Below are 72,089 nucleotides of genomic sequence, written 5' to 3'. Positions count from 1 at the left end.
TTTAAAAAAAAAATTACATCTAGCAGTTTCAAAAAGTTCAATCTTAAACACTCTCTTGTTGAAGGAAGCAAAGTACCCTTTTTGTAAGAATAAATAAATAAAAATAAAACTCTAATTTTGAAAGCTAAGCATTATTTCAAAGTAGGATCACCACTGACTATCTCTGGCCAATACTTAGAATTATTTAAAAACAAAAATCATTTTTCTTGTATTCTTTTTGTTTTAAGCTATGCAAATTTATCCCCAAAGCATACTTTAACAAATTTTAACATACTATTTAAGAATCTAGGTTTCAACATTGCCAATTCCTATACTTCATCTTCTTAATTAAAAACATTTCCAGTTGATTTTGAATGGTTTGATAAATTTCATTTGTGATCTTGATATAAATTATTCCAAGAATGCAATTTTGATGAGTAAATCAGGGTAGTTCAATGCAGAAAAAAAAGGAGATAACCAAGAAATTGTTCATGTTTACCCTTTCATGGTTGAAAACATGGCATTTAGGAATCATAGCACATTTGAAGCATAGTTATAAGGACTCCATCCTGCTAGAAGACAGTGTAAAAAAGACAAATATCAGAGTTCACTAAAGTCTGCAATACCAATATTCTTGACTAATGGCTGCTTCCTTGAGACCTCCAAAACTAGGTCTATTTCTGAGTGCTCCAAACATTTAATAAGTGAAACAACACATTCATGAAAATATTAAACATTTTGTGATTTTAAAAGTACATTTTATAAAAATTATATCTAAAGCTGATTTTTCTTTAAGCTGCTAAGATTTTAAACTGCACATGAGTAAGTTCTTAAATGAATGATTCTGGTTGAAGAGCTTTCAGTTACTAAAAATTTTTAGATGTTAACTTTCTGCAGTTGAACAATTAATACACTTTAAATTCAAGATACACTACTCTCAGAAAATATCTTCTTCAATCATGGCCTAAAGCCATAGTGTCATTATTGATGCCAATAACTAAAAATAGGACCCTTCCTGTGGTTTTTTCAGGCACCTGCTTGTCAATTACCCTCAACTGGCAGCCTGCTGGACAGCCAGCTCCCTTGAGCAGAGTTCTTAGTTCCAACATTTCAACTCATTACAGAGTCAGTCACCATTTCCTCTATAACCCTTTCAAATTCTTTGTAATTTCACAGAATTTCCCAAAGTATAACATATTTGAAAGAACAGCAAACTCGATTGAATTCTATCCTAGTCTAGTGAATTTCATCATCAAATATTGTATTTTCCTATTGTCATTCACTATCAAGACAGTTTACTGATTTCTCTCCATGTGGATGCAGAACTAGAATGGCAAATCTGTGGAGAACTGGTGTACAACATAGCTGAGCAGTGATGCTCAGAGTACCCTTCATTATCCCTAAGCATTTATTACATAAGGGAACATTACATAGAGCTTATATGGATAGGTCCATAAAGTATGATCCCCTGAAATGAGTGTTACTAGTTACTACACATTCAATTAGCTTAAAACTTTAAAATTAAAAGGGAAGTTAATGGTAAGGAAACAGAATATAGTTAGCATTACATTATTCACCATTTGCTTAGAAAATGCAATGAGAACACACAAGCACACAAATGAGTATTTGTAGACCTGCCTTTGTAATTTAAAATGTTAATGAAATGTAAATTTTTTCTGTACAAAATTCATGAATGTTCATCTCTAAGCTGCATTGTGTCCAACCTTGTTGGAGTCCTTTTTATATTTTATTAGTACCAAAAGTCCCTCATTGTCCATTTCTCCTCCATCTCACCACCACCAAAGAAAATACTTTTGACAATCACAAACAAATGGTGGCAGGAAAACATAAAATAATTTTAATTTCGAAAACAACACACCCCTTGCGTTTTCCTGTAACAAAATCAAGTTTTTAGGTTCCAAGCTATTCATCATGAAGAGAATGTGTTTAATCTGATGTGAAGTTGGCTACCCAGCAAATCTAGTTAGGCTGTAGAATGTTTAACTTGGGGCCTGGTAGGCTGCCAGCCATTCTAAATGTTTTCACATGGTCTAGCAATAAATAATTAAATGTTTAAGTCACAGTTTTCAGGTTGGACAGTACATAGAGCTAGAATTTCACCACTTAGGGAGATAACAATTTGGGGTTGTTTTTCTTCAACAAATTGCCTTTAGGTACTCTAGGTGACAGTCTTTCAGTTAGTTGCAAAGAATAAATTTTGGTAACATTTCTTGATTTCAAATTATAAATAGCTTTTAGGATTTTTTTCAAATTGCTAAATTTGCAAAAAGGAAGATTCTATTATACATTTACTGCAGGAAACAGCCCCCTCCCTCCCCCCAACATACACACACAAAAGCTCTGTCACAAACAATCTGTGAGCATAGATAAATGACAAACTCCTTAGGTCATTATAAGGTTACAATGGGGAGGGATGATGTCATCGTAACAGAAAAATCTTTCAAAATATACATGTTCTCCTTCCCTCTCCTCCCAATTCTAATGGGTGGGAGTGATGGGACAGCCAACTGAACTTGAAAAAACAAAAACAAAAATTTCCCAGCTGATTCCAAGGTACATCACCACAGGGGTTTCTTCCAGCTCTGAGATTCTTTTTTAAAATGGATGTGGCCAATATGGCTAAAGAGCAATACCCAGTGCTGACAAAACTGGAAAAGAAGATAGTGCCCTCCTACACAGACACTTTCTGCAAGGTTCTCCTGGTGCAGCCTAATTATTGACGGCTTTGATAGTATTTAAACATGTACTATGTGTTCATAGAGCATCTAACTCATCTTTGCTCTAAGTAGTAGACAGAAGAAACATTGGTCAGACAAGATGGGCGGAATGATTGACTTGCTACCCTTGCTTTCTTTTACAGAAATACCTTCCAGCAGGAATAGTATATTATAAACAGAAGACTCTGAAGAACTGGTTTTTCATAGTTCATAAACCTTAGAATATGTCTGATAAATTTTAGTCATATTTGGAAAATAACTTCATTAGTTTTTGTTACATGTTCGATGTACAGAGTAAAACTATATTGCTTATGCTTTATGTACACAAATAGAACACATTTGCCTATCTCTTAAGGTCAGTCTTTCTAAGCATAAGTTTAAAGTAATTTAAGTCCATTTCCATAGATTAATTCCAATTTGGAGGAAAAAAGTTCTCAATACATAGTACAAAAGTATTGTGTTATTTGTCTCACTACCTTTTTACCTATAATAAATTCTTCAAGATTATACCATGGAAGAATGGTATCACTAATAGAGAAATCATTGAGAAATACAGCCAAAAATACCAGGCAAAATATATAAATTCATCCCTGTTTTTCAAGTTTAGTCTTTAAACTACAGTTAATTACTTTTAGAAGACTTAAAAAAAATTACAGGAAAACCATGCCCCAGAAGTACAAGTAGACAAAGATCCTGGGACATAGACAAAAATTCTTACTACATTTAGTGTGCAAACTAGAATTTTAACCATGAAACACAGTAGTTGACAAGCATCTTTTGGGGAAAAGAAACTACTGAGGAGACACCATTAATACAGGAAATAAGATTTTTCCTTTTCAGATGTTTATAGGAATTTTGTATTTCCCACTTGTAGCAGAATGCCTCTGCAATTTATGCTTTTTGCCCAGATCATACATACATTAAAGGACTGATAATTTAGACTTTTATTCTGCTGAAGTAATCAGTAAATTATTTTGACAGAAACAGTCATATTTCATCTCTAAATAACTCAAGCTTGTTCCGTTGCTTTGTGATCAGTTTATTTTCTCAGACTTATATAGCAATTGTTTTCATAGTTCCTAATATTATTATTCTTTGCATTTCTAATTTAAAATGTCTGAAAATTCTTCACGTTTTATCAGTGCAGAATTTGCGTTTTGATTAAAAAACAAACAAAACAAAACAAAACCATATGGGTTAACAACAGATTGTCTGAACAACATAAACCACCAAAAAGGTGTGACTGTGCCACAGAAGTATTCTTTGGCACCTTCAGATACCATGCTGTGAGTAAATCACTGATTCAAGACATATCAAGTTGGATTCCCCTTCTATTCACAGCAGAACATTTGAGTTTTTTTAATTAGAAGACCATCTCGAGTCCAGGATGATACAAAGGAAGGAGCATATAACTAAACCCTTAATCTAGTTACCATCCTTCTCACCTGGAGACATACCAGCAGTACTTGAAATTGCTAGTCCTCACAATCATCCACTAGGCTTCCGTTAAAAGACAACTTATAACTCATAAGGCAGAGGAAGTCTAGCCTCAGTCATGCTCTAGGAAGGACTCAAAAAGAGATACGAGGGTGAGAGAGAATCATCTCTTTGCCACTTCAGAAGAAGAGTTTCTCACTTTTTAAATGGCCCTGTATCAGTCAACGAGGTAATCTGCGGTGTGCTAGCCTGGGCTCCAAAAAGTGGGTGGTCTTTGCAGAGGGAGGTGCTCACTCAGTCTACCTATGGCCTGAGCCAGTTCCTGCAGCTGGACCAAAGGCAGCCCACAGACTACACCCGGCACATTTCTTCATTTCTCACTTGAGTGCCCTTCTTTAGTTCCCTTTCAACTGCCCACTTTATATCGGCTTCATTACACCACCGCTCCATTTGTAATGTAAATTGGGAAACTCGGGGAAGTTTTTCTTTTGGCCTTGTCTATGGAAGAATACGGAGAGGTATTCAAAACGTATTAACACAAATCAATGGCACCAATAAAAGCAAAATCTCCTTAGCAACATAATCTTGATTGCAAAAAGAGAACTGAGAGCATTTAGCAGAACAGTGGCCCACATGGAATACGCATTTGTCTGGAAGAATCCAGCACAAAGCCTAAAAGAGAGATTTTGAAAAAATCCAAAATTAACTCACAGGGAACAGTTACTCTTTTTTTCAAAAGTATACAATTGGCTACATTAAATCTATCGTGTGCTTTTGCCTCAGTAACATTGTATCACACCACTTTGCAAACTGAAATTACAACACCCTGCATGCTTCACATGAGTTACAGGGTGTTTTTTGTTTGTTTTGTTTTTTGGACTTTTTTTTCCCTTCGTTGATTTCTTTAGTAAAGCAAACAAAAAGTCTAAAGAAATATTCATCTCACACATGATGTAAAGAAAACTGAATGGCTATCTAACAATATCTAAGACTATAGGTACAAAAGGTTAGGCTATCTTTTGGGCTTTCCGTGATGGATTCTAAGATAGTAACTAATGCAAGCAGTAATGGCATTTTTGCTTAGGTCTCCATCTGTGAAAAGGGAAACTTCATTTACTTTTGAGAACATTTGCATTTTTCTTGTTAGCATGGAGAAAAAAGAGTAAAAGACTAAAAATTCAGAAAATAAGAAATCAATTCTTTCAAAACTACAATACTGAGATGATTCAAGGAAACAAAAATAATCCACAAGCACAAAATTTCTTAAGTTTTTAAATGCTTTAAATAGAATCAACTGTCATTTTGCACTTTAACTACAACAATCCAGGTGATAGAGTGTAAAAGCATCTCTACTGCTGACTGGAGAGATGTCCTAATGAACCGAGATATAATTACTTATAAATATTCTATTTTAGAATTATGTATGTATATACACACACATATACACTTTTTTCCATATACACGGAACTTTTTAAAGGTTTGCACTGGAACCTGGGTCAATCAGGTAAAATGAAAAAAATAGCATATATGACAAAAAGTCACTTGATACAGTATAACAAACTTTACCTAAGTGCTAAATATGTATATTTACAGGAGTAGTGATTAGAATTATATGTTTCCCCAAAAAACTTAAATATCAATGCTAAACTTTAATAGCTATATTGGCTTTTAAAACTTAAGGACAACTTAAATAAGATCTTTGGAGGGAAAAAAAGGTAATATACAGGTTGTACTTTTGTTTTCCAACTATAAAGCAAGTTTCCAACTATAAAGAACACAATAATATACAATTTTCTTTAATAAGTTTATTGCTCACAGTTCCTAAACTCATATTCGTAATGTCTAATATTTTATTCCCAGAAACATGTGTGTGTGTATTCACTCACACAGTCATTTCAACAGATATGACTACCTTTGGTCAATTTCTTTTAAAGTGATTTGCTCTCTAAATTTCAGACTCCCTTTTCCAACTTCACCTAAATTGACTTAAATTTTTATTTAACACGTTATATAGTCTTTAGGGACCAAATGCTGTGAATTAGCCCATATTTCAGTTTTGAGCACAGAATCATGTTTTGAAGTCATGTGCTACAACAGATTCACTTAAGAATAATAAAAATTCAACCAGGCAAAGTAAGCAAGTAAAAAACAAACAAAAAACGCCTAGCTCAAATTAGGTCTCAATTTGTTTACTAGAAAAAAATCATGTCAATGAAGACTTAATTTTACACGACTAAATATTCTGCAGCCAAGACTGGAACAAAGACGAAGCCACCTTAAATACAGATTTTTTTCACAATTATAAAAACCAACAAATTTTTATCTAACCACAAGAAAAATCTCATCAACAAAAACAGATGATACTCATTTGACAATGGCTTTAATTTCTCAATGAAGAAAAATATATATCTTTAAAATTCAACTGCATATTTACCAATTTACCAATAATTTTCATTACTAGACTTAGCTGGGGGTAATTAGAATAAACTGAAGGTATAATTCATAGGGACCTTGATCATGGGTCTGCATAACTGCTCACTCATCAAAAATTTTTAATGAATTAGTTTATTTGAAAATTATTCCATGCTCATCAAGGACATAGGAACAAATTCCTAAAACCCTTTATTTGGTACTCTTCAAACTGTTTGTCACACTTAAATTATAAAAGATAAACAGAAGAATACTGTATTCAAGGTAGCCTCCAATCTTCTCAAAAAACATTCTATAGCAAGAGCAAAACTTTAGAACAATATTTTTCTTTAAAAAAAAAAAAATACTTCCCAGTGCCCTGTAATACATAAGCATATATAAAAGGAGGTATAAAGCTGTGTGCAATTCCTGGCCATTGCATCACTTTTCCCTTTGTAAACCAAACTGTAGGATAACAATGCAGTTATTTCTCTCCAACAGTAGAATTCAGCACACACTTTTCCAATCATCTACCTTGCTTTCCACCTCTAGTCTACAATGCTTAACTCTTCTGAGAGGTCAAAATGTCATTAGCTCTAATTAATGTAAAAAAGAAATAGAGACTTTAAAAGGGCTTTGATAACTTCAGTTACAATAAACTTCTGTTTATGAAGACTTTATGGCAATGCAATGAGATTGGAGTAATTACTTAATTAAATAAGCTGCTATTAATAGGGAAGAAAGAGGAGGTGGTCTTTTATTTAGTACAAAAGGTTTCTTGCCAAACTAGAATATACTTTTCTTCTAAAATGTTTAAAATCTAACCACTCCTACTAAATTAAGAACCAGTAGGAAAAATAATAGTAAAGAAATATCTGCAGTTTAAGGGTACATTATGGTCCAGTACAGGACAGTGGCCAAAACAGTGACCTGTTCCTCATTTTCTCTTGAAGGCTAGTTGACATTGTGGTTGTTTCTTTTCCTTTTTTTTTTTTTTTTTTTAAGGAATAGATAACCTATCTGCCAAAGTTGAGAATTAGTATAGTTAATTCAATGAAATATTTCTGAGATAAAGAGCTAAGAAAGCAATATACAATGGATCTTTCATGAAGTGAAAACAAGTTGTCAATTCTTAATTCAGAGCACCATGTTTATGAAGTAGAATGTTGAAACACACCAAAACAAAGGCATAATTCAGTTAAATATCAGAGATATAACTACATTTTAAAAGGTCTTTTTAGAAAGAAATTTTTCTCAAATATTATATTTAATGTTTACCTCATTTTTAAATAAGCAAACATTATTAAAAGCATATATAAGGTGTACTCACTGTAACTCTTCAATTTAAAAGCAAAATTTGATAATAACTCGTTTCTGCTGATATCGTTAAGTTTAAAAAGCTACTCAATCATTACTATTAAACATCTAGCTACTTATTTCCATATAGGACATAATAAACAACAGCAAAATAAATGATTAAAAAATATGAGGTAGTCATAATATCCTTCCATGAAAATGAAAAGCGAAGAGCCCAAGTAAACTTGATCTTGCAGAACATGAGAAATCAATTCAAAATCAGGTTTAGTAATCTGAACTTCTGTTTTCATTACTGTCTATTAAAGCTACAATCAATCTCTGTTGTTTTAACTTACCAAGGTGAGGTGGTGAGGGTTGGGGGCAGGGCGGTATTGCTCCCTATGGCAGAATCAAGTACACAGAATTATAGTAACGTAAACACTAGCTAAACTATCTAAAAAGTCTATGAAAGTACAGAACAAGCTAACTCAAGATATCCTTCAGATCTCAAAGACAAATCTCCTTCAAACCTCAACTTCTACAAAAGGTCTGATCCTAAAAACAATATACAGTTGGCAATTATATCTATGGAAAATTAAGAGTTTCTTTATTTAAAAAGAGAGTTTGAGTTTACTTAACACCAACTTTTCCAGAATTTTCCAGTTTATTGTGATCCACACAAAGGCTTTGGCATAGTCAAGAAAGCAGAAATAGATGTTTTTCTGGAACTCTCTTGCTCTTTCAATGATCCAACATATGTTGGCAATTTGATCGCTGGTTTTTCTGCCTTTTCTAAAACCAGCTTGAACATCTGGAAGTTCGCGGTTTATATATTGCTGAAGCCTGGCTTGGAGAATTTTGAGCATTACTTTACTAGCATGTGAGATGAGAGCAATTGTGCAGTAGTTTGAGCATTCTTTGGCATTGCCTTTCTTTGGGATTGGAATGAAAACCGACCGTTTCCAGTCCTGTGGCCACTGCTGAGTTTTCCAAATTTGCTGGCATATTGAGTGCAGCACTTTCACAGCATCATCTTTCAGGATTTGAAATAGCTCCACTGGAATTCCATCACCTCCACTAGCTTTGTTCATAGTGATGCTTCCTAAGGCCCCCTTGACTTCACATTCCAGGATGTCTGGCTCCAGGTCAGTGATCACATCATTGTGATTACCTGGGTCGTGAAGATCGTTTTTGTACAGTTCTTCAGAGTATTCTTACCACCTCTTCTTAATATCTTCTGCTTCTGTTAGGTCCATACCATTTCCGTCCTTTATTGAGCCCATCTTTGCATGAAATGTTCCCTTGGCAGCTCTAATTTTCTTGAAGAGATCTCTAGTCTTTCCCATTCTGTTGTTTTCCTCTTATTTCTTTGCACTGATCGCTGAGGAAGGCTTTCTTATCTCTCTTTGCTATTCTTTGGAACTCTGCATTCAAATGGGTATATCTTTCCTTTTCTCCTTTGCCTTTAGCTTCTCTTCTTTCCTCAGCTTTTGGTAAGTCCTCCTCAGGCAGCCATTTTGCTTTTTTGCATTTCTCTTTCTTGGGGATGGTCTTGATTCCTGTCTCCTGTAGTGTCATGAACCTCCATCCATAGTTCATCAGGCACTCTATCAGATTTAGTCCCTTAAATCTATTTCTCACTTCCACTGTATAGTCATAAGGGATTTGACTTAGGTCATACCTGAATGGTCTAGTGGTTTTCCCTACTTTCTTCAATTTCAGTCTGAATTTGGTAATAAGGAGTTCATGATCTGAGCCACAGTCAGCTCCCGGTCTTGTTTTTGCTGACTGTATAGAGCTTCTCCATCTTTGGCTGCAAAGAATATAATCAATCTGATTTTGGTGTCGACCACCTGGTGATGTCCATGTGAAGAGTCTTCTCTTGTATTGTTGGAAGACTGTGGAAAATTCTGAAAGAAATGGGAATACCAGACCACCTGACCTGCCTCTTGAGAAACGTGTATGCAGGTCAGGAAGCAACAGTTAGAACTAGACATGGAACAACAGACTGCTTCCAAATAGGAAAAGGAGTACGTCAAGACCGTATATTGTCACCATACTTATTTAACTTATATGCAGAGTACATCATGAGAAACGCTGGGCTGGAGCAAGCACAAGCTGGAATCAAGATTGCCAGGAGAAATATCAATAACCTCAGATATACAGATGATACCATCCTTATGGCAGAAAGCGAAGAAGAACTAAAGAACCTCTTGATGAAAGTGAAAGAGGAGAGTGAGAAAGCTGGCTTAAAGCTCAACATTCAGAAAACTAAGATCATGGCATCTCGTCCCATCACTTCATGGCAAATAGATGGGGAAACAGTGGAAATGGTGGCTGACTTTTTTTCTGGGCTCCAAAATCACTGCAGATGGTGACTGCAGCCATGAAATTAAAGGACGCTTACTCCTTGGAAGGAAAGTTATGACCAACCTAGACAGCATATGAAAAAGCACAGACATTACTTTGCCAACAAAGGTCCATCTAGTCAAGGCTATGGTTTTTCCAGTGGTCATGTATGGATGTGAGAGTTGGACTATAAAGAAAGCTGAGTGCCGAAGAATTGATGGTTTTGAACTGTGGTGTTGGAGAAGACTCTTGAAAGTCCCTTGGACTGCAAGGAGATCCAACCAGTCCATCCTAAAGGAAATCAGTCCTGAATATTCATTGGAAGGACTGATGTTGAAGTTGAAACCCCAATACTTTGGCCACCTGATGCGAAGAGCTAACTCATCTGAAAAGACCCTGATGCTGGGAAAGATTGAGGGCAGGAGGAGAAGGGGATGACAGAGGATGAGATGGCTGGATGGCATCACCGACTCGATGGACATGGGTTTGGGTGAACTCCGGGAGTTGGTCATGGACAGGGAGGCCTGGCATGCTGCTATTCATGGGGTCACAAAGAGTCGGACACGACTGAGCAACTGAACTGAACACAAACTATATGGGATAAGGAATAGTTTGGTTTGGGATTGGTCTTGAGCCTTTTCTTTCTACCCTACTACTAGATATAAATCAGCTTTCTTCAGAAATAATGGTTTGAGAAGCCTCACATGCAACTATTCTACTACTTCCTTCCTGGGAAAGTCCAGACTGATAGGGTGTTTTGAAAAGGAAAACCAATTGAAATTTTAAGTTAAGAAATTTCCTTTTAAAAATGCAAGTACCACTTTAGTAGAATTCAGAGTGTCAGCCATTCATCACTTAATGTCACTGACTCACTTTAATTGGCTTTCTAAACACCTAGCTAACAGCGCCAAAAAATTAACATTCTTACTGGGAGCTTTGAGTAAGGAAGATAGAAAGGCAATTCTGAACTATGTCCACACCTGGGTGAAGATTCTGGACATCAGGAAGGCAGCAAAAGGACCCATAATACTTCAATAGGATAGGAGAAGCTTGAAAGAGAGTCCAGGAGTAAATGCTAGAATTCAAAGACAGTTTTAAACACACTGTACTTCTGATTAAGTACTAGTGACCAAGAGTTGAGCCAAAGCAAATATTTACAGTGAAACATTAGGCAAGCAGCTAATGGTTATAATAGTGAAGCACTTACCATAAAAGTTGAAACAGTCTATATATATAATAGTAAATAAAAGTATGGGGTCACAAAGAGTTGGACATGGCTGAATGACTGAGCAACAACAATAACAAAAGTAGTGTAGTTTGAAATCATGCAGCTATTCATGGATTCAATTGTACATGTTACTACTTAATATCATTATTTTATAACCAAAGATTGATATGGAATGCTGTCAATATTTTATACGGTTGGTCTGTGTCTATTAACATCAAGAGGCAATCGGAAGCTCTCTATGTGTAACACTGAAAATACAACTATGGAGAAACTTGTGGTTCTTCCCAATTTTAAATTATTCGATTACAAAACTAGCTTCTCTAGTAAGGAAAGGAAATCACTGTTTACTAGTTTTCAAGGTTGAACATTTCTTGATTTCAGGCCAAAATTACATGTTTATATTTTAAATGGATGAAACCTAGTCATTAAAGAGTCATAATAGAGCATCTGAGGACCATTTTATATAAGTAAGGTTGTGAGAGAAGGGCCTATTTACCTTAAGAGCTAAATGTTACTTCAGTTTTACTACTGAATTAGATTTTGGATGACCATACATTTTAATTCAGGTATACAAAAGTCATGTCCTTCTCCAGGGGATCTTCCCAACCCAGGGATTGAACCCAGTCTCCTGCATTGTAGACAGACGCTTTACCATCTGAGCCACCAGGGAAGTCCCTAAAATATAATAGGGTTTGCAAAGTACAATGTTTGATAAAGGAATGTTTCTACAAAGGGATGCTGGACTAATTGTAAAATGCCAGTAATATATGAATGAAGATCATAAGATATTTACTTAACCTATGTAAAATCTATACATTAGATTTTCCGCCGATAATACCTTTTCTTGGCCATTTTTATAATTATGTACTATGGTTCATGTCTCACAAACTTTAAGTTAGAAAACAGAAACTAAAGATCATCATTTAAAACATTTCCTTTGGACTAATGTTCATATAACACAGAATCTCCGACATTCCTAACTTCCAGTAACATGGACACTTAAATTCATGATTCAAGAATGGGTAAACCAAAGGGCTTACACTGAGGGCTACTAATGAAAACCCAAACATGGAAATCTAACTGCTCAAAGCATAACTGGCTTATGGTAATGTCATATATTAAGCATGCACAGCTCTTTTCCATATATTAATTAGAAATATGAACGCCCATTTCTAGGGACTCTTTAGGCAACATATTTCTCAATAGAATCAGGAAAATACTTTAAAATCCTATAGTTAACATTATCAAGTATGAAAACTATCCTGTTAAAAATAATATTCTTATGGGAATATAATGTTAAAATTACAATTTATAGAAGATTAATAGGAGAAAAGAATTATGCCTAAATGGGTACAGTTCTTCCTATAAAGCTGATTAACATGATGCTCCACAAATTTACAAAATTTCAGATTTGGAAAACTGTGCTGCATAGTCTACACAGTCATATTTTTCTGTTCTTTTGGAATCCTCCTGAGGCAAAATTAGTGTTCTCCATAAGATAATTTGTCACAGGGAAACCACAGAGGAATACTAGAGTTTCTGAATAGCATTATCTTTTAATTTGCACTACTTTTAAGGTGATAGGACATATCCAAGACATAAGGTAAATAAAATGATAAGTGTATGAATTCTCTGTACTTTGAGCTCTTCATAGGAAAAGTGTTTTACAAATTCAAGTTGGTGTTTTGGGAAGCAAAGGAAACAAATAAATCTCAGGACACACCCCTCTCCAAAAATCCTAATTTTTAAGATAGTTCCTAATATATGATATAGGATATGTCATTAAATTATTCAAATTCACAGAGAATTACAGTACTTTGGAGAAGTACAAAGAAATAGTTTTTAAAAATACAGGTATATAAATTAATGAAACTGGTATTTAAAAGATTTAATACAAGGAAAAAAGTATTATATAGTGGTACCAATTCTTAATACAAATTAAGCATAGTTTATATAATTTCAAAAGTTATTCACATTATTGCTCGATACCACAGTTGTATGGAACATGTTGTATACACACACAAAATTTGTATAATTTCAAGGTTTATAAAAACAAAAATTTACACATAGGCCATTCAGAAATTTAGAAAGTTTTAAAATGCATGGAGATATGTACAACCAAAAGGAGGAGAAAAAAAAAAATGTATGCCTGTACATATTTTAAAGAAACAAAATGATCTGACTCAAACTTGTGTATCATACTCTTAATCAAAAAAGTCTACATAACTGGACTGAAAGCAAACTAGTGGATTAAAACAGTACTAGATATGCCCTCCATTTCTTAGTAATAATCTGCTTTAAATATCAATGGGATATTAAACACCAGTTTAATTCTATAATGTTTGTTTTCTTTCAAAAACTTTTCAGAAGCACATACGCATTCTACAATTGCTGTTAGATTGAGAGATATTTTCCTTAGAAATTTTTTAAAGGAGTATTTCTAGTATTCCTATACTTTTGTACATAAGATTTGATAAAACAATAAAAAATAACCCAAATAAGGCCATTATTAATACCTTGATAAAAATATACAGATTGTAATGCTACTGTGTTTTGTGATCCTGAGCTCTAGTAAACATTAGATGCATGCATACCATTCACTGATTTGTCTATTCTAATGAAAATAATTTAATCCTGCCTTACGACTTTTGAAGACGGAAATACTTTCAAAACTTTTTGACAGGTCTTTATAATGTTACAGATATTTCTGCTGTAAACATAGCATTAGGAATTGTATGGAAGGAATATGTTATGGTTCAAAAAGCTATGAAAGAAAACACTATTTTAAAATAATGACAATAAATTTAAAAAGCAAGAGAAATAATACAGAGTGTGCTTGCTAGAATAATAGATAAGTAGAGCCTTACAAAGGTCTTTTTCTATATTAAGGAATTAATAAATAAAGGACTGTGTATACCTTGGTGGTAAAATAAAAAAGCTGGCCACTTTTTATGCTAAGTTCAAATGTATTTTTTTTTTGATAATACAAAAAAGTAATCCTTGAAAATCAGAATACATAACAGAAAGAGCACAATAACTTAAGTATTAAACATCTGTATGAAATAACTGTTGCAAAGTTTGACAAAAATGCACACTTAGAACATGCGGTTATTAAAAAAAAAAAAAACAACAACAGAAAAAAACACCACACGATTCTGTAGAACCAATGTTATGTCACCACCAGGAGAGCACCAAGCAAGGCACCATTGGAAAGACAACATACTTGGAAAGTCTCTATAAATAAAGTAAATGCTAATCTGGTCGAAAAATCGGTGTCTTTGGTAAAAATTCTATGAGGATGACCTGTAGAAGGAGAAAACAAGTTTTAAAAGGATTTCTTTAAAATTTTATCTTAAAAAAACTTCAGTTATATTCCATCACTTAAAACAATTTTTATAGTGCCTCTGACAAAGAGCAGAATGCATGCATGAATGAATAAGCAAAGGGAGCTAGCATTTACTGAGAGCTAACTACATACCAAATATTTCATACTATATGCATCTATTTAATCCCGACAATGAGGCAAGTATATCATACTCACTTTATAGATGAGAAACCTGATGATTTGAGAAGTACAACACCATAGATTATGGTGGCTGCAGCTGACCCTAATATTCAGCTCCACAGGCTTCCTCCCTTTTATTTACAGCCCAGTTCCACGGGTCTTTAGGTTCTAGAGCTGTTCTCATTTTACTGTACCAGGACATGTGATCTCTAGACCAAGTGTTGGTTCTCTCTCTTAATTTTTTAAAAACACTCTTTTCTTTTTAGGTTAGCAGAATTAAAAGTTAGGCTAGCAAAATTAAAGGTTAAAAATCTGTTCCAAAGGACTTTTTACTAGGAAACTAAATGAAAATCGATCAAAAAACAAAACACAGTAACACAGAAAGACACAAGTTGACCAGAGCTAATTTTTATTCCAAACTTGGAACTGGCTTAAATTATAATCAATTTTCCCGCTTGTTTCAACTCTGTATGGAATGGATGCTAAACAAAAAATTATTCAATTTGAACAGTTTCCAGTTTGAGGAACTCCTCAGTCTTTTTAGAAACTGTCTTGATATGACCTCTAGGTTTGGATACTTTTCTACATTTAGTCATCTGAGCCACAAATCTTCATTTTCACTCTTTAGTTCTCCTGATTTTTGACCTGTCTCAATAAAGAAGGTATTTCTATACGTGGCTCCAATATACTCCTCCCCAGCTGACTCATCATTTGGTGCCCCCTGTGCCACTCTCCTGACCTGTTATTTGCCTACAAAATGTTCACTAGCTTCCTACTCAGCTTCTTTATTTGAGCTAGAGTCCTCTGTTTCTCAGTGTCCTCACCTATAAAATGAAAAGATTGGAGAGATGGCAAGATTCTTTGTAGCTCTAAAATTTGATGACTAAATTATATTTTCCAGTATATATTATACAATGAATAGTAAAAGATATCTTTGACTATCTGAATTATTACTAGTTTTAAAAGAATATATCCTACAAACTTTTTCCCTTCAGAAGCCATACACAGAAGTTAACCATTTGTCTCATTTCTTCTGCCATATCTGAATAAAAGAAAATTTGGTGTATTTCATAGATTTACTCCAATATTCAAAACATAATCAAGGAGAAATATTTCCCTTTAACTAACAAATGAAATTTCTGTAAATTAAAGAAAATTTGAAGTCAAACAGATATACAGATTATTTCTATTTTAACTTTGCAAAACTATTTTTAGGGAGTTTTTAAAATTATGTTTTTCCTCCACTCAACTGTCATAAATACACATACACACACACGAACACACACACACTCCAAGAAAACTGAAGAAAAATACATTTTAAAGTAATTTTTAAGTCTTTAAAAAGCTATTCTTCTAGATATCTTCTATGATGGTAAGAAAATATAATGGCTTTAGGACAAAACTATCTAAAAATTAATGACAATTTAACAGAGCAATAAGAGCACATATTTTACAGAGCACATAAGTTCAGAATGTTTTGGAAGGTTACATTATTTTCATTAATACTACAACATCATAAAAATAAACATTAAATAGAATGAGCATATTTTATGAATGAATGATCTTATAGTTCTATCTGGAAATAACAGTATTGGGAATACTTTTATGCTTTGCTTTCCAAAGTAAATTTACAAGTGTGCTAAATAAATAAAGCTTCTATTTTATTAATAAGCTGAGTGTTTGGGTTTATAAATATAGCAAATATTTTTTCACAAAATCCTTTAAATCACTTACATATCCATCCCTTCTCACAAAATACATAAACTCTCTCACCAATGAGTTTTCATGTATGATGAAAATACAAGCCTAGTATTTTCATAGGTCAATCTCAAAACAAGTTATTTGAATGTGCTTTTATCATTATACAAAAGTATCAAGTGCCTTTTTACCATCATAAATTAACATGTTTGATATAATAGATAATGATAAAATCTACATTATTTAGTTCACTGAATAGAGCTATTCTATGAAAAAAGATACATTTTAAAGACATCTTTTATGTTCAAGGCTAGAAATAGGATTTGATTGTGTGATAATGAAAGAAAGAGAAAATGCTACAGAGAAAAATGATTTTATGATAATTTCCAACTATTTCCAGTATCCAGGCACTGTTTTCATTAATCTTTTATACACACACACACACACACACACACACACACACGCTACCTATGATGGCTATGCTGTGTCAAAGAATAGACAAAATTTGTCAGAAATGATGTGCTAGATATTCAACCCCGTGCTCAGTTCTTCTTCTTTTCATATTTAACATAAAACACCCAGGCTCAAGGGAGAATAAAAATTGACACTTTTTCTATAGTATTCTGAACTTTTCAAACTGAGAAAAAATTTTCAAGTAAATCAAGTAGTTGGTAAATTAAATCCCATTCTAAGCTCTAAAATTGACTGTATAGACATACCCATTAGATATCTTTTAAAGAATAAACACAGGGTGAGCAGCATCTTATCTCCTGTTTACTTTTAAGATAATTTTTACAGAATAATATCCCAACAACACTTTGAAAGATTCTTTAAAGGCCACAGAGGTATGGGTAGTTAAAATCTATAAAGGCTAAAGGTTTCTTAAGCTCCAGCGGCTTGGCTGAAAGGTTTTCTTCCATACTTGGAAACCTGATTAGCATTATATAAAAAAGCCATATCTGACTTGCTGCGTAACCAAAGTTGTGGTTATTCTTTATACAGCATCTAAAATTTCACACTCCATCAACACATGTTCAGCCTATTTTATCTTGGCAATTAATTTATTATTTTTCAGAACACAGTGAAGCCTTGTTTTCAAGTCATTCATAACTTTATAAATCAGTCTTGCACATGAAACCATGCATCTGTGAACCGTAGAAAATCCTTGCACTCAGGAGATTAAGCTTCTGACACCTTTGCTGATTAATAATCATGGAAAGAATAAGATCAGAAGCAAAATAAATGATCATTTAATAGAGAAACTCACAAAACAGCCCTTTAACTTACATATTCCATCATGTTATTCGTTTCACATTTCCTTTTGCTCAGTCTCCAGTGCAAGCACAGCTAGACAAGTAGGAGAGTAAAAGAAGAAAAATGAGCTCTATTTTATTGCAACACACAGACTAACCCATTTGCCCATCTTTCATATTTTTAGTTCAACAAAAGCATCTGTTTCCATACTGTGCAGTTCAGACCTCAACAGTATGAAGCTGCTCCCCGTGGTACTCACCTTGTGGTATAACCTATTGTTTTCCCATTCTAATAACTTCTCAATCGATCTTCGTGTCTAGAAGACAAATGAGAAAAAAGTTTACTCCTGACTGGTTTTAGAAAAACGTGGTTTTGCAGCTGTTTTTTGTGTGAAAAGGAAAGAGGTATAAGACAGTGACTGAGTATAGAGTGGTCTATAACATTAGCGACATTCTAGCACTAAATAGTAGCCTGAACAGAAATAGTACTGTTTTGATAAAGATATGGTTTTGGTTTTGGGCACTGTATTTTTTAACTGTTTTAAACTTACTAGTCTCTGATTTACTTAAGTCTAAAAAGCTAATGTTATCCACTAAAAAATACAAATTTAAATCCCCATTTCTTTCAAAAATATTTCTATAATATTTAGTAGTAATAAGAATACCTTAATACATATTTTAAAATAAAGCTATTTATACATTAACAAAATGAAAAGGGTCTTTAGTCTAAATTAAAGAAGGAAATGATTAAAAGTTAATAAAAAATATCAATCTGTATCAAATCAAACTTTTATATCATACTTAAAAATAATGTCCAAATTTAAAAGCTAAGCTTATTTATTATTTCACAAAGATTTTCAGAGGCAAAACTGCATTTAATCCAATCATTTTTGTTGGTTTTCAAATAAAATTGGTTTTATTTGAAAATCAAACTTTATTCAATACTACTGTTAAAGCAATCAACTAAGAAATTTATACTGAAGGTCACTTGATTTTTGCAGTATACACTATGCAGCATGAAATGTTTCTTGCTTGCAGAGGAATAAAGAGGAGGATAATTCATGGTGCCAGGTGTTAGGATGAGACTGACCCAGCTGCAGGTGCAAACAGGACAGTGTGGCCACAAGAAGCAAATGCAACTTGCTGCAGCTGCAGCTTCCTTGCAAGGAAAGGAAAAATGCATCCAGCTCCATTAATGTGCCACAACTAAATAAGTACTAATCATCAAATATGAAAATCTGACTATCAAGAAAGGATGAGCGAGGTGAAAAACTGTTATGACCAAGCTGATATTGAATACTCTAATGTTACATAATAAAATGTTTAGTATCTATTTAAGGCATCTACGGTAATCTAGTTACCATATTACCTTTTAGCATGTGGAACATGCTAAATACACACCACAGCCACAAAGGTGCCAATTATAATTCATAACTACCACTTACTGCCTTACATTTTCCAAGCTTATGTCAAAAAAAATCAGAAACTCAACTAACTCCCTGGGTAATAATATGCCAATGACTAATTTATTACATTCAATGACTAATTTATTACATTACTTTTTTGAACAGTTTTTTTGGCAAGAATTTTAAAGGAAAAAAAGTGCCCTTGTTAACAATGATCAGCAGACCTCACTTGTTTCTTTGTAAAGATAGCCTTTTAGAGGCAGCTCTCCTTTTAAATGAAAATAGGGCAGCAGTTATGGTCACACTTTTTGTTAATTTAGTTGCCAGTCAGCCCCAAATCAAAAGAAAATAAGGCTGCAGAGTGTAATTAACATTCAGTTCAGTCGTTTTGTCCCTTGTCTAGCCCCCAAGCTTTGTTAAAATTGCCATCTGAATGCTGAAGGCTGTAGGGAAATCGATTTGATTCTAATCGCACCATGAAAAGAACATGATCTAACTGCTTTCAGCCCTCCGTAAATCTGTACTAGGTCTTTAGCACAATGCAACTTTCAATTTAAAAAGCACTGAATGTCTCGTCAATGACTTTGTGAAGAAAAAAGAACAAGGAGCAGACATAAAAATTCCAATAGTTGTTTAAGCATTAAAGTTCATTTGCATCACAGCGAACCTGAAAAGGGCTGACCTCTCAAACCGCCTCTCAGGTCTATGAAGTTGTAGCCTTGACAAGCTCACATTGACAGAGCTCATTGACTCTGAAAGGCTACTCTATCAATGGTGAAAAATGGCAATAGGTTCTACTCTGAGCAGGCATCTGCCTGCCCACCCGCTGCTAAACCAATGGCAAAACCGATTCAAAACCTGAATCTACCTTGTAATCTTCCTTTCTAGGACCTTTTAATAATAGATTAAGATTACTATACAATTTGAGGTTTTACTTTTGCTGATGTTTAAAAAGGGGGTAGGAGGTATGAAAGAAGTAGGGTGAGGAGAACAAGCTTTCAAGTCTGTTGTTTCATATTAATATATAAAAATTAGAAGTTTAACATTACATTCTGCAAATACGCATTACATACAGAAAAAAAGTGTAGTTTCCACAATCATTCATCACAAATTTAAACCCATACTATAACAAGAACAAACATTATGAATGGATCTCATGGTGCATATGATACATACACACAAACACACATCACTTTAGAAACTTAAAATATTTACTTTAAATAACTCAAATCAACTACCCATATTTGATTAAAAATCAAGTATAAAGTATGAAACTTAAATTCCAAAATATTTATGTAGAAATGCCAAATTTATCCTTTGCTTCTAATTGGAAGTTTAATGACAGAATTTGATATAATAATTGTATCTTAAACAATATTTAAGAACTCTAAACCAAACAAATGGTGGTATGCCATATTCCAAATAAGCATCTAAACATAAAATATTTTTATACACTTGACAGTCTGGAGTAATAGCTGTGAATTTGCAGCATCTAATCTTGCTACTGATATAAGACTTCTTTCCTGCTTGACAGGTGGAAAAAAAAAAAGCACATGCACGTGTAGCTTAATTAATCATTGCACTTGACATCTCAGTGATTTACAGTGAGGAGCAGGTGAGAACATACAAAACCAGAAAGGAACTCTTGATCTGAGTGGAACATTTCTAGCACACTAAGGTGACAAGTATATAGACTGTAACAGTCATTAAAAAAAAAAAGAAACTGTGCCACAAATTATTTGCTAGTAACAACAAAAGCTCAAATTAAATGGGGGGGGAGTTTTAACTTCTGAAAATGTTTAATACTTTGCAATTATTTTCAGTTAACAAAATCAAAATATATTTTCACAATTAAATACAACACCAATTTGGCAGACATTTCAAAAAATGACACCAGCATTTATAAAAATCTATTTAAAAGCCTTTAAACATGAAAATAAAGTACCTTATTATTGCAGTACTCTAGAAATAAAAGTTAAGAGTTTATGTCCACAGGGTTGTCAGATAGCTATTTATAACAAAATATAAGATTGAACACTGCCAAACTCTATAATTATTACTGGACAAACAAACTTAACCATATAAAAACCTGTCCTTGATTTTTTTAAGTATTTCTATCGATCACCAAATCGACATAAATTAAAGGAAACTAATATGCCTCAGAAAAAAACAGTATGTATAGGGTCTATCAACAGGAAATACTTTTTAAAAAAATCATCTTTCAGTGTTCTAGGCCAGTGGATCTAAAAATAATCAATTTTCTTAAAAGAATTTGGTGCTTGTGAAAAGCACCAGATTGATAGTCATGGGAACTAAAAATCTTCTATTTAACTGAAAGAACAGGGGAAAGGGCAGTGCAGGCTTCAGTGCAAGCTTCCCTACAGTGGGCCTTAATCCTTTTCAGGGCTCACACCCTGGAGGCTAGAGGACAGGTTAGCAGTTCTTAACCAATGCATCCTCAATTCTTCTGCAAAAGATGATCAACAAGAAATCTAATTTTATCGTGGATTTTTACCCTTAGTTAAAAGGACAAAGACCACCAACCCACACCATGTAATCAAAACAAGGTTTTTATGAAAATAACATCATGTCAACTAACTTGGTTGGAAAAAGGACCGTTCTAAGCATTTGGACTCTGAACCCCCTCTCTCTTCACAGAGCTCGCTTTAGTTTTTTGTCACACATTTCCTCATTTCAACACTTTGCTAACTGTATTTTTCTCACTGGTGAACTAATTCTAATATAACCATTCTGTAACATTAAAGCAAAAAATAACAGAAACTAAAAAAACACAATTTCAATTATAAATGGAATTATTAAATAGACTTAACTTGAATAAGTAATAATAATAGAAGGATAGAAATTTTGGCTTCTATTTGGTTCCTTTTAAATTTTTGGTAGAATTGTGGAAGTAAGTCAACCAGGAAAATGCAAAAGAGGTAAACAGCCTGGATAATTCACAAAAACGCTAATTAAATAACAACTGATCAACAATTAATATTAGGTTGATAAATCCCTATCAATTTCCAAAGAAGCATCTAAAGTAAGCTTACAATAGAAAAATACATATGAAACACCCAGATATAGTAAGCTACTGCAACTGAAAATTAGGATTTTCTGAAAATTCAAATTTGATTTATTATGAGAAGAAACATTTTTTGTAATTTTTCTAAATATTATACTTACTAATGAATATGTTGTTATTCCTCATAAATGAATTATGCACTATTAGATATAAGTCTTTCAGGACAGCAAATCATTTACAAAGTTTTCCCTGTATTACTTCCCTACTTTGTTACCACTGTTACCACTCTTATTTAACAGTATATTCATTACCAATGATTCACTAACTCACAGTCCTTTGAAAAAAATTTTTTTCAAAGAAGTGGTTTTCTAGAACTTGCTGATAAAATCAATAGAAACCTCATGGATTTTTAAGTACTTAAAATCAAAGGAAAAATGTTAAATGTGGAAGCTGTAACAAAATTTCTCTGAATTTCCCCCAAAGAAAGAGCATTCTTATCAGTCTTCAGAATATAAGATGCTAAAATATTTAACAAAATGTATGAATAGCTCACTAATAACTATTTATAAAAGTTTAACTATTTAAACTTAAAATTAAAGCTTTTTGAATAGGATTTATTCATATCACAGAGTTCAGAGTATAATTTCAAATGTTCAGTTTCTTATTTAAAACAAATTTTAAACTCCTAAGTTTATATATAATGCATTAAGCTTTAACTAGAATAATGCTTTGAATGTATTCATAATTTTTAAAATTTTTAAGTATTTTTCAAATGAATATCTTTTGACATCTGTGCAAATTCAAATCATTAAAATAAATGAAACAAAAATGTTATTAGTTATAAGTCATTAGAAAGCAAGCATGCAAAATTTTAAATGAATTATTTTAACAAGAGAAAATTACTTGATTTATCTCTGTCCTGGATTAATATAAATTTTATATTGCAATAATATGCAGAAAACTCAGTATTATAATATATGAAAAATCTAGATTCACCGAAAGACAAACTAGAATATGATTAAATTCCTCAAAAAATTCCCTTCCTGTATTTAAATGCCCCTTTTAAAAATTTTATGTATGGAGGAACTCCCTGATGGTCCAGTGGTAAGACTTCACCTTCCAATCCAGGTGTTGTAGGTTCAATCTCTGGCCAGGGAGCTAGTATCCCACATGCCTCTCGGCCAGAAAACCAAAACATAAACAATATTGTAAAAAAATTCAATAAAGACTTGAAAAATAGTTCAAAAAAATTTATGTGAATGTTCAGACTTAGAGAAAGAACTATGGCTGGGGGGAGGGGGAGTAAGGATGGAGGAAGGAATAGTTAGGGAGTTTAGGATTGACATATACACAACTGCTATATTTAAAATGGATAACCATCTACTATATAGCACATGGAATTCTGTTTAATGTTATGTGGTAGCCTGTATGGGAGGGGCAAGTTTTGGGGAGAACGGATACATGGTTTTATATATAAATAAATAAATGGCTGAGTCCCCTTTGCTGCTCACCTGAAACTATCATAACATTGTTAACTGGCTATACCTCAAAATAAAATAAAAAGTTTTAAAAAACATAATAAATAAAAAGTATAGTATGTAAAGAGGAAAATAATTTTATGTGAATATTAACTTTTATGTAATCTAGATAAACTAAATATCCATCAAAGTATTTTCAAAAAAATCATTTCATACTGTTTGTTAAAAATACTATTTTCAGATGAAGATAAGCTAAACAACTGTAAATACTTTGTGTATCAAAAATTCCCTTTAACTTAGTACTGAGCAGTGACCTACAAATACTAATTTTAAGCACAATTTTAATCAAGAGTTTATGACTAGGCTAGTGGTTCTTGACTTCTTAAGGTTACTCTGACTACTTTGGGATTTGATGAAAAAGGCATTTATGCACCAATATATAAAAATATTGCACACAATTTTAAGGGGTTATCTACAAGTCTCTGATAACTTTTCAGAAAATACTGATAACATCTCAGAAAACTAAAACTGAGTTTCAAATGACAAAAGAAAATTAGAAAAATTGTTCATAAGACAAATGAATTTCACTAAGCTAATATATATATAGCTTGTATATATAATATATATATATTATATGACTATATAATAATCAAACATATTACTATCGGAGATTAAAAAAACCTGTATGACTTCACAAGGAAGAATTACTTCACAACAGGCAGGGGGGAAAATACTGCTGATTGCTTATAATGACAATTGGAGAAACAAAGGAGTAAGGAATCATATCTGTTGATCTTCACTTTGGATCTGACCCCATGTTAACTGTTTTCCCTGTTTTCTCAATCAATCTTCACAATAAACCTAGAAGGCAGCTTGTATAACTTTTATTTTACATATGAAAACTGTGTCTTAGTGGGGTTAAGAAACTTAAAGCCACACTAGGAAATGGTGGAACTGGGATTTGAAACAGGATTTCAATAACATGCTCTCTCCATTATTCAATGAAGCTACAAATTTGTAAAGAATTTTTAATTTGTTGGATAACACCTCTATGACATGTAAAGTATTTTAAACCACTAACTCAGCTATTGGCCTTGAACAGCCAACTTAATCTAAAACTAAAATTTTCTCCAGCTGAGGTCTAGGAAATACTCACTCTACTCTATTTTTAAGTCTCAATGAGATTTATCCAAAATGTATTTTGTTTTTGTTTATAACTTGCTTTGTGCAACTAAACATGAATTGAGGTATATCATTATTTTATAGATCAAGTACACAGATTTATAAAAGTTAATGGTTTGCCCATGGTCACATACCAATAAGGGTAATGATAGGATTCAAACTCAGATTTCCAAACCGAACATGCTTTCTACCTGGGATCAGCAAGTATTAACTACTTTAACTTGCATATAAATTAAGTGAAATCAATTTTAAATCCTTCCATTCAAGGCACTAACATAAAATGAACACAGTGTCCTTAAAATATGATTTAATTCCAAATATGAAGAAATTTCAAACAAAATGTTAAAAAAGCAAGATAATAATAATCACACTGTTCTTTCACTCCCAATATGCAAAGAACAGCACAATTCTTTATGTAAAGTCAAGTTAACTAGAGACTTGTATTTCTGGGTAGGATGTGAACACTCAAGCCAACACTTTCACCACAAACTGAAATGGATAAACTGAAGAAATAACAAAAACAAACAAACAAAAAACATTATTTTTAAAACATCAGAACATTCTGGGAAGCAACAAGGCCTGGATGAAATAAAATCCAGAGAAGGAAAGCACCCTTTCTAAATCATTTGATGTTTATGTACCAACCATTTTCTTTCTTTGTTGATTAGAGAAATCCGCCAAGGATTAGGTTTGACACAACCAGTGGGACTCTTACTAAGGAAAGAGGAAATCAAGAGAGCTTTGACAGATTGCACAGCCTGGCTCAGTGGACTGGAAATTAGATGTACCCTAAAATGCAAAGCCAGTTTTCCCAAGAGACATTACTGACTTCTGGGGTAGTATAGAAGGGTGGGGGACCAAGACAAACAGGCAGAAAAAGATTACTCATAGTCTCTCAGTACTTAGGAGACAAAATTCTGCTAGAGGGAAGAGGATCTGCAACAAACTCAAAATTGGTATACTTCTCAAAACACTTGAACATGCATAAAATCTAAACTCAAAATATCCGAAGGATACATACAACTTTCTGAGGAAAGGAGGCAAAGACCTGCTAGGCCTCAATCAAAAGTCTAGAAGGGCCATAACCAAGAAACAGAAAACTAGGTATTGACGATGAATCACTTACCAGTCCAACCTAGCTCAATCTCTGATTAGATCAAAGTGATCATTTTTCCTCACTCTATCTGCCTGAATTGATGCTTTTGAACTGTGGTGTTGGAAAAGACTTTTGAGAGACCCTTGGAATCCAAGGAGATCAAATCAGTCAATCATAAAGGAAATCAGTCCTGAATATTCATTGGAAGGACTGATGCAGAAGCTGAAACACCAATACTTTGGCCACCTGATGCGAAGGACTGACTCATCAGAAAAGACTCTGATGCTGGGAAAGATCGAAGGCGGAAGGAGAAGGTGACGACAGAGGAGGAGATGGTTGGATGGCATCAGTGACTCGATACACATGAGTTTGAGCAAGTTCCGGGAGTTGATGATGGACAGGGAAGCCTGGCGTGCTGCAGTCCATGGGGTCGCAAAGAGTCAGCACGACTGAGTGACTGAACTGAATTGATCTGCTTCAAAGAGGATAGATGGGACCCTTGGTTTTGAAGATTTCTTCTGGAAGTTCTACTTCACTCTATTTATAATACCTAACATAAAATTAAAAACTTTAAGAGCCAGGAAAATAGGACCAATAATCCAAAGAAAAAACCCACAGAAACAAATCCAGAGATAATCCAAGTACTGGTCTTAGTTGACAGGAATTTAAATTAACTATGATTAGTATGTTCAATTATAGTGGGAAATGGACAAAATGGGTGAAAAAATGAAGAACTTCAAAAGAGGACTACACTATAAAAACATCAAATGTACCTTGTAGAACTGAAAAAATAGTGTCTGAAATCAAGAACCCATTTCATAGGGTAAGAACAGACTGGATGCTGAGGAAGATGAGCAAAGCTTTCTACAAATCACCACATCAATACTATGTCATAAATATTCAGAAAGAACTGGATGTCAGTCAGCTCTCAGCAAAACACATTTTAAAGAAGTCTAACACGACTGAGCGACTTCCCTTTCACTTTTCACTTTGATGCATTGGAGGAGGAAATGGCAACCCACTCCAGTGTTCTTGCCTGGAGAATCCCAGGGATGGGGGAGCCTGGTGAGCTGCAGTCTATGGGGTCGCACAGAGTCGGACACAACTGAAGTGATTTAGCAGCAGCAGCAGCAGCACATCTTTAAAGTCCCAGTGCCATCTCTGCACATTTAAGATTCAAAGTTTGCTTTTTTGCATTATCCTCCTTTATAATGAGAAATTAGTAACAGGTTTTTATTGTTTGGTCGCTGAATTGTGTCGGGCTCTTTTGCAACCCCATGAACTGTAGCCCATCTGGCTCTTCTGTCTATGGGATTTCCCAGCAAGAATACTGGAGTGGGTTGCCATTTCCTTCTCCAGGGGATCTTCCCAACCTAGGGATTGAAGGCACATCTCCTGCATTGGCAGGCAGATTCTTTACCTGATGAGCCATCAGGGCCTTAACAAGTTATTTTAGTTGTTGTTGTTCAGTTGCTAAGTCGTGTCCAACTCTTTGTGACCCCATGGACTGCAGCATGCCAGGCTCCTCTGTCCTCTACTATCTCCCAGAGTTTGCTCCAATTCATGTCCCCTGAGTTGGTAATGCTATCTAACCATCTCATCTCTGTTGCCCCCTTCTCCTTTTGCCTTCAATCTTTTCCAGCATCAAGGTCTCCCTTCAACTAAAAACAAATAATCAGTGCCATTCACACTAATGGTAGTAATTTAGTTTATGTAAGAATGTTTTCCAAGTTTCAATCCTAAAATATTTTTTAAAATGAAACAGCAATAAATATATTCTTCTGGTCATAACATTTTTACATGAGATCCCTTTCCCACAGCAGCTGAAGTAAGATTTGAAAGAGGTTAAACCTATTTCTTTATCATGATAATACGGGAGGAATTAAGGCAAAAAACTGCAAATGGAATACCTAGCATTAGAATCAGAAAACCCAACTTTACCTTCAGTGAGAGTTCCTGTCCCTCCTACAATGCATTAACTCACTACATAACATTCTCAATCTAAGAGCAAATATACAAGTTTTAAGGAAGGGTATAATATTAGAAACAATAAAAACTTTATCAGAAATAGTATGTACTTATTTATTAGGGAGCGAGAACCTGATAATTTTTCAAATATAGGGATACTGATTTTTTGTTTTTATAAAACTAAAAGAGAAGCAAAAGCAATGTATCAACTCTCATTTGTCCAACTGGAATTTAGTATAAAATCTGATTAAAATATACTGTGTTCTTGCATCTTTATTTCTTTTATGGCCTCCTTCCTTTACTGTGAGTTTGTATTTTCAAGAAATACAAATTTGTTTAACTATTAGGGAAAAAAAAAAAACAGGAAAGTTAAATCTGCCAAAAAACTGGAAGTATTGCAAAAGCTGGTATTAAATGCTTGAACATTACTACCATTTATAAATCAACTGGATAAACTTAGGTAAATCATTATATAAGACTCTATGGACCTGAATTTCCTGTCATGTGAAATAATGATCTTTTAAGTTCCTTTAAAACCTCTAAAATAGCCCTGGCTTCCCGATTAAAACTGAACTATAATAAAGGATAAAAAAATAACTGATTTTGTATCCTTATCAAAGAGTGAAAAAAAAAAGTATGAGATCTGGAGCTTTCAGCCTAGGGTTCTAACTATGGCCTAACTTTGTAGACAGTGGGATCTCAGTTTGATCTGAGCTTCAGTTTTCTCATCCTTATAATAAGAATAATATGAATGTCTACTCTTGGAATTTGGGGAAGACTGAATGACACAGTACAAGTAAACTGATTAACTCAATCCCTGGTGTACAATGAACATTCAATAATTAGTTATTAGATGTTACCACGATATTTACCACATAGGTATTGTAAAGATTAAAAGAGAACATATGGGTTTTGCAATATATATGTGTATCAAAATATTGTATCAATGCTGTATACCTTAAACTTACATAGTGTTATGTGTCAATTGTGTGTGCATGTGAATGTGTGCTAAGCCGTTTCAACTGTGTCCGACTCCTTGCAACCCTATGAATTGTAGCCCACCAGGCTCCTCTGTCTATGGGATTCTCCAGGCAAGAATACTGGAGTGAGTGGGTTGCCACGCCCTCCTTCAGGGGATCTTCCCAACCCAGGGATCGAACCCACATCTCCTATGGCTCGTGTGTTGCAGGCGGATTCTTTACAGCTGAGCCACTGGGGCAATAATGCTGGGGGGAAAAGAATGCATGGGGTAGATCTTATGCTAAATGTTCTCATCACACCTATACATACAAAAAAAGAGGGAGGAAAGGAGTGAATTACTAGAGGATGGTTAGGTTTATGGCATCGTTTATAATGATGGTGTCACAGGTGCATACTTATTTTGAACACATGAATACCCTAATAATTATGTTGTATTTATAGAAATAAAGCAATTGGATAGCATTCTTTTTAAAAAAAGGTTAGCACTGATTTTCCTAAACCTTCAGTCTATAATAATGTCATAAGAATACATTTAGTTTACCATCTCGTTTACCAGAAACTTTTCAAGATCCCCTCCTTCTCTAAAATTTTGTTATGATGCTTTTAAGTTTGTTTTGCTTTCATTATCTGCAACATGTTAGAAGCATCCTTCTAATTCTTCATCTAAATGTTCACCGCAATTCTCATCTTATGATTCAAAGTGAATATAATTGCTCAAATCCAAAACACAGAATAAATTAGAGTTCTAAAAGTTCTAGGTATCTTTTAATATTGGTGTTATAACTGAGTAAGTAAACTCCAAGTTCCTCACACACACAAATATTTGCAGCTTTCTGGTTATGATTCTCCCAGGCTCACTTTCTCTTGAATTTCTTTAAATCCTACAAGGCTGCATTCTCACTTAAAACCCTCGACTCCTGACCTCTTCCATTTGGATTTTCTACTCCTACTATATACCCCAACCAAAGTAACTCACTATTATTGAATAACTAAATCTGAAGTTGAGAGAAAAGACATTTAGAAATAAATCTAAGCACATTACAACTTAAAGTAAAAGAAATAAAGTTTGATTAAAAAAAAAGACTTGTAGCTCATCTAAGTTTCAAAACTAAATAGCAAAATCTAAAAAAAAAAAAACAAAAAACAAACCTCAGAGAAGCCAAAAAAGTAAAAGAAAAACTAGGACCAAAAAACTAAAGACAGAAAACAACAAAATTCTGTAAAGCAATTATCTTTCATTAAAAAAATAAATGTTTTAAAAAATTTAAAAGTAAATACTAAAATGTCAATCTTTAGATTGGAAATAAAAATCAATATTAAGAACTTCTTTACTTAGAGCTTGAAAATAAGGATGTTTTTGTTGACTTACACAGCTCAGTTTTCAAAGGATTATAGATTTTCAGGACTGGAGAGTACCTAGAGAGATCAGTCAGCCTTTCCTCTCCTGAGATTAAAAGAAAAATAAAGTAGGGGGTAAGGTGGTGAAACTTCAGGCTCAGAGAGGTTTTAAGTGACTCAAAGTCGCTCAGCTTCAAACAGTGATTTACTATCTTTTGTACTTTATCACACTATCCCTGCAGAAAAAAATGTCTGTTATTTACTCTAGAAGACAAATGCTTTCATTTTCTTAGGAATTTTGTTTTGAATAGTGAGGACTATGTCTTCTGAAATGTTATGATCTTACTACTCAAGAATTTCAAAAGCCAAAAGGTACATTCATTCAGTAAACATTTATTGAACACAAAACAGATGAGAGGCACTGTGATTTTAATAGCAACAGCCATTAACTAAGCAACTTGCTCTTATTTTTAAAACAATACTGCAAGGAAGAGACTAAGCTCATCTTAGAGAGGTAAAAACTGAGGTTTAGAGTGTGTGAACTGATCAGTGTTCTGAGTAAGTGCCACTTTCCAAACCAGTTCTTTCCAGCATCAAAGTCCAGGTCCCAGCTACCACATGTTGCAGCCTACTTCCCTATTCCTAAAGAAATGATTCCCTGATATAGGTCTAAATACAGAAGAGTACAAAGAGAATGGAAATATACACTATGTACAACAAATTCATATTGAGAACACTTTTAGAAAGCCACGCAATTTTATTCCTTATAGGTAAGAGGTTAAAGCACTAAAAAAAAAAAAAAAAAAGGTACAACAACTCACAAGATTAAGAAGTCGGTATATAAACATTCTAAAACTTACAGTTCTTCAACCAGAAAGGACAATGGCTGAGCATACATATAAACAAAGTCCATAAAATCACTAAAGTTGGGATATTATATATGTTCATCATATATATATATATATGCAAAGTCTCAAAAGACTGAAACTAATAGTTACTTTAGGATGGAAAACAAAAAACACTGTAACCATGTACAGTAAAATTATGAATTTTTTTCCTCAATACATGAGCCAGGCTAAAACCAAAAAAGTCATAAAGAGTTCACTTACTTAGACATCAATTTTCAAAACTATAATACTACAATTAAGGCCCAATCAAGAAGCAAAGTATAAACAAAAGTATTAACAAAAATAAGGTTTTGCAAAGTAAATGTCATAAAATCTATTTAATGAAGCTGAAGCATTGTACCTGCTTATAAGCTCCTCAGACTCACACTAAGAACTACCAAAAGGCTGAGGTTTCCTTTATTGTCTTCCAAGCATTTATCACTATTTGTAATTACCTAATTGCCTTTTTGTCTATTTTTTAAGTCCACAAGAGTAAACACATAACCTCTTAACATCATTTGAAGCAATACCAAGCCCACAGTGTGGCTCTAGAAATAATTAATTGAATTAATGAAAAAGTAACTTCCAGAGAATGGTGTATTAACAGCTTAAAGTGCTTAGTCCTTCAGTTGTGTCTGACTCTTTGAGGACCCATGGACTATAGTCCCCCAGGCTCCTCCATCCATGGGAATTTCCAGGCAAGAATACTGTAGTGGGTTGCCATTTCCTTCTCCAACAGCTTAAACTAATGATAAGACAGATATATTCATACTCTAAGACTTCCAATGTTATTCAGTAAGTCATTTTAAACATTTTCTATTAAAACAAATAAATATTATATAATAGAATGTAAAATTCAAATGCGTGTCTGAGATATAACACAAGACTTCAAAAATATTTTGTTATTGCAGGTGGCTACTTCATATTTCTAGGACATACATTTATTGTCTTTTGCTATTAGAGCTGCTGCTGCTGATGCTAAGTCGCTTCAGTCGTGTCCGACTCTGTGCAACCCCATAGATGGCAGCCCACCAGGCTCCCCTGTCCCTGGGATTCTCCAGGCAAGAACACTGGAGTGGGCTGCCATTTCCTTCTCCAACGCATGCAAGTGAAAAGTCAAAGTAGAGTCGCTCAGTAGTGTCCGACTCTTAGCGACCCCATGGACTGCGGCGCACCAGGCTCTTCCATCCATGGGATTTTCCAGGCAAGAGTGCTGGAGTGGGGTGCCATTGCCTTCTCTGTTATTAGAGCTACTTCATGGAAAAAGCAAAACAAGTACTTATAAACGTGAACTATTTCTGAGCTCACCTAGCCATTTCTCCAAACAGACTACATGCTCTTTCAATATAGCATTAATATAAATCTTTCAATCCCAAGCACAGTACTTATTTGTCAAAAATGCTTTTAGGACATTCAGACTTTCATTTTCAGCAAAGATGCAGCAACAGTCACCAGATTTACCCTCTGGCCTGAGACTACCAAAACAAACAAAACAACAGAAACCCAAAAAGCAAGACTATTGGTGTCAGAGAGTTTCCAGGCCACAGTAAATGGAAGGACAGCCTAGACAAAGCCTGGCAACTCTGAGTTAAGGAGACAAGAGAATTGAGAAACCAAGGCAACTTGAAGCCACAGAACAGAGTACCAAAGAGGAAAGTGTTTCAAAGAACTCCAAAGATCTGCATGCAGACAGTCCACACTGAATATTAAGGTGACTGCTGAGCAGTACATGCTGGTAAGGGAACTACCAAAGGTAGAGCAAAGAACTACTAGAAAGGATGAGAGGTAAGAATGTCCAAAGATCCAGCACAAAGATCTGACAAAGATACAGCACAAAGCCTCTTTCCATTAGCCAGACTAGAGAACATCACAATTAACAAGCTACTGAGTAGAATAACCAGCAAGATCCTGCCTTACCAGTGTTTAGCCCTAGATCAAATACTGCTATGGATACTCAAAAAGTTAAGCACCCTCCTAGGTATATACCCAAAAGAACTGGAAAAAAGTATCAAACAAATACATATACAACCGTGTCCATAATAATAGCACTATTGGGCAGAAAAAACCTGAATGCCCATCAATGGATGAATGGATAAACAAATTATGATGGTGTATACATAGGCTTCCTTCCCTGGTAGCTCAGCTGGTAAAGAATCTGCCTGCAATGCAGGAGACTTGGGTTCGATCCCTGGGTTGGGAAAATACCCTGGAGGAGGGCATGGCAACCCACTCCAGTATTCTTGCCTAGAGAAGCTCCATGGACAGAGGAGTCTGGCAGGCTACAGTCCATGGGGTCGCAAAGAGTCGGACACAACTGAGCGACTAAGCACAGCATGGTGTACATGGTGTATACAAAGGAATATTATTCAATCATAAAAAAGAATGAAGACTTGAGACCTATTATAACACAGAGGAACCTTAAAAACATTACACCAAGTGAAAGAAGCCAGATACAAAGGGTCATATACTGTATATGATTTCACTTACGAAATAACCAGAATAAATAAATCCATAGAGATAGAACACACACAGTCTGTGGACAGTGGTGGGGAGCCACACTACAAGGCATGTGGGATCTTAGTTCCCTGATCAGGAATTAAACCCATTTCCCTGCAGTGAAAGCATGAAGCCCTAACCACTGGACACCAGGGAATTACTGGAAGTACAAAGTCTTAACCATTAGACCATTAGAACAGTCTCTAAACTGTTCACTTTATAATGGTTAATTTTTGTTATGTGAATTTCACTTTGATAAACTATTATTTTAAAAATTTAAGAAGGCTGAAAACGAAAACCAAGAATTGATTAGGAGAAAAGAATACAAATTTAAAATGAAAGACTTAAATTTAGCCAAATTGATAATTACAATAAATGTATATGGTGCAAAATTTCTAATTAAAAGACAGAGTGTCAGACTGAATAAAAACTGAAAACAAAAATCAAGACTTAACAGTGCCTAAAAGAAACAAATTTTAAATAATGGCACAACTAAGTTAAAAGTAAAAGACAGAAAAAGATATGCCATGCTAACATTAGTCAAAAAAAAGATGGAATGACAATATTAAAACTAGAAAAAGGTGTATTTCGGAGAAAAAAATAAAGAAGGTCAATGTCATAATGATAGAGGTCAATTCACGGAGTAGACACAAAAATCTGAAACTTATGTACCTAATTACAATGTCAAAATAAATTTTTAAAATGCTAAGAATAAATAGACAAATCTACAGTTACATAAATACAGTCACAGAGTTTAATATCCCTGTCTTGATAACTAATAGTACTAGACAGAAATTCAGTAAGACTATAGAAGGTCTGACATTATTAACCAACTTAATCTAATTGAATTAAAACACACCACGCCACCCAAAGGAAGATGAAAACACATTATTTTCAAGTGCACAAGGATCATTTACCTAGAAAGTTCATATTCTGGGTAATAAAATAAATCTTAAAAAATTTAAAAGGATTCAAAACATACAAAGTATTATCTAATCACAATGAAATTAAAAATTGGCAACAGAAAGATATCTATAAAAGTCTCCCAAATATCTGGAAGCCAAATAAAATACTTCTAAATGATGCATTGGTTGTACAAAAAAACCAAAAGAGAAATATGAAAGTAAAAGAAACTGAATGAAAATTAAAACACAACATACCAAATTTGGGCAGTACAGCTAAAGCAGTACTCAGGAAGAAAATTTTTAACATTAAATATCAAAAGGTCTCAAATCAATGACCTTTGATTTCAACTTTAAAAAAAACTACCAAAACAGAGTAAGAAGAAGAAAAAATAAAAGTTAGAGTGGAACCTATGAGATATTAAACATTAACTTGATATAAACAATAAAATCAAAAGTTGATCTCTGAAATTAACAAAACTAATAAACCACTAGCCAGATTGGTCAGGAAAAAGAGAGAACAAGGAATAAATTAACAATTTTAGGAATTAAGCAGTTGTATTACTAGAGATTTTACAAGTAGTGAAAGAATAATGAATATTATGAACTGTATGAAAATACAACTACTTAAATAAAACAGACAAATCCCTTGAAAAACAGAAACTATGAGGCTCAATGAAGATAAAGTAGGTAACCTGAAAAGTTCCATATATATTAAATAAACTGAATTTGTAGTTTAAATAATTCCAACAAAGAAAATTACAAGTCCAGATGGCTTCACTGGTGAATTTTCCTAAAACTTAAGAAAGAAAGAATGCATATTCTGCACAAACTCTTTCAGAAAACTAAAAAGGAGAGAACACTTCACAACTCATTTTGTGAGCTATCACTACCCTAATGCCAAAGTCAGATATGAGAAAAGAAGACTACAGAAAAGATATCCCTCATGAACAGACAGAGGACTTCTAAACAAACTTGAAGTCTAAAAATTCAATCAATTCCACATATTTCTAAACTAAAAATAAAAAACTATATAACCACTCTAAAGAAGCAGAAAAGGTATCTGACAAAATCCAACATCTATTCCTGATGTAAACTCCCCACAAAGCAGTAGAATAAAACTTCCTCATATGACAAAGAACATCTACAAAACCCCATAATATGATATGGAATGATAAAAATGTGAATACATTCCCCCTAATATCAGAAGTTAAGACAAGGACATCTATTCTCATTACTTTTTAAAAAATTTTTTGGCTCTGCGGGATCTTTGTTGCTTCACGGGGACTTTCTCTAGTTGCCCCAAGTAGGGGCTACTCTTTGTTGTGGTGAGTGGGCTTCTCATTGCAGAGGATTCTCTTGTTGAAGAGCACAGGCTCTAAGCATGGGGGCTTCCGTAGTTGCAGCACGTGAGCTCAGTATCTGCAGCATGTGGGCTCTAGGGCATAGGCTCAGTAGTTGCGGCACACGAGCTTAGCTGCTCCATGGCATGTAGTATCTTCCCAGACCAGGGATCGAACCTGTGCCCCTGCACTGGCAGGCAGATTCCTATCCACTGTGCCACCAGGGAAGTCCCTGTTCTCACTACTTCAGTCAAAGATTTTCTGGAGATTCTAGTCAGTGCATTTAGAAATAAAGAAATTAAATCCAAAGCAAGGAGAAGAAGTAGTAAAAATAAGAGCAAAAAAAAACAATGAAATTAAAAACAGAAAAATAGAAAAAAAATCAGGCCTTAAAGGAGTCCACTTACATCACTCCTAGTCAACATTTTACTGGAAATTCTACCCAATGAAAAAAAGAGAAAAAGAAATAAAAGGCATACAGATTAGAAAACAAGAAATAAAACAACATGGTTATCTATGTAGAAAATCCCATAGTATCTATAAAAATATTCCTGAAATACAGTAAGGTCATAGGACACAATGCCAATATACAAAAATCAACTGCATTTTTTATGTACTGGCAATGAACTGGAAATCAAAATTTTTAAAATACCATTAATAACATCAAAAACAAAGAAACACATAAAGCTAATAAAATATGTGCATGATCTGTATTCTACACAAAAAAATTAGAAAATACTGATGAAAAAGAAATCAAAGATCTAAATAAATGAAGAGGTATATAACACATTCATGGTTTTGAAGACTTGTTAAAGATGTCAATTTTTTCCAAATTGATTTATAATTTCAAACCAATCAAAACTGTAACTTTTAAAAGATAAGCTGATTCTAAAATCTGTGTGGAAAATGAAAATAGAATAGCCAAAACAATCTTGAAATAGAAGAATGAAGTTTAGAAGACTTGTCCTACCTGATTTCAACACTTATTATAAAGCTATAAAGCACTAAACTACACACACACACACGCTTTTATAATACTTTATAGTTTTATGGTAGTAGTACAGTACTATAGCGTGGCTTCCCTGGTGGCTCCATGGTAAAGGATCTGCCTGAGAGTACAGGAAACTCGGGTTCAATCCCTGGGTTGGGAAGATAGAGGGAAATAGCAATCCACTCCAGTATTCTTGCCTGGGAAATCCCATGGACAAAGGAGACTGACGTGCTACAGTCCATGGGGGTGCAAGAATCAGACATGACTTAGCAACTAAACAACAAATAGTACTATAGCAAATACATATACTATAAAGCTATGAATTATTACAAATGAGACCACATGGTATTAAAATCAAGATAGATACATAAAAATCAATAGAACAGAGTCCAGAAATAGATCCACATAAATATGGTTGACTGACTTTTGACAATATACAATGGCAATTTATAGGAAAAGGATACTTTTTTCAACAAATCATCCTGGAAAACTTGAAGTCATATGTAAAAAATGAATTTTGACCTGTATCTCACACCCATACAAATATGGATTCAAAATGGGTCATAAAATACAGAAAGATCATAGGAAAAAAATGTGACCCTAATTTAGGCAAAGAATTCTTAGATATGATGACAAACACACAATTTTTAAAAAATTAATATACTGGACTTAATCAAAATAAAAAATTTTTGCTCTACCAAAGACATTAAGAGAATGAAAAAACAATTACAGACTGGAAAAATATATTTGCAAGTTAAATATCTCACAAAGGATGTCCTTCAGCTGGCAAATGGATAAACAAATTGTAATATATCCAAACAAGAGAATGCTTCTCAGATTTCTACGTATCGGTCCTGTTCTATTGATTTCTATGGGTCCATCTTGAGTTTAATACCATGTGGTCTTATTTATAATACTTTATAGCTTACTTTGTCTTATTTTGTAAGACAAAAAGGGCAAATAAAATGATAAATAAAAGGTTAAAAATCCCTGCTTTAAATCCCACCCCCATCTGACAAAGCATCCCTTTTTTCAGGGCCTCTAACATAGAGTCGGACACGACTGAAGGGACTTAGCAGCAGCAGCAGCAACACCCTTCATATATGCAAGAAGGGTCCCTCTCTCCAATTATGTAACAGCTTATACCCATGACAGGGAAACAGTTTTTTAACCAGTAATCATTATTTGTTTATGCCTACTGGACAGCAGAGTCCATATAAAATTAAATCATAAACATATATACAAGAAAGACTTCAGAGGTAATAATACAAAGTTGAATGAAATATACTTTCTGAAACTATAGACTGAAATAACCTAAAAAAGTTAATCTACCTTATGTCTCAAATAAGAAAGAATTTAATGAAAGCATCCAAAATATGATCTTGTTACTAAGAATGCATGGAAAAGAGTAAGAAGTTTCTTTTTGTTTTCTAAATCCTACACTGTGCACACATTACAATATCTTATTTATTCATTAAAAAAAAATAAAAATAACTGTTTCAAAGGTTTCTATAGTAATAATACTCTTTAATTCCTTGGGTTAAATAACAGCAACCAACCAAGCAAGGAAGTTACAGCAGTCACATAAGCATTGGAAATGCCCAAAAAGTAGGAGGGAGTGAGGGGATCTAACTACAACAGCTACAAATTCAACTGTGGATGCAGGAAAAATCAGACTTTTTTCTTTTAATCTATGGTAGGAAGATGATCTGGTGAGTACTATTTGGGGGAAAAAAGAAATATTCTTCAAATATAAAAAATTAAATATTACAATAGCAATTCTATTACAAGGCAGTATCTACTTCCTATCAATAAAATGCACTAGCTAAAAACCTCTTCCAGTAAAATATACATCTTATTTTGTAAGACAAAAAAGGGCAAATAAAATTTGCTTTTCTATATTTCTTATGATTATTTGATGACAAAATGAAATGTAGCCACACAAAACTATTCATTCTCTTCCAATGTATTTCATTTTTATACATATAATTACCATAATTTTTAAAGCCTTATAACAAAAAAATGTAATGTTCAATCTGTACTAATTTGCCATACCTCTACCCACATCTTGGAAATTTTTTATTATAAGCAGTCAAAATTATTAGTCTTTAGATCATTTGTTCGCCTTCCCTGGTGGCTCAGTCAGTAAAGAATCCATCTGCACTGCAGGAGACCTGGGTTTGATTCCCAGGTCAGGAAGATTCCCTGGAGAAAGAATGGCTACCTACTCCAGTATTCTTGCCTGGAAAAATCCCACAGACAGAGGAGCCTGGAGGGTTACAGTCCATGGGGCCGCAAGAGTCGGACACAACTTAGCAACCAAACCACTACCACCATCAGACCATTTTTTTCAGATTATAAGATTACTATTTCATCACAGAAAACTTGTAAAATAACAGCAACAAAAACTCTTTAAATAAAAAGAGAAAATCAAATTTTCCGCAATTTTAACAAACATTGTTACCATTTTTTTCTGAGGTACTATCTTATAGATCAGTAATAATGCTATTAATCAACATTTATTAGACTTACCTTGAACTATTCAGCTAAAACCTTTACAAACACTATTTCATCCTTACAACAGTCCTATTCAGTAGGGAGGTAAATATTGCCATTTTACAGATATGGCAACTAGAGTTTCAAGAGGTTAGGAAACACATTCTAGGTGGTCACAGAGATAAGTGGCAGACCTTAATACAAATTTTCAATTACCACCATCAATGGATATATAGATAAGGCTGTACTCCATTCTAACGTAATGTCTTACATCATAAAAATTACATGTTATTTTTAGATGGCTATTGAATATAACAGTATATGGTCAATCACTTCTCTACTGGATCAAATTATTTTTGTATATTATTCAGAACAGTGACTCATTCAATACAAAAAATAAAAACTAGATAGTGCAAGATCTCGCTTGTCTACTTCTAAATTTAAATTAAAATATATAATTCAACTTACTCTTTTACTGAGGCAAATAACTGGCCACATACTGCAACCTAAAGTGCAGCAGCAACAAAGGCAGCCACAAAGTAGCCAACGTACATTAACAGGAAGATTCTTCTTAAGACAACTGTTAACTCTGTTGATGCTGGCTTTAAATTCTTCAGGAGCTACCTAAAGAAAAATTTTAAGAAATAACAATACTGAAACATTAATGTCAATAAACATGTCTAATATAAATTTTTTTCTAATTTGTTAGGAAAAGACTATTTTTGAGGTATTTAAATAATGTCTAAATAATTGACACTCACTTTTCCAGTTAATGAAGAGGGGAATTCTGATTCAAATTTGTTGCTCAGTCCAAATCTATTTTTTTTAAAAAAAGAAAAATATGTTATTATATGTCACTGTTGCAAAAAACAGACCATTTAACTTAATAAAAGGTCAAGTAAATAAGAGCACAACTTTATAACTTTATACACAGAGTAACAATGGAAGCTTAAGACATTATAATTAGCAATTTACGAAATGCAAAAAGCAATTCTGCAGCTGAATCAAAACTTTTATACAAGAGGTTAAGAATATATATAGACATCATTTTTCTTGGAGTTATCTTTGTGAGCCAAATATTAATGAAACAGAAAACAACACAACTGTCCAATTTTGTCAAAATTACTAAGATTCTTCCAATTAAGTAACCAAAAGCTAAAATCTCTGCTATTAATTACTCTTTAGGTTAAAAATATTTTGTTAATACTCAACAAAATAGTAACTTGTCTAAGAATGCAAATAACATTTTCTAAGACCAGCATATCTACACTGCTATTACACCTAGAGAATGTTACAAATATTTGGAACAACATGGCTACTTTAACTTTCAAATACTAAGACATTTGCTATACATTATTTTCAAAAAAATGAAACCAAGGTAGTACATTTTAACATCTTTAAGCTTTTAAATGTTTGCACAGATCATGAAGACTGACTGGGCACTTGACTATTTCTTTGCATAAGTTAGCAGGAAAGAAAAAAAACACTCATAGACACATTGGTAACAGCAGACTGCACCCTGGAAATAAAATTGAGATGTTTATATATGATAATTTTTTACTGGATTCTGGAGCCAAATCTTTTTTCCAGTTTTATTGAGATTTACTTGGCATATAAAACTGTATTAGTTTAAGATATACAACCAAATGATTTGATACATGCATACACTGTGAAATGATTACCATAATAAGTTCACTAGTTCATATCCATTCACCTCACATATTTTTTTTTCTCTTGTGAAGAAAATGCTTAAAATTCACTGTCTTAGCAGCCAGTCTTGAATACACAAGACTGCATCTTAAATAGCTGGCACTGATAAGAGGGATCCCCTGGGATATTCTGTATGAAAGAGCTGGCCAGGGTTTCTGACTCAACCATCAGTGAAGCCACAGAGAGAAATTAAGTAGGTATTCTGTGTTAAGGCAGTAAGGGGTGTTGGAGACTGGCCAGGTATTGCGTGAATGTAATGAGTCAGATCCAGCTGACTACTGTCACACTAGAATGCAGGACTAACTTTGACAGTCTGTATGACTTTCTTCTACTAGGAGGAGCTAGAAAGCCAGACCTCTATGCAAAATTTCCCACCTTTAAAATAGTGTGCAAGTCAATCACAGCACTTCTGTGAGTCAGGCTGTCATTTGCATCATGACCTAGACTTCTCCACAACATCTAGATGGTGGCATCAGAGACTATCCTGTCATCATCTTAAAGTACTTTCAAAAAGTATTTAATAGTAGCATTGAAATAACATCAATATGTCTTTATAAACAATGGATACTATTTATGAAAAAAACTACAATTACCTAGGTCCAAGACAAAGTTCTCTTCACACTATAAACATAAACCATTACTATTTAATATAACTCTGGTATTGGTGATATTCTCTTTCCAAGACTCTGAGTTAAACCTATTTTTAAATATGGGGGCCTCAGAACAATGTGGTTCTACCTGAGATTGCCCCTATAGATAATTCACCTCCAACTGCAAAGGTCCTAGCACAAGGAAAAGGTATACAGTGCTTGCTGATAGTTCTGAGGTCTCTAGATAATGGAGTTCCTTTTCATCTATTTCTCTTAGAGGAGATATAATTCAACAAATATTTACTGTCAGTACAGTAGCTCAGTCGTGTCCAACTCTTTGCGACCCCATGAATCACAGCACGCCAGGCCTCCCTGTCCATCACCAACTCCCGGAGTTCACTCAGACTCACGTCCATCTAGTCAGTGATGCCATCCAGCCATTTACTGAGTGTTGGCTTCTAAATTATACATTTCCATCTCTTGTGTCATCTCCTTTTGTCTGATGACTTTCTCCTTCAATCAATAGGTTTCATTTCAATCATGTTTATTATTGCAATTAACCATCTCCTTCCAACTGGTTTTGAAATCTTTTTAGAAAAGCAACAGCCAGATACCTCCAAGTCTCCTAAAGATAAGTGTCTTCCCATATCATCTTCAGCCATTAATATTTAATATATTTAAATATTTAAAACAGAATATTTTATCAAATACCAACAGTTTGCCAGGTAATATGCTATGTTGGAGGCAGCAGTCCAGCATGAGTATAAACATCTATTTCCTTTCTTTCCCAAGACTGGATACTCCCTACAATAGGGCTGAGAGGCTGGGTGTTGATGCTTTACCCAGGAAGCACTACCAACTAATTGCCCTGCTGTTCCTGTAAGTCAAGGTTCCTTTTAAGTCAGGCTAGTAGTTATTCTTCTGAGTAAGAACTCGCAGTTACAAGGACTTTCCTTAGGCACTCCCCTCTTCAGTCACACTTTTGATGTGTCTTAAGAACAGATAGTAACCCTTCTTCTTTCTTCATCTCGCCCCCAAAAGAATGACATGTTCACAATAGATGGGACTGCTTAGCTCTGCCACCAGCCTTTAACTTTGTGCCAATAATTTTTCCATTTTGCCTCACTTGTGGTTTCCCACCTTCTGAACAAGAATACCTATAAAGAGTGTCAAAAAGATACTGCTGTTGAAGAGCTTGGAGTCTCCCCAGCCCACAGGAGTGAATCCCAACAGCAATTTGCTTTCCTTTTAAAAGTCTTAAAAAGACATTTACATCTGAATCAAGTACTTCGCAATTACTGGCAGATCGAGCCATGATAACCAGGCACCCTTTCCATTTGTACTCTGCTATATTTAAACATTTGGTGTCAGGACCTCTTTGCTCTCTTAAACCCTTGAGGACTTCACTGAACTTAAGTTTATGCGATTTATATTTATCACTATTTTGGATTATACATTAGAACGGAAACCCCTAAAACATTTAAAATATTTTTTCATAAATGAGTCCACTGTATGCTAATGAAAATGTTTTTATGACAAATATTTTTCAAAGCCAAGAACTTTAATTTAGTGAGATCTTCACAAATCTCTTTAATGTCCAACAATGGGAGACAGCTGAATTTTTACATCTCTTTCTGCATTCAGTCAGTAGTAACACACTCGTTTGTGTGCATGAGTGCTCAGTCGTGTCTGACTCTTTGCAACCCCATGGACTGCAGCCCACCAGGCTCTTCTGTCCACAGAAATTTTCCAGACAAGAACACTGAAGTGGGTTGCTATTTCCTACTGCAGGGGATCTTCCCAACTCACACTCATGTCTCCTGCATTGGCAGACGGATTCTTTACCACTGCAGCCACCAGGTAATCCCCCATGCTCTTTTGGTTAATGTTTATAAAGAACATTTGAGTATCACCAGATATGTAGTTGAAAAATTCTGTATATTCTTTGCTATTATAACACTTGATAAGTGGTAGCTTATTAAGAATTTTTTGCGAGGCGGAAAAGAATTTTATCAATGAACTTTTAATACTTTGTTAAATTAAAATCCACTGTATATCTTTTTTTTACTAGCTTTTTTTTTTTTTACCGATACCTGATTCTATAAGTTCATATATTTGTACCTTGGAAAACACTGGTAGATTGAGTGATGCAGATTTCCAAATGTTGATACACGTCATTGTGTGATATCAGAATCATCACACTATAACCACCTATCTCATCAAAAGTTTTGGGAAGTTGTCAAGCTCACAGTGGCAGATATAAGTTTTCCAAAAATTCTAATTTTCATCTGAAAGCTGGAATTATTCATAACAAATGCTATCAGCTGTTCTACCTGAAGTGAGTCTTTCTTTACTTTAGAAAAGAGGCTGAATAACCAGCAGTATATAAATAAAAGAAAAGAAAATGGTTGCTTTAAGTTACCATTAACACCTTAAAAACTAACTTCAAAACATATTACTTTAATAGATGACTTTCTCCCTAGCTTTGAATGTTGCTGTTGGAGACAGGCAGTAGCTGTGGGTTTTAACAAGTGTCCTTCCTAGCCATAAGCAATAAAAGAAGGAAAAATGCAAGGAAAAGTTGGAAACAAGGAAAGAGAAAAGAAACAAAGAAGAAAATGAAGACTGACAAAGTGTTACCAAAGACTGTCTTAATTACTATTCAATACTTACTACCTATCAGTCCATTAGATGTTTGAAAGAAAATGTAGACATGTGCTACATCTAGGTGGTGATGGAATTCCAGTTGAGCTATTTCAAATCCTTAAAAATGATATTGTTACAGTGCTGCACTCAATATTCCAGCAAAATTGGAAAACTCAGGACTAGCGACAGGACTGGAAAAGGTCAGTTTTCATTCCAATCCCAAAGAATGGCAATGCCAAAGAATGTTCAAACTACTACACAATTGTACTCATCTCACACGGCAGCAACGTAATGCTCAAAATCCTCCAAGCCAGGCTTCAACAGTACGTGAACCGTGAACTCCCAGATGTTCAAGCTGGATTTAGAAAAGGCAGATAAATCAGAGATCAAATTGCCAACATCCACTGGATCATCGAAAAAGCAAGAGAGTTCCAGAAAAACATGTTTCTGCTTTACTGACTATGCCAAAGCCTTTGACTGTGTGGATCACAATAAACTGTGGAAAATTCTGAAAGAGATGGGACTACCAGACCACCTGATCTGCCTCCTGAGAAATCTGTATGCAGGTCAAGAAGCAACAGTAAGAACTGGACATGGAACAACAGACTGGTTCCAAATTGGGAAAGGAGTACATCAAGGCTGTATATTGTCACCCTGCTTATTTAACTTATATGCAGAGTACATCATGTGAAATGCTGGGCTGAATGAAGCACAAGCTGGAATCATGACTGCTGGGAGAAATATCAATAAACTCAGATATTCGGATGACACCACCCTTATGGGTGAAAGCAAAGAAGAACTAAAGAGCTTCTTGATGAAAGTGAAAGAGGAGAGAGAAAAAGTTGCCTTAAAATTCAACTTTCAGAAAACTAAAATCATGGCATCCGGTTCCATCACTTCATGGCAAACAGATGGGGAAACAATGGAAACACTGACAGACTTGATTTTGGGGGGCTCCAAAATCACTGCAGATGGTGACTGCAACCATGAAATTAAGATACTTGCTCCCTGGAAGAAAAGCTTTGACCAACCTAGACAGCATATTAAAAAGCAGAGATGTTACTTTGCCAACAAAGGTCCATCTAGTCAAAGCTATGGTTTTTCCAGCAGTCATCTGTGGATGTGCGAGTTGGACTATAAAGAAAGCTGAGCATCGAAGAATTGATGCCTTTGAACTGTGGTGTTGAAGAAGACTCTTGAGAGTCCCTTGGACTGCAAGGAGATCCAACCAGTCCATCCTAAAGGAAATCAGTCCTGAATATTCATTGCAAGGACTGATTCTGAAGCTGAAACTCCAATACTTTGGCCACCTGGGAAAGACTGAAGGCAGGAGGAGAAGGGGACAACAGGGGATGAGATGGTTGGATAGCATCACTGACTCAATGGACTTGAGTTTGAGTAAGCTCTGGGAGTTGGTGTTAGACAGGAAAGCCTGGTGTGTTGCAGTCCATAAGGTCACAGAGTTGGACACGACTAAGCGACTGAAGTGAGTTGAGCTACATCTACATCTATTCCTATTACCTGAAAGATTTTGTCCTGAATCACTGTTAAAATAATCATTGCTTTAGAAGTGATAAAAGATTTAAACTGTTTTCAAAGAATGGCAAAAAGATAAAACACATCAAACTTAGCCTATTTTACTCTTATATATTACAAGTTTATGATCTACTAGAACTTGGAGAAAAAGAGAATTCATTCAAATCAAACTATTCAGCACCTTCTATGTAACATTTCATGATCACAAAACCCTACAAAGGAAGTCTTGCATAGCTTAAAATTTTTTTAAGGAAGAAAGCATTTATGAGGCCAATTTTTAGCTTTTGCATGTGTGTGGGGGTGGGGGATGGGGTGGATTTTAGTTCTCTGACCAGTATTGAACCTGGGCCCGTGGCAGTGAAAGTACAGAGTTCTAACCACTGGACTGCCAGGAAATTTCTCCAATTCTTACTTTTATATAAAGTGAGGTAATTTTGAAAGTTCTTCAGTTCAGTTCAGTTCAGCCGCTCAGTCATGTCCGACTCTCTGTGACCCCATGAATCACAGCACACCAGGCCTCCCTGTCCATCACCAGCTCCTGGAGTTCACTCAACTCACGTCCATTGAGTCGGTGATGTCATCCAGCCATCTCATTCTCTGTCATTCCCTTTTCCTCCTGCCCCCAATCCCTCCCAGCATCAGAGTCTTTTCCAATGAGTCAACTCTTTGCATGAGGTGGCCAAAGTACTGGAGTTTCAGCTTTAGCATCATTCCTTCCAAAGAAATCCCAGGGCTGATCTTTAGAATGGACTGGTTGGATCTCCTTACAGCCCAAGGGACTCTCAAGAGTCTTCTCCAACACCACAGTTCAAAAGCATCAATTCTTCGGCACTAAGCCTTCTTCACAGTCCAACTCTTGCATCCATACATGACCACTGGAAAAACCATAGCTTTGACTAGATGGACCTTTGTTGGCAATGTCTCTGCTCTTCAATATGCTATCTAGGTTGGTCATAACTTTTCTTCCAAGGAAGTTCTTATAATATATCTGGTGAAGTTCTGCAAAGGCACTGAAACTTTACACCTAAGTTTAAATGGAATCTTGAAATAGGATTCTTTTACTCATACCCCACCTACTTTCATACCACTGTCACCTCAGTCCTAATCTACAGCCAAAACTTAGAGTAAGCGACTCTAATCTGCTACCCTGCACTCTCATCTTCATTCAATTCAGAACCTCTCTTCATGATAGATCCTACCCTTTCCAAACTTCTTTTAATATTTAACTTTGGAACCTCTAATTATTGATCTGCTACTTGGATACCTTAAATAGGTGTATTTTCTCCTATGAAATGACAATCTCTCCTTAGAAATTCTCAACTACAGCTCATTCTCTGGAGTCCATCTTCCAGACTCCATCTTCCATGTTTTCGTAATACTTGACTATATTCTCTCTTGCATAGCAAATTATCATGTCTCACTATAGTAATTTCATAAGCCTAATTCCATACCTTGATAATCAGTGAGATGGTTATAGGTAGGCATGATATCTTAACTGTCTTTATATTCTAAATGTCTGGCCCAATGCCTGATAAATATTCAATAAATATTTGCTAAATAAATTAATTTCCAAGCCAGAAAAATGGTTTACATTTTATTATCTCCTCACTGCAAACTTCCACTCCACTGTTCTCTCTTCTGATGCACATGATTCTCACATTGTTCCAAGCCCCAACCATCATTTTCAGTATTCCAGGTCACTCCCTCTGTGTTGAGGATCCCCAAGATCATCCTCCGGTTTGATGATTCACTAGCAAGACTCAAGGGACTCAACATATTGTACTCAGAGCTAGATTTACTACAGCAGAAGGGTACAAAGCAAAATCAGCAAAGGGAAGAGGGATATGGGGTGAAGTTTAGAGGAAACCAGAAACAAGCCTGCAAGAATCTCTTCTCAATGAAGAATACAGGATGTGCTTAGTTCCTCCAGGAACTAGTTTTCACAACATATATATAATGTTGTCTACCAGGAAAGCTCATTAGAGAGTCAGTACCAAAGCTTTTACCAGGGACTAGTCACATAGGCCCCCTCGACTTAGCATGTACCAAAATTCCAGACACATGTACAAACTTTCCAGAAGGAAAGCAGATGTTCAGTATAAACCACATATTTGTACAGTTTAGGCACAGTGAGCCATTCTTATCAATTCTGGGCATAGTGGGAACACTTCCAAAGTACAAGTTCTCAGACACCAACCAAAAACCAACACAGCAAACAAGGCTTTTTAAGGATAGCAGTCTCAAGTCTGCTATGTTCTTTTCTGCACAACTTCACACTTTCTAAGGACACAGACATTTATGTCACAGTTTTACCTTTCTACAACACGTCCTGTCTTTATCCCAAATAACAACTGAGCAATTTCACTTCACTTCAGTAACTTTATCATCTTTCTCAATGAGTGAGTGAGTGAAGTCGCTCAGTCATGTCCGACTCTTTGCGACCCCATAGACTATAGCCTACCAGGCTCCTCCGTCCATGGGATTTTCCAGGCAAGAGTACTGGAGTGGGTTGCCATTTCCTTCTCCATCTTTCTCAATGGAGGCAAGCTAATCATTTGATACGGTGCATCTCCTTCAGCCTTCTCTGCAATCTACTCATTTCTCCCTCTTTTGGGGCTCCTTACATGAAGCTTACAAAATTGCCTAAGTCTACTCAGCCTGAGAATCTGAACTCCTATTTTCCTCTCCCTCAACATATGATGGCATCCATGTCTTTTCCTTCCTCATCCAGTGTCTTGTAAAAGTCTTCCACATTGATCTCTTTATCTCACCGCTCATTCATTATTCAAACCACTACAATCCAGGATGTAATCCAAATTTCTCTACTAATGAGATTGCTCTCAACAGAATAGTTGAAAAGACTCTTCATTGAGTCCTACTTATAGAGCATGCTTTCTCCTAGCAAACAACTTGATTACTAGAGTAGGCAATGTCTTATTTGGTACCAGTTCAGTTTAGTCACTCAATTGTGTCCCACTCTTTGCAACCCCATGAACTGCAGCACACCAGGCCTCCCTGTCCATCACCAACTCCTGGAGTTCACTCAAACTCACATCCATCAAGTCGGTGATGCCATTCAGCCATCTCAGCCTCTCTCGTCCTCTTCTCCTCCTGCCCCCAATCCCTCCCAGCATCAGAGTCTTTTCCAATGAGTCAACTCTTCACATCAGGTGGCCAAAGTACTGGAGTTTCAGCTTTAGCATCATTCCTTCCAAAGAAATCCCAGGGCTGATCTCCTTCAGAATGGACTGGTTGGATCTCCTTGCAGTCCAAGGGACTCTCAAGAGTCTTCTCCAACACCACAGTTCAAAAGCATCAATTCTTCGGCACTCAGCTTTCTTCACAGTCCAACTCTCACATCCATACGTGACCACAGGAAAAACCATAGCCTTGACTAGATGGACCTTTGTTGGCAAAGTAATGTTTCTGCTTTTCAATATGCTATCTAGGTTGGTCATAACTTTTCTTCCAAGGAGTAAGCGTCTTTTAATTTCATGGCTGCAATCACCATCTGCAGTGATTCTGGAGCCCACAAAAATAAAGTCTGACACTGTTTCCACTGTTTACCCATCTATTTCCATGAAGTGATGGGACCAGATGCCATGATCTTTGTTTTCTCACTGTTGAGCTTTATGCCTACTTTTTCACTCTCCTCTTTCACTTTCAAGAGGCTTTTTAGTTCCTCTTCACTTTCTGCCATAAGGGTGGTTTCATCTGCACATCTGAGGTTATTGATATTTCTCCTGGCAATCTTGATTCCAGCTTGTGCTTCTTCCAGCCCAGCGTTTCTCATGATGTACTCTGCATAGAAGTTAAATAAGCAGGGTGACAATATACAGCCTTGACATACTCCTTTTCCTATTTGGAACTAGTCTGTTGTTCCATGTCCAGTTCTAACTGTTGCTTCCTGACCTGCATATAGGTTTCTCAAGAGACAGATCAGGTTGTCTGGTAGTCCCATCTCTTTCAGAATTTTCCACAGTTTGTTGTGATCTACACAGTCAAAGGCTTTGGCATAGTCAAGAAAGCAGAAAGAGATGTTTTTCTAGAACTCTCTTCCTTTTCCATGATCCAGCGGATGTTGGCAATTTGATCTCTGATTCATCTGCCTTTTCTAAAACCAGCTTGAACATCTGGAAGTTCACAGTTCACATATTGCTGAAACCTGTCTTGGAGAATTTTGAGCATTACTTTGCTAGCATGTGAGATGAGTGCAATTGTGCGGTAGTTTGAGCATTCTTTGGCATTGCCTTTCTTTGGGACTAGAATGAAAACTGACCTTTTCCAGTCCTGTGGCCACTGCTGAGTTTTCCAGATTTGCTGGCATATTGAGTGCAGCACTTTCACAGCATCATCTTTCAGGATTTGAAATAGCTCAACTGGAATTCCATCACCTCCACTAGCTTTGTTCGTAGTGATGCTTTCTAAGGCCCACTTGACTTACAGCAAATACTTTCTTTGCTATGTCTTTTATTTCTGTGAAAGCTTTGCTTTTTAAATCTATTCTACTCCAGCCAAAGCAATATTGTCAGATCAAGTTTTAATGAAACCATCCTTTTTTATTAAATGGACAAAAAAAGCCACATACTTCATGTTTGCTAACTACAAAATACCATCTTTAATGATTCTGATGTGACATAGGTTACTTAGTTTTGATACTACCTTAGTTCTAGTTCAGCAGGAGGGTTGGAGGAGAGGGGCTGGTGTTTTTGCTTTTTTAAGTTTGGCAGGAGGTAGGGTTTGTTAGCAGTGAAAGTGACATCTGTTTCAGTTTAAATTAACAGCATTAGAAATTACTCCTTTTATCCATTATGTTCCTTCAAGTTTGAGGTTCTTAAATATAATAATAATAATCTACTTTATTCTAAGTCAAAGTATAATTGGCCATGGACAGTAATAAAAAGGTCAAATTTCTTAAAATAATAATTCAACATGCTTGAAAGAAGAAGAATGGGTAGGAAGCTGAATTCAACCTAATAACCTAACATTTTATTAATCCAAAAAACTGGAAGCAGCACTTAATAATTTTAAGATATAATTCAAGATGGGTGGCATCTTAATTTAGTTAGCTACAGAGACTAATAGATAAAACTAAAAAACATTTTATGTTGGCAAGGTCTTAAGATGGAAAATATCCATGTACTGTCAGTGAACTATAAATTATTACAACCATTCCAGAAATTAATTTGGCATTAAAAATATTTATACTTTTGGTACAGTAACTTTTCCTTTCAGAGATCTTGCCTAAAAAATAATCCGAAATGTGAATAAAATTATATGCAAAATTAAGTTTCCTGAAACTTTATTCACAATAGAGAAAAATAAACAAAATAAAATATTGGGAATATTAAGTAAACTACTACAGTATCTCAACATAATAGAATACTAGACAACTATTTAAAATGAGTGAGTGAGTGAGTGAAGTCACTCAGTCGTGTCCGACTCTTTGCGACCCTGTGGACTGTAGCCCACCAGGATCCTCCGTCTATGGGATTCTCCAGGCAGGAATACTGGTCGCAAACTAATAATATGGAAAGCACATATAATATACTGTTAAGCAAAAAATACAAAAACATACACAGAGCATATGATCTAGAATGTAAAAGAGAAAACCTTACAAAATCATAAACCCTTCAAGCACACAATTTGATAGTACATAGAGAGAGGAGCCTGGACTACAGTTTATGGGGTTGCAAACAGACACAACTGAGTGCATACACACACACACACAAAGGGTCTTAAAAAAATTCATTACAGTGGCACAGATATGTTCATTAATAACCAAATATTATGCAGTGTTTTTCTGGTTTTTTTGTTTGTTTGTTTTAAATATTTATTTACTTGGCTGCCTTGGGTCTTAGTTGTGGCATGTGGAATCTAGTTCCCTGAGGAGGGATCAAATCTGGGCCACGTGCGTTAGGAGCTCAGAGTCTTAACCACTGGACCACCAGGGAAGTCCCTGCAGTGTTATTTTGGTGAGGGAGATCTAAACACATTTTGTTTCATTTGTTGTTTCTTAAAATAGGATCTATTTTTCAGTAGATATACAAGCAAATATACTAAAAGTATTTTATAACATATAATAACATCAACATAATTTCTTATATTTGAATCTTTTATTTGGTACTAACTAGGTATGTCATCATAAGTAAAAAAGAAGTTTGGGGTTCACTAATCAGCTTTCCTGGATGCATTTCAACCTTTTCTATAGTTCTAGTCCATATAATCTCATCCTTTTTGTTTTAATTCTTCTGTGTTCCTGTATCTCCTCATATTAATGTCTCTTAGAATTCAGTGGTGTACTGTTATTTTGAATTAAAATATGTTTTGAACTCACAGTGAATTTTGCCTTTTAAATAAAGGAAGTATAACAATCTGACTTCAATTTTGTTTTGTTCTGTGTTTATTTTCCTTGTTTCTGAGTGCAGTGCTACTTTTAACAGTGAAAGTTTTAAAACAGAAGAAAAACAATTGTATGAAATTAATTATGATACACTAATCTGAAAGATACTACACAGCTCAAAACCATTTACACTAGACAGTAGCCTGTTACTCTGCATGCCTAATTAGGATCCCCCTAAACTCTGGTGAATTAGATCACAAATGGGCATTTGCTTTAAGAATAACTAACTCCTGGGCTGTGGGATGACCAGGGCTACCCAACCTGGACATTAACTAATTCAATCTGATCCTCTTTCTTGACATATCTGAGAAAGAAACAACAGATGGTAACAAGAAGCTGAAACGAAAGCCAAGATACAGTAAAGTTATGAGTAAGTACAGGTTAAAACAAATTTTAAAAAAAGAATAGGCTGAAGCCAACAGTAAACAGAAACTGTTAAGATGAAAGGAAAAAGAGGTCTGAAAAAGAGGCAACAGCAGAAGCTAGAACTGAAAGGTAAGTCACTCTGACAGACCACTAGACCAAAGGACACAAGCTGCTGAGAAAAATGACACAATAACTTCATCACCAGAGCTGCACTCAATTAGCCAAAACAATAATATTACAGTCTCCATGAAGTCTGGCTATGCACTCTTAAAAAAATCTGCACTACGAAAGGACCCCTGAGTGTTTCTGTTCTTGGAAATCTAATAGAGCCTAATACTTCAGACTATGTAAGAACCGGTAATAACATCGGCAAATGTTCCCAGTATAGTAAATGAAGAATGCAGAATACAAAGTACTTTATAAGTATGGTCTCAATTTTTTAACAAAAATATTTACATAAACATAAAAACAAAAGTTTATCAAAATAGTGATTAATCTTAGGCAATAATATTATGGGTGGTATTTCACTTTCACAATTTCATGTTCTCCAAAACTTCAATAATTACATATATGTACTTTAAACCAAATATTTTATCAGGGACAAATACATCAAAATATTAAATGAGCTTTTCCTCTTGGTGATAATAGATGACTTACTTTCTGCTTCACTGGGAAATACTACTTTTCAATTTTTAATAATCTTTATGCTTTTCTAAGAAAAAGTATTAAACCTGAAAAAAAGTAGATAAAGGAGTTTTTTATTTTTAACCTTGACTAATAAGAAAAGGAGTACATCAAGGCTGTATATTGTCACCCTGCTTATTTAACTTCTATGCAGAGTACATCATGAGAAACGCTGGGCTGGAAGAAACACAAGCTGGAATCAAGATTGCCAGGAGAAATATCAATAACCTCAGATGTACAGATGACACCACCCTTATGGTAGAGGGTGAAGAGGAACTAAAAAGCCTCTTGATGAAAGTGAAAGTGGAGAGTGAAAAAGTTGGCTTAAAGCTCAACATTCAGAAAACTAAGATCATGGCATCTGGTCTGATCACTTCATGGAAATAGATGGGGAAACAGTGGGAACAGTGTCAGACTTTATTTTTGTGGGCTCCAGAATCACTGCAGATGGTGATTGCAGCCATGAAATTAAAAGACGCTTGCTCCTTGGAAGGAAAGTTATGACCAACCTAGATAGCATATTGAAAAGCAGAGATATTACTTTACCAACAAAGGTCCGTCTAGTCAAGGCTATGGTTTTTCCAGTGGTCATGTATGGATGTGAGAGTTGGACTGTGAAGAAAGCTGAGTGCCGAAGAATTGATGCTTTTGAACTGTGGTGTTGGAGAAGACTCTTGAGAGTCCCTTGGACTGCAAGGAGATCCAACCAGTCCATTCTGAAGGAGATCAGCCCTGGGATTCCTTTGGAAGGAATGATGCTAAAGCTGAAACTCCAGTACTTTGGCCACCTGATGCGAAGAGTTGACTCATTGGAAAAGACTCTGATGCTGGGAGGGATTGGGGGCAGGAGGAGAAGGGGACGACGGAGGATGAGATGGCTGGATGGCATCACTGACTTGATGCATGTGAGTCTGAGTGAACTCCGGGAGCTGGTGATGGACAGGGAGGCCTGGCGTGCTGTGATTCATGGGGTCGCAAACAGTCAGATATGACTGAGCGACTGAACTGAAGTGAACTGAAGGAAATATACACACAACTGACATGTTTAGATTTCAAGATAATTCCACTAGTTTAAAGTGTATTTCAGAACATACTTTAAGGATTTTTAAAGTATATTTAAATATATGTTAAATAAATTGTAAAGAATTTGAAAATTAAATAGAAAAAAAAATTCCTAATTCCACAAGAGAATCTCTGAATCTGAGAGCTAAAAGGGACCACAACCATCATTTGGTCCAAATATTTAATTTTACAAATGAAGAAATTGATGCACAGAATTCAAATAACTTGGGTATCATAACTAATTAACATGTAAGATCTAGGCTAGAGCCTTATTCTCCTGAACCCAAGCCTGGGTAATTTCTACTACTGGACAATGCCTCTAATAACTTTATCTCCTTGAGCTAGAAGCTCTAAATTGAGAAAATATTTGAGAACTGGACAGAAAAAAACTTTGTCCATCAAATAGAAATTATAAAATTAAAAACAACACGTGGGACTTCCCTAGTGGTCCAGTGGCTAAGACTCTACGCTCCCAATGTAGGGGGCCTGAGGTTCAATATCTGGTCAGGGAACTAGATCCCACAAGTAGCAACTAAGAGTTTGCATGCTGCAACTATAAGATTCTGCATGCTGCAACTAAACATCCTACAAGCTACAACACCCAGCGCACAGCTAAATAAATATTTTAAAAATTTAAAATGCTGATAAAATACAAGAATGCATTAAAAAATAACACACAATAAATGTTAACATTCTCATATGGATTTAGGGGAAAAATCTGGTTTTGAGCTTTTCACATTTGTATCTAAAATCCCCACATATGTAGGATTTTCCTGTAAGTATTTCTGTTGATGAATTATATAGAGAACACTTGAGTTTGCTGCTCTGGTTCAATAAAAGCAATTAAGCAAACAAGACTCTGGAGCCAGATTGCCTGGACTGAAATCTTGACACTGCCTTTTCTAGATGTGTCACTTTGAGCAAGTTACTTTTTCTGAGCTCAGTTTCCCTAATTATACACCAAGGATAACAAGCTCTAACTCATTAAATGAATTCACATACATAAACCACCAACAATGCACTGCATAAACTCCATATGTTTAACTGCTTTTATTTTTATCAGTTCAGTTCAGTTCGGTTGCTCTGTCGTGTCTGACTTTTTGCGACCCCATGAATCGCAGCATGCCAGGCCTCCCTGTCCATCACCAGCTCCCGGAGTTCACTTAAACTCACGTCCATCGAGTCGGTGATGCCATCCAGCCATCTCATCCTCTGTCATCCCTTTCTCCTCCTGCCCCCAATCCCTCCCAGCATCAGAGTCTTTTCCAATGAGTCAACTCTTCACATCAGGTGGCCAAAGTACTGGAGTTTCAGCTTTAGCATCATTCCTTCCAAAGAAATTCCAGGGCTGATCTCCTTCAGAATGGACTGGTTGGATCTCCTTGCAGTCCAAGGGACTCTCAAGAGTCTTCTCCAACACCACAGTTCAAAAGCATCAATTCTTCGGCACTCAGCTTTCTTCACAGTCCAACTCTCACATCCATACATGACCATTGGAAAAACCATAGCCTTGACTAGACGGACCTTTGTTGGTAAAGTAATGTCTCTGCTTTTCAATATGCTATAACAATGCAAATGTATGCTATGTTTTTATTACAGTTATCACTCTTCTAATAAAGCTGATAATATTATCATTAATGTCCACTATAGATAACGATAGGGGGCTTCCCTGGTGGCTCAGAAAGTAAAGCGTCTGCCTGCAATATGGGAGATATGGGTTCAATCCCTAGGTCGAGAAGATCCCCTGGAGAAGGAGAAGGAAATAGCAACCCACTCCAGTATTCTCCCCTGGAAAATTCCATGGATGGAGGAGCCTTGTAGGCTACGGTCCATGGGGTCGCAAAAAGTCAGACACAACTGAAAGAAAAACTTTCACTTTTTATAGATAATGATAAACTAGAGAAAGTCCAGATCACAATGACTTCAACAGCTTAGCAAATAAAACAGCCAATGATAAAACTAACTAATGTTAACTGTCAAAGGTATTCCAACCTTCTGCCAACCTCTTCATGGTCAGGGGTAATGTGGAGGAAACAGGGTACACAGAGAGGTGCTGGGTTCAGGAAGCCCACCAGGCTTCTCTGTCCAAGGAATTCTCCAGGCAAGAATACTGGAGTGGGTACCCATTCCCTTCTCTAGGCGTCTTCCCAACCCAGGGATTGAACCCTGGTCTCCTGCACTGCAGGCAGATTCTTTACCTTCTGAGCCACTAGAAAAGCCCCTCAGGAAAGCTAGGAAAAATTACAGTTGGAGCTAATATGGGCAAGCATGAGGCCAGGAATCCATGCAGGTAAGACAAAGGTTGAAAGGCACAAAGAAGTTACTGTGGTGAAAATACAAGAGCAACACAATGGAGAAACAGAATGCCTGAATTCTAACCCTGGTTCAGATATTAACTAGATATGTTATCTCAAGAAAGCAAATTTTCTGGGTTTATTTGCCTCACATAAAACAACCTATTCTCAGGGTTGCTTATGCCCAAAGGTCAAATGCAATTTCAAAGTTTTTAAGGAAAAAAAATAGCAAGGTTTTCTGGATTCACATTTTATAGGTAGAACTACTACTACAAAAAAATGGAAGAAAGTTTTAAAACTTTATTCCTGTCAACAAAGTTTCAGAGTTTTCCTCTTTGCTAAAGTTTGTACTCTTCACCAAGTGTGGCTCATCTCACATTCTGACAGAGAAAGCACTATGAAAAAAGAGAAGCACAGAGTAAGGGGAAGCAGATGAGTTTTAATTTTAAGTAGAAAGGAGGACAGGACTCGTAAGATAATTGTGAAAGATTTGAAGAAGGTGAAGGAGCTAGCCATTTGGGTATCTGGGGCAGAGGGATATTTCAGAAAGTGGAACCAAACAGTGCAAAGCCCTTAGCCAGAAGTGTGCCTAGAATAATTCAGTGAATAGAAAGGAGGCTTGTGTGACTAGACTAGGGTAAACAAGTGAAGATTGGTAGAAGTCAGAGAAATAATGATGGGCCACATCAGGTAGGGTCTTACAGGCCATTAAAAGGAACTTTAATTCTGAAGATGGGGAATTCTGACAGAAAAGACACATGATCTGATTTGTGTTTTAAAAGAATCACTGCGTCAGATGTACCAAAAAAACTGTAAAGGTTAAGAAGCAAAGGTGGGAGCAAGGTGAAGAAAAGTATGTAATATAAGGCATAAGAGAGAGAATGACAACTCACACCAGCAGTACAGATATGGCAAAAAGTGGTCAGATTTTGGATATTTTTTTAAGACAGAGTCAAGAGATTTACTTCTTGATAGATTAGATGCAGTAAAAGAAAAATAGGGACATCAAGGATGTGTCAAAGACTTTTTCTACTCTAAGCAAACAGGATACCAGGTCTGCCATCAACTGAGAAGGGGAAGGCTGCACTTGAAAGCTGAGTTTGGGGGAAGAATACAAACTCAGTTTTGGATATTCTGGACTCTGAGACACTCAACCCATACAAATCTATAGACTCAAAAGAATTTTATCTTCCTGTCAATATGATAACACATATGAACATTAGTTCAGTTCAGTGGCTCAGTGGTGTCTGACTCTTTTGAGATCCCCATGGACTGCAGCACACCAGACTTCCCTGTCCATCACCAATCCCCGGAGCTTACTCAAACTCATGTTCACTGAGTCAGTGATGCCATCCAACCATCTCATCCTCTGTTGTCCCCTTCTTCTCCCATCTTCAATCTTTCCCAGCATAGGGTCTTTCCCAATGAGTCAGTTCTTTGCATCACGTGGCCAAAGTATCAGAGTTTCAGCTTCAGCATCAGTCCTTTCTGTGAATATTCAGGACTGATTTCCTTTAGGATGGACTGGTTGGATCTCCTTGCAGTCCAAGGGACCCTCAAGAGTCTTCTCCAACACCACAGTTCAAAAGCATCAATTCTTCGATGCTCAGCTTTCTTTATAAGTCCAACTCGCACATCCATACATGACTATTGGAAAACCCATAGCTTTGACTAGATGGACCTTTGTTGGCAAAGTAATGTCTCTGCTTTTTAATATGCTGTCTAGGTTGGTCACAGCTTTTCTTCCAAGGAGCAAGCGTCTTTTAATATCATGGCTGCAGTCACCATCTGCAGTGATTCTGGAGCCCCAAAAGATAAAGTTTGACACTGTTTCCATTGTTTCCCCATCTATTTGCCATGAAGTGATGGGACTGGATGCCATAATCTTAGTTTTCTGAATGTTGAGATTTAAGCCAACTTTTCCCCTCTCCTCTTTCACTTTCATCAGAAGCTCTTTAGTTCTTCTTTGCTTTGTGCCATAAGGGTGGTGTCATCTGAATATCTGAGGTTATTGGTATTTCTCCTGGCAATCTTGATTCCAGCTTGTGCTTCTTCAGCCCAGCATTTCATATGATGTAATCTGCATATAAGTTAAATAAGCAGGGTAACAATATACAGCCTTGACATACTCCTTTCCCATTTTTGAACCAGTCTGTTGTTCCATGTCCAGTTCTAACTGTTGCTTCTTGACCTGCATACAGATTTCTCAGGAGGCAGGTCAGGTGGTCTGGTGGTCCCATCTCTTTCAGAATTTTCCACCGTTTGTTGTGATCCACACAGTCAAAGGGTTTGGCATAGTCAATAAAGCAGAAATAGATATTTTTTAAACTCTCTCGCTTTTTCAATGATCCAATGAATGTTGGCAATTTGATCTCTGGTTCCTCTGCCTTTTCTAAATCCAGCTTCAATATCTGGAAGTTCACAGGTCACGTACTGTTGAAGCCTGGCTTGGAGAATTTTGAGCATTACTTTGCTAGCGTGTGAAATATAAACCAGAAATTTCAGATTCAATCTGAACACACAGGTTATACAAATGGCAAGTGAAGACAGCACTTATTTTCTAATGCTGAACTCTGAGCTCAATGAAGTCAACTTTTTAGCTATTTTGGGAGATGAAGTCATAATCAAAGAAGAAATTAATAGATTTTAATACATAAAAATCATGCTTTATATTCATCTGGCTGCCTTAATACACATCTAAATATCAATGTGGCTCATGGAAGGACAGAACTGAAAGTGTACCCAGAAGATACAGAACCCCTGGAGTTGGAGACACAAATATATGAGTCTCAGAATATAACTCTAAAAATTTTAACTGTGTGACAAAATTCTATACATTTGAGTTCCACCAGCTCTGTGAGAGTATAATCTCATTCATAAACTAGTGAAATCAAAAATTTACTTAAATCATGTACTACAATCACTCATCACTATACCTCATCACTATACAGTTTTATAATATTCTAATATTAGAATTTTACTAGTTTTCAACTATTAAGATTATATTTTCATCAGACAATTACATATGTTGTTAAGCAGTGAAAGTTTTATAAATATATAGTAATTAAACTTCATGGTATTACTTCTGATAATTAGGGATGCAACTAATCTAACTCAACTACTTTACATTATCTGTATCAGACTAAGGAAAAAAGATTTTATATATCTAATCTGTATACAGTCTAGAATATGCTTCATATTTATATAACATTATGAACAACACAATGATGATAAACTATGTCCATTTAAGAAGCAATGTAAGGTTGAACTGGTTTAGAGTACAGACTACCAAAATATCAACTTCAAGTAACATTTACAATTTCTAAAAAAACTTTGAATTTATTAATTGGAATATAATTGCTTTACAATGTTGTATTAGTTTCTGCTATATAATAATGTGAATCAGTTATATGCATACATATATTCCCTCCTCATGAGCTTCCCTCCCACCTCCAACATTTATAACTGGATAGTTTAGAAAGGCGATGGCATCCCACTCCAGTACTCTTGCCTGGAAAATCCCATGGACGGAGGAGCCTGGTGGGCTGCAGTCCATGGGATTGTGAAGAGTCAGACACAACTGAGCGACTTCCCTTTCACTTTTCACTTTCATGCATTGGAGAAGGAAATGGCAACCCACTCCAATGTTCTTTCCTGGAGAATCTCAGGGATGGAGGAGCCTGGTGGGCTGCCTGGTGTGAGCCTGGGTCACACAGAGTCGGACACGACTGAAGTGACTTAGCAGCAGCAGTTTAGAAAGGGCAGAGAAAGAAGGCTGGATACATAGGAACTCCTTCACCGGACTAATCAAGGACTCCACTGTAATTACAATGCATGACGAAAGAGAATAAAACCAGTTACTCTTGCAGGAAGCAGAGAGACAGACAGATGAGGCAGACAGAGATACAGACACACATTCACTTCTTATCAATCAAAAAACAAAAGTAAGTTAAAACAACAGTCCAACCAACTCTATGCTAAGTACACTTTACTTACTAGATGTAGAATGGAAAAGAGCATCAAGAAGAAAATCATTTCTCCAGATTTTTGAGCAAATTTCAGTCCTTATGTAGACAATTCAGCTTTAAGAGTAAAAATGTAAAACGTAGTCTTTTCCTCAAATCTAATGAACAGATCACTGTCAAACACCGTACATCTTGTAGCTAAAGGGTACAAAGGTCCTCACTTCAAAATCTACCATCTTGTGGGAAAGCCATGATCTTGTGGAGTAGCCACTGTTCTCTTGTCATACTTAGCTGCCCTGTGGCAGCAGAACAGGAAATGCAGGTATGTCATCATGACAGTCTCAAGTCAACAGTAAGGGCAGCCACCGATCTTTGACCTCACTGTTCACAAAGCCAAAACAAAGACCAAAAGAAAACAAAAAATAACACAATTGGGAAATGAGATGGCAAAAGTGACCGATGCAATGTTCTGCCACACCTCATAGAAAAGTTGCTAAATTTGATGGCTTACAGCCAGAATTGTAACACCTCCTTTATCTAAAGTCTATCACTCTAAACCAGGCCACTATCATCTCATCTCTACTGTTCCAACAGCTCCTAACTACTCTCCCCAGTTTCACTCTAATCTCTCTATAATCCTTTTTGGTCCCTACTGAGCTTGCCAATCTCATTTCAAGGAGCTATCACCTTTGTTTCCTATGTTCTAACCACAATACAGAAGCAGCATCCTTTCAGTTCCTCAGGCAAGCCAAACTTATTTTGCTGTTCTCCAGACCTCACAGGACTCTTTCACCCTTCCTAAACGTTACCTTCTCAGAGGGGTTCTCTATACCACATTATTTTCTGCCACAGATGCTAAAGTCTCCTTCACAGTAACTTTCTCAGACATAATTTATCTGTTGCTGTAAGCTCCTGAAGGGCAAAGGAACTATGTATGTTTCATTCATAACTGTAAACTCAGAGCCTCAAATAATACTGGGCATAAAATTTAATAAATACTTGTTAAATTACTTATCAGGAAACCTCAACAAGACAGTTGATAATGAAGGATTAATTGAAAAATACTCTGAGGAGATAAGAATCTCAAAACCCAAGTATTAAAATTCAAGCATCTAAATCCAGCACTCAGAACCAACTTCTCTTCCTTTATACATTGGTCTTATAAGGTTGGTTGTCTCATTTCTAACCTACAGCTGATCAATTAGAAAGAAAAGAAGAACATAAACAGAAAGCAAAAGCTCTCATATGCAAATTCAAAAGAAAGTGCCATTTAGAAAAGATCCTCAAACTTCAAAATACCTCAATGGCCTCTAAGAACATCACAATGTACCAATCTGTCCATATTTTCTTTTGATTAAAAGTTTCCTCTACTCAATCAGATAATTCTGACAGGATCTTAAAGCAGAAGAGCATGTTTCCGACTGATTTTCAAGACAATGATAAAGATTAACCAAAAAATACACATGAAGGGATAAATATAAAAATATATGGCAATAATTTGCCAAATGTCTATTATGGGTTCAGGTAATCAGATAAATTATTTCTGACTGTCACACCTAATCCCTGAGATAGATATCCCTTTTGCAGATGAGAAAACTAAAGTTAAGAAAAGTTAATGGCTACAGTTCGGAAGTCTCTGAGAACTGAAATCAATCCGCTTGACATCAGAGACCACTCTTTCCACAGAACCATCTCTTGCTTTCCAAACGTGTCTAAGAATCACCCAAGCTCCTATCAAAAATAAAAATTCCTAGACTCTTCCCTTAAAGATTCTGATTGAGGAAGTCTGAAATGTGTATTTTTTAAAATGTCCTTAGTGATTCTGATAATCGGGCAAGTGATTTTATTAATCAGGCAAGTTTAAGAAATACTGTACTGAGATTAAGCAAGATTGCATGAACATGGAAACACTAGTATAACATCTGATTTTACAAATGGATTCTGAAACAAATTATGAAAAGTCACCAACAAATCTTACACAGAAGACATCAGAGTAAGATACTTAAAAGCATCTGTTGCTGTTATATTTTAAAGCTTAATTTCATTGAGAATAATATCTTAAGTAGCTTTATAGTAGATTAAAAAGCTAAGCCATAGATACTAAAAAGACTTAAAAGATTCCATTCTGAACTTTCCTGGTGGTGCAATGGAAAAGAAACCGTCTGCCAATGCAGAGGCCACTGGTTCAATCCCTAATCTGAGAAGATCCACATGCCATGGAGCAACTAAGTCTGTGCACCACGACTACTGAGCTCTAGAGACCATGCTCAGCAACAAAGTATAGACCCTGCTCACCACAACTAGAGAAAGCCAGCCCAGAGCAACAAAGACCCAGCACAAAAAATAAAATAAATAAAAATTATTAAAAAAAGAAAAAAAGATTCCCTTCTGAGTACACAGTTGATCTACTATCCTAGGCATTTAACCTATTAGGAATATAAACTCAAGCTGGGATTCAAGAGCAGCTCTCAAAAATATTATTCTTTAGAATAATGTTATTTAGAATAATAACAGCTTTTGTACCATCATAAAGAATCTCTTATCACCATTTAGTTCCTATATTCCACTTAGCTAAACACATAACATTTTAAGTACTAGATAATTTCACATCTGGTGGCAGGCAGAAATCCCACAATGAACTGTTTGGACTGGATTATCCATGTGAATTTCAAATTACAGCAAAATTTTGATCAAGACCATCCCCAAGAAAAAGAAATGCAAAAAAGCAAAATGGTTGTCTGAGGAGGCCTTACAAATAGTTGAGAAAAGAAGGGAAGCTACAGGCAAAGGGGAAAAAGAAAGGTATACCCATTTGAATGCAGAGTTCCAAAGAATAGCAAGGAGAGATAAGAAAGCCTTCCTCAGCGATTAACGCAAAGAAATAGAGGAAAACAATAGAATGGGAAAGACTAGAGATCTCGTCAAGAAAATTAGAGATACCAAGCGAACATTTCATGCAAATATGGGCACAATGAAGGACAGAAATGGTATGGACCTAACAGAAGCAGTCTATATTAAGAGGTGGCAAGAACACACAGAAGATCTACACAAAAAAGACCTTCATGACCCAGATAACCACGACGGTGTGATCACTCACCTAGAGCCAGGCATCCTAGAATGCGAAGTCAAATGGGCCTTAGGAAGCATCACTACAAACAAAGTTAGTGGAGATAATGCAATTCCAGTTGATCTATTTCAAATCCTAAAAGATGATGCTGTGAAAGTGCTGCACTCAATATGCCAGCAAAATTGGAAAACTCAGCAGTGGCCACAGGGCTGGACAAGGTCAGTTTTCATTCCAATCCCAAAGAAAGGCAATGTCAAAGAATGTTCAAACTACCACACAGTTGTACTTATCTCACACACTAGCAAAACAATGTTCAAAATTCTCCAAGCCAGGCTTCAACAGTACGTGAACCGTGAACTTCCAGATATTCAAGCTGGATTTAGAAAAGGCAGAGGAACCAGAGATCAAATTGCCAACATTCGTTGGATCCTTGAAAAAGCGAGAGTTCCAAAAAATATCTACTTCTGCTTTATTGACTATGCCAAACCCTTTGACTGTGTGGATCACAACAAATGGTAGAAAATTCTGAAAGAGATGGGACTACCAGACCACCTGACCTGCCTCCTGAGAAATCTGTATGCAGGTCAAGAAGCAACAGTTAGAACTGGACATGGAACAACAGACTGGTTCCAGGTTGGGAAAGGCATACATCAAGGCTGTATATTGTCACCCTGCTTATTTAACTTATATGCAGAGTTCAGTTCAGTTCAATTCAGTTCAGTTGCTCAGTCATGTCTGAGTCTTTGCAACCCCATGAATTGTAGCACGCCAGGCCTCCCTGTCCATCACCAACTCCCGGAGTTCACTCAGACTCATGTCCATCGAGTCGGTGATGCCATCCAGTCATCTCATCCTCTGTCGCCCCCTTCTCCTCCTACCTCCAATCCCTCCCAGCATCAGGGTCTTCTCCAATGAGTCAACTCTACGCATGAGGTGGCCAAAGTACTGGAGTTTCAGCTTCAGCATCATTCCTTCCAAAGAACACCCAGGACTGATCTCTTTTAGAACGGACTGGTTGGATCTCCTTGCAGTCCAAGGGACTCGCAAGAGTCTTCTCCAACACCACAGTTCAAAAGCATCAATTCTTCGGTGCTCAGCTTTCTTCACAGTCCAACTCTCACATCCATACATGACCACTGGAAAAACCATAGCCTGCAGAGTACATCATGAGAAATGCTAGACTGGATGAAGCACAAGCTGGAATCAACCATGCCAGGAGAAATACCAATAACCTCAGATATTCAGATGACACCACCCTTATGGCACAAAGCGAAGAAGAAATACAGAGCCTCTTGATGAAAGTGAAAGAGGAGAGTGAAAAAGTTGGCTTAAAGCTCAACATTCAGAAAACTAAGACCATGACATCTGATCCCATCACTTCATGGCAAATAGATGGAGAAACAATGGAAACAGTGACAGACTTTATCTTTTGCGGCTCCAAAATCACTGCAGGTGACTGCAGCCATGATATCAAAAGACGCTTGCTCCTTGGAAGAAAAACTGTGACCAACCTAGACAGCATATTAAAAAGCACAGACATTACTTTGCCAACAAAGGTCCATCTAGTTAAAGCTATGGGTTTTCCAAGAGTCATGTATGGATGTGCGCAATGGACTATAAAGAAAGCTGAGTGTTGAAGAATTGATGCTTTTGAACTGTGGTGTTGGAGAAGACTCTTGAGAGTCCCTTGGACTGCAAGGAGATCCAACCAGTCCAACCTAAAGGAAATCAGTCCTGAATATTCACAGAAAGGACTGATGCTGAAGCTGAAACTCCAATACTTTGGCCACCTGATGCAAAGAACTGACTCACTGGATAAGACCCTGATGCCAGGAAAAATTGAAGGCAGGAGAAGGGGACGACAGAGGATGAGATGGTTGGATGGCATCACAGACTCGATGGACATGAGTTTGAGTAAGCTCTGGCAGTTGGTGATGGACAGGGAAGTCTGGTGTGCTGCAGTCCATGGGGTCACAAAGAGTCGGACACGAATGAGCGACTGAACTGATCACGTGAATTTCAAATTACAGTAAAATTTTGAAACAAGCTTACTACCATATTTCTCATTTCTTCAAGAAAGTTTACTCACTGAGAAGTTTTAGCACATGGTCCAGTTAAGATATTGAGCACTTTTTTCTTTATAGTGTCAGAAATTGCTCAATGCTGTGTTCTAAATCAAAGTAATTTCCTCTCAAATTATAAGGAGCAAGAAAAATCTCTGGGAAAATAATATCTACTTTAAACAGACAATTTTCTCACTATCACCAAATTTGCTTTTTAGAAAAAGACAAACCAAGGAATTTCCTGGAGGTCCAGTGGTTAAGACTCGGTGCTTTCACTGCCAGGGTTCAATCTTTGGCCAGGGAACTAAGATCCTGAAAGTGCAGCCAAAAATAAAAAAATAAAGTAAAAATGATAAGCCATTTATCTTATGAATGTGGTTATAAGAGTTCTATTGTACAACAGTTTGCCTTCATTCAGAGGTACCAAAAAAAAAAGAAAACAGTTATTATTTTGACAAGTTTGACAAGATCCAAAGATGTATGCAATTACCTCATTTATTTAGAGAACATTTCAAAACCCATCATATTCCAGACAGGGCTTCCCTGATAGCTCAGTTGGTAAAGAATCCACCTGCAATGCAGGAGACCCCAGTTGAATTCCTAGGTCGGGAAGATCCACTGGAGAACGGATAGGCTACCCACTCCAGTATTCTTGGGCTTCCCCTGTGGCTCAGCTGGTAAAGAATCTGCCTGTAATGCAGGAGATCTGGGTTCGATCCCTGGGTTGGGAAGATCCCCTAGAGAAGAGAAAGGCTACCCACTCCAGTATTCTGGCCTGGAGAAGTCCATGGACTATACAGTCCATAGGGTGGCAAAGAGTCAGACACAATTCAGTGACTGTCACTTCACTTCACTATTCCAGACACCACATTAAGTAGTGGAGAAATAAAAACCAATAAACATAATTCCTGCCTTCAAAGAACTATCCAGTTTTATGGAGAAATATCAAAAAGAACCTTAAAAGTCTCCAAACAAAAAATTTAATCTTTAAAAATGGAATAATTATGCTGAGTGGAGATAAGGAGGTGAGAGTTACAAAAGTTTACAAAATTATTTAACTGAAGTGAATCTGTTATTTAAGCAAATCTCCTGTTGCTTACCACAGCATGCAGTAGCAATCTTGGTCCAGTACACTTCAAGACAGAATTTTTTTTAACTCTACTATCTGAAAGGTCAATATATGCTGAGGTGTTCTGTGATGTCTCCTATGCAAAGGTCCTATTGTATTCCAAAGTGTTTCCATATTATTTCAAGTCACATTTCTAAATCTTTCAATTTTCCACAGCTTACCTGAGATGAATGATAAAGAGAGTGATGTCTCACAGCCATCGATAAAAGCTGGTAAAGGATGAGGAATTTTTGTGGACATTGTAGAAAGATTATACCTCAGAGGAAAGTACCCGAAGACACAGTAATTTAGTGAAATTAGGAGAATAACATTAGAAACAAACCTAAAAATAAGCTGGTTCTATGACAAGGCTTATGTTAGAAGTCAAAAATTAAACATTCCCTAGGGAGGCTCCAAGTTTGATTTTTATATGGGAGGGCATGAAACAAGATAGGAACTGATAATGTCAGTTATGATGACAGATTAGACAGGAAATACTGGCCTAAAACCTAGTTTTAAATTCTAATTTTTATATTAAGCACACTGCTATCATCACTGTGAAAAATCAAACTCTTCAACAAATGATAGTTACAAAAATTTATTCTAAGGGGAAGAGAATGTCGTAATTTTAAAAAATATTAACCAATTTTGCCAATTAACACCTAATAAATTAATCACCTTTCCTTCATCTTCATTACATAATAAACTGAGAAGTACACATACACACACAGAAAAATCTTTTAACTGAACTGTGAGCTCAAGTCTTTTAAATAACATGTACATAAAAATTATGCAATAACAGAAACTTATCATTTCCCTCTCTTCCTTCAAACACTTTTCCTCAAAATACTATTTTGTATAAGATTTCTTCCTATTGGAGCTGCCAGCTTGTTCCATATTGCTACATTCAAATCTAAAAATGAAGGAAATTATTACACTCACCTAGAAAAATATCAAGAAAGAATACTGATCTTAATGGAAGTACACAGTTTAAGCCTGACTTGTGGTCAATACGAAAATACTAGAAACTACATTAAAGCAAACTTCATTTAGGCAAATTATACATTTTAAATACTTGTATGCCCAAAATCTGATTATGCCACAAAACTAACCAAGCCCTGCCTGTGTAGTAGAAAATGAAAGGTGACTTACTTTCTCACATCACTATAATGACATGCCGCATTATGTCATGAGAATACAGTAACTTCTAAAATAACAGCAATATAATATGATGTATTATATCATAGAGGGGAAAAGAGTAGAAATAATCAATCGTGAAGGTCTCCTCAAAAGTGACATCTGTGAAAAACACACATGAATAGATCTATATAGTTTCAGATTGATGTGGATTGCAGATGATTCTATATATTACATTATATTGACTTCCAAACCAGTAAGGGAAAACAGCTCTGAGCAGCTCCTTAGTTTAAAAGGAGGAGCAGATAGGGCAGCTGTAGTGATAAGCTTAACCAGTAGTCTTATAACTGTTTTAATAGCTCTTCCCATTTATACTTGCAGGCAAGAAAAACTGAACATGCTCAACAGTTATAGCAACCCACAAACACCAATTTCAAAAACCATTATAGGTATTAACTGACTCCTACTTGCATAGTATGCCTGTGAATGATACAAAAAGTTTTATACTACTATTAACCGTACTTATCTATGTCACCACAAAACAGGATTAGGCCTTCAATGCAGAAGATTCTTATTAATTCTCCTTGAAATATTTCACACAATTTACCCTCAAACAAATTGCCCAGAAACGGAAAAATAAGACTAAAGTGAGTCACTATTAAGTTTGAGAAAGGCAGTCTGGATTTCTTAGTACTGTGCTTTATACCTATGTTTCTCAAAGAGGAACACTATATGTGTGGGTGATAATTAATAAAGGCTATATTTATTGAGCACAGTACCACACAATGTGATGAATTCTTTGCACGTACTGTCTCAATCCTTAATTTTAACAATTAGGAACTACAACTAGCCCCATCTTAAATGAAGAGTCACAGATAAATAATTTACCCAAGAAGTGGCAAAGAGTAGATTTGAACCCAGAGCCTAGAAACAAAGTAACAGGCAATAAAGTGAAGTTGAGAGAGAGCACAGGAAAATTAACTTCTATGTAGAAAGGCATACTGTTTATTGGGGGCATTTAGTTTCTCTTAATACTCTGGAATAGTGGTGTTTAATCCTGGGTACCTACTTGAGTCACTTGTGGAACTTTTTAAACAAACTAGGACCTCACTCAGATACTTGGCTTCCACTGGGGCAATGACAAAAACTCCATTCTCTACCACTCTGTTAACCTCTTTAAGTAGCCAACTAAAATCAAATTTACTAATCACCTATTCGGTTCTGAGCTCTCTGACTTTTCCATCATGCCCAACAATGTACTTAGCTTTTCTTTTACTCAAACAGAGGAAACATTATAACTATAGCTGCACCTTTTAAAATAAAATTTTGCCAGCTTTTCTTTGATATGAGGAATTTAAGGGGAAGGGTGGACAGATACCATGATAAAGTTTGAAAACCAATCTTTAAGCACTCCTTAGGTTTAAAAGAATGCATTAAGGTTCAAATAGTCAAACAAAACAAATGGCAGGCTCTGAGATGTAAACATTTCTGTGATATATGTTAAAAAGATTTAATATCCCATAGTATTTGGCTATATGTCTTAATGATGCTAGTGATGACACTTAAAATACTAAGTAACTGTTAGTACGGTGATATTTTATTGTCTTCTCATGGCACTGTGACAGAGATAATGCAGTGTTTTTATACTAAGTCACCAGAATATAAACTAACAGGTGCTAAAGAAATCAAAGCATTACATAAGCACACCCAAACAACAATATGGCTGGTCATATCATGTTTTGAGAAGTGAAAGGGTTTTGCTGACAGTCTTATATGAGAAGTCCTACTATTTCACTAAAAGTTAATTCACTGCACATCCCACTCACCCTAAGCCAAAAATAAAATATAAAGTGTTCCAGGCAATTTCAAACTTACTGGCCCTTTGTATTTTACTAAAAAGGTAAAGTGGAGAGATGTCTGACAAGCATGAAGTTTGACCTAGGATTTGAACAAAGATCTAAAATGAAAAGGCATAAATTCTTCAACTTGTACAAAACTCTGAACTTCTCCGACAAACATTACAAAACTTCCTGCTTCCGGACAGCTCATTATTTGGTTCAAGTCTTCACATTCCTTTATTAGTCATGACCTTTCAGAAAGTGCTCCTTCCTTATTGTTTGAATAATATCAGACTTTTAAAATGTTGCCAACTGAACTTACAGGAACCCTTATCAAATGAAGAAGCCATCCCAGAGTTCGTGCCCCAAGGAAGGACTTAGATTACAGAGAACCCTGAGTAACCTGAGCATTGTGTGCCCATCACGTAGATTTTTTTTAAATTATATGTAAACATACATCATTCTGCATCTTAAATACATATGTTCATCCATACATTTTTTTATCATATACAATCACAGGAACTTGCATTGGTTCCGCACAAACTGACTCTGCAAGAAACTGGGAAGACTTATGGGTATGAGTTTAACAGACACGAAGACAGGGAACCACTCATTACCGATCGTCACCAGGGTCTCACCCGGCCCAGATCCGGCCTCTGAGCCATATGTCACTAGGCTCAAAGGCACAAACGAGGAAAAAGAACCACAGGGTAAATGGATGAGAAAACTGGGGGAGGCACCTGAGAAATACGTGTATTTCCACCCCGAAGCTGAAGGGGTGGCCGGAAGGGCAGACCCCAAAGAATAACCTTCCTCCTGGGATCCGTCAGAGCGCCCAGGCCCATGGGGCCTGCTAACAGGAGGCGGGGGGGCCGGAGGGCAGCGTTTGTCCCCACTCCGGAGACAGAAACAAATGAAAATAAAGCAAGTTCTCACTTCCTGGTCGCCTACTCTTCCCGAAGGCCTCAGACACTCGACGGACACCGGGAGAGAAGGCCCCCGCGGAGTAAGGGGCCCACCCCAGCCCTGCACCTCCCGTCCTCGCCCTCGCCCTCCACCGGGCCTTACACGGTGACGTGACCGGAGCCGCGGACCACCACCGGGTCCGGCGAGTACTTGAGCAGCTGCTCTTCCAGGGCCCGCTCCTCGTCCTCCTCCTCCTCATAGATCTCGTCGAAATCCGCCATCCTGAGACTCCGAGACCCCCAGACCGAAGGGGCCTGTCCAGAGACTGAGGCCGAGATACGGGCTGGCGAGGCGGCGAAGGCTGAGGGGAGTCGCTACCGCGGGCTCCGAGGCCGCGGAGTTCGTTCTCTGTAGTCTCGGCTTCGGCTACAGAAGAGATGGGGTCCTGGCCGTCGGCGGCACCGCCGCCATTACCGTCAGCAATAACAACAACACAATGTCAACATCCGCCCAAGGGCCGACACCTCCACCAGCACTGCCGCGACCGCCGCAGCAGCAACTCAGGCAACCACAGCAACAGCCAGAGCCTCCCGCAGCGGGAGCACCCGGCTACGACCTCGCGAGACTTCCCGGGAGCAGGCGGGCGGGTGAGCGGGCGCGTGGGCGCGAGAGCGCGCGGGCTGGCGGGCGGGAGCGCGCACGTGAGGCCTCGCGCCCTTCCCCAGGTCGCCTTCCTCCTCTTCCACCCGCCGTCTACTCATGGAGCGCGCTCCCGCCGGCGCGGCCCCGCCCTCCAGGAGAAGAGTCGCTGACGCTTAAGGAGAATGTCTCTGGAAACTGGTGGCTTTGAACCCCCGACCCAAAGAACAGAGCTCTGAGTGTCCAGTGGGGCACTTGGTTCCCCAGAGCAATCTCTAACCAAAACAACTAAAAATAAAGGCCCTAGTTTGGAATAGATTGTTGTGCATGTGGTTGCCGGTTTATCCAATAATCGAATCTTAATTTTCGTCAGTTTTTTAGTCTGTGAGGAGAACCAGAGTCTGTAGTTTTCCAATTTGAGGAACCCAACAGACACAGCTCAAATATGTTTGCCCACTGTAATACAGGATTTTTCAAAATATGTCCAAGTTCAAACATCTTGTCCCATCATCCCCTTAAATACAGTCCAATAGATGAGGCCAGTGGTGCTGATACATTTTTTTTCTTAGGAGAAAACTCATTGTAGTCAGGCCA

At 36.1% G+C, this 72,089-nt stretch overlaps 1 protein-coding gene across 1 annotated transcript; it reads right to left on the bottom strand.

Moving 5' to 3' along the window:
• Window positions 1-13,297: 13,297 nt before the first annotated feature.
• CHIC2 (cysteine rich hydrophobic domain 2) lies at window positions 13,298-71,506 on the bottom strand. The gene is made up of 6 exons (XM_006048212.4): window positions 71,019-71,506; window positions 40,243-40,297; window positions 39,950-40,105; window positions 18,153-18,209; window positions 17,927-17,986; window positions 13,298-14,739 (listed from the first exon to the last, which is right to left on the bottom strand). The coding sequence occupies exons 1-6, from the start codon at window positions 71,135-71,137 to the stop codon at window positions 14,689-14,691; spliced, it is 498 nt and encodes a 165-aa protein (XP_006048274.1). The 5' UTR covers window positions 71,138-71,506; the 3' UTR covers window positions 13,298-14,688.
• Window positions 71,507-72,089: the final 583 nt, after the last annotated feature.

The sequence above is a fragment of the Bubalus bubalis genome, chromosome 7 (assembly GCF_019923935.1).
Source record: "Bubalus bubalis isolate 160015118507 breed Murrah chromosome 7, NDDB_SH_1, whole genome shotgun sequence".
NCBI lineage: Eukaryota > Metazoa > Chordata > Mammalia > Artiodactyla > Bovidae > Bubalus > Bubalus bubalis.
The sequence above is the reverse complement of the archived record's forward strand: the minus strand, read 5'-3'. Positions and strand labels throughout refer to the sequence as shown.

Bases quoted from the DNA above. Each gene is read 5' to 3' on its own strand.
- CHIC2 (XM_006048212.4), bottom strand. From the start codon at position 71,137: ATGGCGGATTTCGACGAGATCTATGAGGAGGAGGAGGACGAGGAGCGG. The intron at 40,106-40,242 runs GTGAGTGTCAAT...ATTTTTCTTTAG, and splicing joins CCTCTTCATTAACTGGAAAA to GTAGCTCCTGAAGAATTTAA. The intron at 18,210-39,949 runs GTAAGTTGAATT...TTTGTCTTCTAG, and splicing joins TTATTTGCCTCAGTAAAAGA to ACACGAAGATCGATTGAGAA.